The following is a 72,089-nucleotide window of genomic DNA, read 5'->3' as shown; positions in this document are numbered from 1 at the left end:
TGTTGGAATCTACCTTTTGTAATTTGGGTGATTAATACATCATCTTGTATTCTCTTCGAGTGATTTTTTTGCATCCTCCCTCAATTTTTTTATACTCTTTTCTCTACATTAAATATGCATAGTGAATGAGCCTAAGTGCACCATGGGCGTGGGGTTCATAACTCTAATTCCCAGTAAAGGGAATGAACCCAAGCCTTGAAAAATATATATCTTGAACACACCTCGCTTGTTGTCTAGCATGAAATCTAGGATATTGAATATGAATTGGTGGATGAGGGGAAATAACTCTCAAATTATGAAGTTATGGAAAAAATGGAACATGAGGTTCCGACTTGGGCACATTAAGAGCAATGTGTAATTAGTAATTGGGCACACTGGACTTGTACTGGAATGTTAATAATTTGTTGGGAAAAGTATTGTTTAACTACAATGATACCAAAAATGAACTCCTCCTTTGCATGGAATAACTTCATATGTTATACCATATTATGGATGAGATGATGGAAATAAATGAAAATGTTCTTGTACACGATAGAGACCATCAACCTCTTGACCCACTAATGTGGCCATTCCAGATGTTTAGTTTCAATGATCAACTTTGGACATGGTATTATTGGAGATATGATTGTTATTATATTTGGTATACAACATACATATTTATTTTCATTATGTTCATCATGTTTTTATGGCTTTCAAAGCTAGATTTTGTAAGACATGTCACTGTGATCTTGTTCTTCCACCAACTCTATCTATCCATGTATGCAAATTTTGAGTCTAGGCTTGATTAGGGCTTTTAGTATTTTTCTAGATCAAACAACCCATACTTGATCAAGGAGTCCATATTCGAACGACTTGGGCACATTAAGAGTAATGTGTAATTAGTAGTTGGGCACACTGGACTTGTACTGGAATGTTAATAATTTGTTGGGAAAAGTATTGTTTAACTACAATGATACCAAAAATGAACTCCTCCTTTGCATGGAATAACTTCATATGTTATACCATATTATGGATGAGATGATGGAAATAAATGAAAATTTTCTTGTACACGATAGAGACCATCAACCTCTTGACCCACTAATGTGGCCATTCCAAATGTTTAGTTTCAATGATCAACTTTGGACATGGTATCATTGGAGATATGATTGTTATTATATTTGGTATACAACATACATATTTATTTTCATTATGTTCATCATGTTTTTATGGCTTTCAAAGCTAGATTTTGTAAGACATGTCACTGTGATCTTGGTCTTCCACCAACTCTATCTATCCATGTATGCAAATTTTGAGTCTAGGCTTGATTAGGGCTTTTAGTATTTTTCTAGATCAAACAACCCATACTTGATCAAGGAGTCCATATTCGAAATTTAGTTAATGTATTTGAAAATATACTATAAAGAACATGCGATTAAAAATAAATAAATAAATACAAATATCATATTAAAACCTTTAACTAATTTAATATTTTAATTTTTATTTTTCGCATAAAGATTTTATTTTCTTCCAAACTAATATTTATATGGTTGCTCTATTGATGCTAAGTTAGTCTTTCACTAGGGAGATCATACCATAGCCAAAATTTCACTCTTTGTAGAGAGGAAAGTGAGATCATGCATTACAAAATTGAGTAGAGAGTATATATACAACAAAATGGACTATACTAACACGGAGATAGAAATTTATAATTAAAAAATAAATTTTCCATGAGAATAGAAAATTTAAGCATATGAGTTTGAATCCATAACATCGACATGAATTGGATCTTCAATGTTGTTGGGGGCGCTACCAACTAGTGGATGGATTTCTAAATGGTGTTTCATGTGGCTCATATATTGATCGATGTTCCTTAGATGTTGGAGGAGGTGCTCCAAGGAGTGTAGGATGCCAAACTTATGTTTGAAATGATCCAACAATATTATGGCTAGAAAATGCCAATACAAAACAATGGTATGCAAGTATTTGTTAAACTGGCCATATGTTTGACCAACATCAGGAACCCATTCATCAAAATACACCAAAACTTGTGTCTAAAAGTTGTTGTTGATGGAAGGGCCCCTCCCTTTCCATGTAGGTAATTTCTTGTTGAATGAGTCTCTAGGTAAGGTCCCGAAACTGGTCAATGGATTCTTGAAGGATGTGATGCACATTTTTATTTCCTCTAGAGGCTCACTTTGAATACTAGATGCCCGCTTGACAAATGCGTACTCATAATCAAGGCATGACTCCTCACCATACTTCGATTGTAAGAAGGAAAAATGAAAAGACAAATAGGTGGACATTGACGTTAGGGGAAAGAGACATGTGAGGGAGAGCAGGGGAAATGAGAACAAGAGGGCAATGAAAAATAGAAGAGGGGAGAGTGCAAAGCTGCCAAAGAAACATAAGGGAACAAAAAGGGAGAAAATATGGATACAAGAAGAAGGCAATCTAGCAAAGGAGGATGGCACCAAGAGGAAAGCACCCTTTGGCTTATGAGTAAACTAGAATACATGATTTCCAGAGGAGGTGGAGAAGGGGTTGGAGCATCAGAGATGAGTAGATACAAATGAAAATAACATGAGAGAAAGAGTGTGTCAAGAATAAATGTAGTGCAATTTGAATGAAAAGACAAAAACTGAGTAAGAAAGCATACATAGACCTATAATTTTCAGACCAAGAAACACTATAGGAGTCAAACTTCCACAGAATCTGGTGTCAAACGTGTTGTTTCCACCTACACAAAACCCAACATTCCAAATTGCATGTAAGGTTGATAAACTTGGAAACGGAAATAATAATCCATGACCTGGAAACTAAGGGGGTGAGAGAGAGTGTTTTTGTAATGCCGAAGATGCCAAAGAATGAGATTGACACTCCAACTGCCAAGAATGATAATGGAAATTGTGACAAGGACTGGTCAAGTTTCATTGAGGTGAGTTGTGTAGAGCCCCCATGGACAAATCTTTGAGCTAAGGATGGTGCAACTAATCGCAAAGCATACTATCTCGTATTATAGTTCAAGTAGGCTAACACTAAAAAGAGAACTATATTTTTAATGATGCAAGCACCACTCATGTCTCATGCAAGGATGAGACCATCCTAAAAAAACAACTTCTCGTCAAGGCATCTATGATGCATGGTCAAGAGATCAAGAATCCAACATACCTCTTACTTAAAACGAGAAATTAATAACTTTGTACTCATTTATCTTCTTGTAAGCTGCATTACCATGTTCCTTGGCCACCTTGCTTAAAAAACAATGGAAAACCATGCCAAAAACACCCCATCCAAAGTTATATATAAACAAATTTCCTATAATTTAAATTTTTCCTAATCATAATCCAACAAAAACCTTTAAAATTAATAAGTTTTAAAATCTATTCTCAGGAAAGCAAAAATGAGAAGTAAATGCATCATGTTTCTTTTTTACTAAAAGACAATTGTATCTCGTAAACATCCCTTCTTACTAACTCCTCTGTCAAAAATGAAGTATAGATACAACTTTTATCTTTGATTTACCAAACAAGTTCAATGTAACCAAAATTAAAAACCCTTTCTCAAATTTTCAAAATACAAGAAAACTATTGTCATGCTATGTAGATTGTTCAGAGAAACGAAAATGTATGGTCACATTAAAATTTCCAGGTAGCAGATTTATAAGATTTTAAAATAAACATTACGTAAAATGGTATTAATGTTATTAATAGGATACACTTCGTAAACGAAAAAGAACAAGCCAAATGTTTACTACAACGTTTTAATTGTAGCAACATCTTTAAAATGTAAATCGAAATGCCAAACTATAACGAGAAAAGTAAATGTCCACTATAATATCATAACATTTTAAATATTAATATATAATTATAATATCATAACATTTTAAATATTAATATAGAATTATGGCGATTAAAATTAAAATATATTTTTTTTTTTACTTAAAATTTATTATTCAAGTTTTTATAAATTTATTAATTAAATATAAATATAAATTTATAAAATATTATAATTAGAGATATGAATTACTATTATTGTAATTTATATGGTAAAATAAGTTTTAATTATTTCTATATGTTTATTTTTATGTTTATTTTAATTTTGAATTTCTAAATTTTAATTTAATTATCAATATTTTGTTTTGGTAAATTTGATAATGGTGAGGCTACATTATGTTTATGTCAAAAAATAATAGTAGAATTATCAACCATTATTAGGTAGATGGTAAGGATTTAACCTCCATGGAATGTTCTAGTGTATTTTTAGTAGTATACATAAATGAAAAATTGAGATTCCTTCAAGTAGTTATGTCTTTTTGTTTTATTTTAATTAAAATAATTAATTAAAAAACATCATATAAACAAGAGTAATAGTTTTTTTGGTATTTTTTATAGATAATCCATGAGATTGGTTTGTGCTATTGTAACAAAGTCTATTTAGAGATTAAGAATAGTCATGCTAAAGTGGTAGTAAATATAGATGAATAAAAAATTTGCTCCATATTTTTTTGGAATATATATAAATTTAACACACACGCGCGCGCGCACACACACACACACACACACATATATATATATATATATATTTTATCTAGTTTTACAACACAATATAAGGGTGATGTGTAATTCAGTTTCTGCTCAACGTAGAGTTGGCATGTATCTCATTTAAAATAAAAATGAAATATTTTTTAAATTCAAAAACTTCAGAGAGTCCAGAAGGTCTTGGATGGATGGTGATACTTAGAGTTGTCATATATCTCATTTAAAATAAAAAATAAAAATTATTTAAATTAAAAAATCTCATAGAGTTTACAAGGTCTTGGATAGATGGTGATCTATCTCTTGGAGGTCACAGATTCAATTCTCCACCCTATTTCAGTGTTATTTTTGGACATGACCATTATGTAGTCTCACCCTTCCATAAAAAATGAATATATGTATTTTTACTTTTAATATTACTTTTTAATGTGTCAATTCAATTTAAAATCTTATAAAAATTATAATCAACCAATTAAAAAAATGACATTTTAAAAAATTCAAAAATATTTTTTAATTTTCAAAATATTTAATTTAATATTATATTTTTCAAAAGTTAATAAACTTAATGTTTGAAAATATTAAAATTAATTAAATTTATTTCTAAATAATATAACTGTTATTAAAAAAAAAAAAATAGAATTTCCTAGTCATATGAAGTAACCAGAAGTGCTACCATCATATCTGTGATAGAAGTGCATGCATAGGCATAAAAAAAAAGAAGGGAGAAGCAGTGAAGCCACCAGAGAAGAAAAGAGGTCCAACGCGAAGAATATATTTTCTTATTAAAGTTTTCAATTTGTAAATTTGAAAAGAATATAATAATGATGGGAGTGTATTCAAAACGTTTTATGTTATGCTTTCAAAAAATTTCAGTTCTCGGTAATTTGGTTTTGGCATAAGAATGTGCAATCCGGTCCTAAAATCATAATGATAATTTTTATTTTTTTTAAATCGTAACTAAATTATTTTTATCAAAATATATGTCAGAAAAATGTTTTTAAAGAAATAGAAGAGTTGCTTGATTAAACTATTATTGTGTAAAAGACCTTACACCAAGATGTTGAATTGTTAACTAATTTGTGTTTCATATAGCTGGAAGACTTCTCAAAAACTACATAATGCTGGGTCGTTTTGTTAGAATGCACAAATGTACTGAAGTATAGGAATTATGGGAAAATAAAAATAAAATATTAGTAAATTTTGTTGTTTTGAAGGGAGGATTATGTAGAAGAGTTGTAATTTATTAATTTTAATATAACTAGTATAGATCTATCTTAAATAGGGATTTAATATGAGTCTATGGAATCTAATTTTTTCAGGGGTAATTTTTTTTTTATCATTAGACATTATTTAAATATTTTGTATAGGTATTTAATTTTTATTATTTGTATTGTCTAGATACATGAATTGTGTTAAGGTCACTCCATATTTTTTTAAAATTATGATTATGAAAGTCTTAAATGATGAAGAAGATTTGGTTACTGCAATACATGTGATAAGTTCAACAACCTTGGTACTACTATATACGGTATATAGCATACTTATAAATTCCTTTGAAAAAATTTATCATTGATGCCAAAACTAACTCATAAAATGGTAACAAATACATCGAAGAAAATTGCTAGAATGGATTGGAATGGATTATGCACTTTACAGATTTTATCTTTGGGCATATGCTATTAACAATTTATATTGCTACTATTCAATTTTAGTTTATGTAGGATATTTTATGTTGTCTACATGAAAATATGTTCTAAATATAACACAATTACTAAACATCAACCAACACAAATAATAGTAAACACCATATTATATCCACCAAAATTATTAAAAAGACATATTTTAAGTTCATTCTAAATAATATCAAGTACAATGAAGGAAACACTCTGAGGACTTTGATTTATGGCATTCATTAGATATTTCCATTCTTCAAAAATGCCTCTTGGATGAGCTTCAAAACCCAATACTCTTTAGGTTGATAGTTGGTATTAGATATAGCACTTGATCACCGTCCATCGAAGACCCCGTGGACATTTTTAGGGTTAATCTTAAATTTTAAAATCATTATCCTCAGTTGAAATAATATTAAATATATTATTAGAGTTATTTAGGTTTATTACATTATTAATATTATAATCGCAATATCGATTAATAGTATTTTAGTAGATCTAAACACAAGAATCTAATGGTGGCTTGATTAGTTTCATTGTTTCCCTAGAATATTAAAGTGTACAAGGATACATCTTGCAATATGCATTTGATACTTGGAACCATTTTGTTTATCTACTTGCTTGTACTCTATAACATATTAATTGCACATAACATATATATTTAATAATAAATAAATTATCTTGTACATTTAAAAATAATACATGGCCTCAACTATATTTGGTAAGCCCATTACTCCTTCTAAGAGAAAATCTATGGTGTACTTTAAACTTGAATGTATTGCCAATAATATTTTGGTTTAAGTGTAATATTCACCATAGAATTAAATAGATTTGTATTCAACTAATTTTACACACTAACTGTTGAAGAAAGTGTAATTAGGTTTGGTCTTCATAATGACATGATCTTTGTAAACAATGAAATGAAAGAAATAAAATTATTTTTGTAGGCCTTGCTACATGGGCTTCATGAGCAACAAGTTTATTTGTTCGTGGCTCCAATTGATAGCCTTAGGATTTATTATTGAGTCAAAGAGTCAATGTCATGTATGGAGAGCTCTTCTTGAGCATTTGTAAAATATATATGAGTCAGCCTAGTGTATAGAAAAGCCCTCCTAAAAGACAAGCACAATACTCTTAATGTCGGCCTACAAAATTGAATTAAATAGCTAAATAAGTCATGTTGACTTGCAAAAAGAGACACATTGGTTCACTTTGTCAGGTCAGATAAATATGGAGGGAAAAATAGTATATATACCTAGCTAGGGTTTGTGCAAAAGAAGAGGAACAAAACTTGGACATATCTTCAACTTCGGATAAGTACAGACCTCAAACATCACTATAACTTTTAGATGGGTTCAACAAGATACAATTTTGGATGCCTCTGTAATTTCATGAATAATTATAGTGAGAAAAATTACAGACTCATCCTCCTCAGTGGTGACAATCTTAGCATATTAATGATGATGATTTTGGTGGAAGGAAAACAGTCATTATCGCGGTGTAGCTATAATGATGAAGATCTTAGTAATGATCACCACCTCAGTCTACCAATACAATGACCTCTGAAGCAGCCTTATAGTCTCGAAAATACTTGTGAAGAGAAGGATTTCGAGGTGACACTCTCTGTCTTGACATGTATTTTGTAAGCAATCATGATATCTCTAAATATTTCACTATATAGATCTTGATGTCATGATGAAGATCTCAGTGGAGGAGCAGCAATAATGCAACAACAATTATTTAGTTGTTATTATGAAGACCTCGGTGAATTTTCAACAATGGTGTTGCAACAATAATGAATATTTCATTGGTGAGTAGTGATGGCCTCAATGGTGCAACAATGATGATGATCTCAACAATGACAAAGAAGAGGATTGGTGTCTCAATCTTGGAGTGGCTAAATAGGTCAAGGTTCATGGTCTTGGTATTTGTAAATTGGAATCTCTATAAGAAGAATTTTGTGCGGGTTTTCCTCTCAAAGAGTGACAGGTTTTGGCCCTGGCAAAAAGCCAATATCTTGTGTTCTTGTCTCTTTTGATTTGGTAGCTATTTTATGAACTAAGAATACACACTCTAATAATAACAAGTGAAGATTATGCTAAGATGAAAAATTTAAAAGCACCTCACAAATAGTTATCATGACTAGAAGAACCTCTTCAACTCTAATTGCCCTAGATTCTTCAACACTAACTTAGGGTAGAGAATCCAAGAGAGGATAGGGGAAGGAAATGTTATGAGAGGTAGGGAAAAATAGTGAATGAAGGGAGAGTAACATATATTTGTGGAATGACTAGAGGAGCCAAGAAATAGGATCTATGGAAGGAAAGAAATCTCTAAATTGAGATTGTAAGTGGCAAAGTAGAAAGAGAGGTTTCATAAACAAGAAAAAGTTAAAAAAATGAGAGGGAATGTAGATTGACACCACATAGTAAATAAAAACAACTAAAGAAGTCAATAGTGACAAAAAAATATAACTTGATACAGAACCATAACTCCATTGGATAAAATTTCTTGTTTTGAGATAGAAATATCCTTAAAGAGCATCCATTTTATTATTAATAGAAATATTATTCCTTTTAATTGAATCCTCAACTAATGCATGATTTCATCATGGATACAACTTTGAAATCAATATATTCTTTCATGATTGAGGGATATATTAATTTCCTTGGTTAAACGTTACTCATGTATATATAGCTAGGTAATCTACTCTTGCATTATTGTTTCTAATTTGTAAAACCCTATATAAGTCTCATGTTAACCCTAGAACCCCTTATTAAACCATAGATATTGAGTGATTACATTTCTATTGTTGTATTGTAATGTAGGCTAGAACTGTTGTTTTTCCACGACACTAGAGTCTAGGATAGAATCTTAAATCGTTGAAGCTAACAATCCAAGTATGAAAACACGACTATTTCACACAACGAAATAATATACAATGATAAATCTACTAGTACACAAATTACACACAAATTTTTACAAAATATGTACAATAACCAACTTTGTTATATTAACAAACTGATAATACAACTTTCTAGGGCTCTCATACTTGGGATAATGGCCCTCATACATCCACTGATACAAGGATATAAAACAACTAGGGCTTGGTGTCTATTGTGATGGCCACCAATCTTCCCAGAACAAGATACTCAGACCATCTGATTGTAGTGCGCTCTCTCATCTCCTCTGAGTCATGCCCTGTACACATATGCCTGATACTTCAACTCCCGATTTGCAACACCTACCTCTATCAATGAACCAAGTCCATTTGGTCATTGAATCTCAGTTCCACCTGCTCTCTTGTTGACGGTTATTCCTTCAATGCATCAATACATCAGGACTCCTATTGGGTTGTTCACAACTCCATTTGTGAGCATCTCTCAACTGCCCACTATTGCTCCTCATTTACCTAGGGACTTCAACCCACTATAGTCTTCTTGTACTATTCCAATGAAGACTAACATAGGGCACAAAGGCTGCCACCTATCACTGCTAGAAGTCCTTCTCCAACAATGAACACGAGCTAGAAGGACTACCCTTCTCCTACTGTAGACATCCTTCTCCACAAGGCAAGTCTAAGGCTACAAATGGCTCCCAGTTGATAAGACCTATGAGCTCTTCTTCTACTACTTCTAACAATCCTTAATCCTTCAAGGGAATTGTTCCTTAGGACTCAATAAAGCAATCAATAATTTAAGGATACCCACTTACCATAATTAAATAACTATAAGAAATGATCACTTTACATTAAATAATATAATATAATATAATATAAGATTATAAGTTAATATTATAATCTTATTAGTAATCTTATAAAAAATTATAATATAATAATATTAATAATGTAATAAACCTAAATAACACTAATAATATATTTAATATTATTTAAATACGAAATATATATTATTAATAATTGGTCTGAGTAACTATATTATAGGTACCTATAATATGTTATTATTAGTCCCTGCCATCTGGCAATGGCCAGGGACTATAGTAATCCATCTGCGATGCTATAGCATTAATTCGGGGCGAATTTAAGCGGATTATGGCAGGGTGACCAAAATTTTCGAATGCCGCTGTGTTTACCATTGTCGTGATAACCAAAGTTTTCGAAAGTGACCGTGTTTAACTTCTTATTTGGCCTCTTCCCGAGGTGGAAGAGGCTGGACCATAGGTTTATTTACCTTTACCGTGTTTATTATCTATGGTGGTCGACGTATTCATATTAATGTTACAGGTATGTTAGCATTAGTTCGCTAACATTTGTTTGCAGGTTTGTTTGCAGGTTTCCAGCTATTGTGCATGAGGTGGTGCACGTGTCAATGCAAGGTGGTGCAGGTGTCCTGCCAGGAGTTCCCACCCAGGTATAGTGTAGTGTATTTTAGGCACCGCCTTGATACCTTACCTGCAGGTTAGAACAAGAAGTGTTTATTGAGATCGAGAAATGGCAGACGTCAGGTAAGGCTTCTTGTCAGGAAAGCCAAGCATTCATTCATCAACCAACAAAAACAGCTGAGAACCATGGAACACTTGTGAGCTATTAATTTTTAGACATACTATAACCAGGTAAGAAGATTGATTCTTTTACTATATTTTTACATATTGTACTCATGTTTCACAGATCAATACACGATATTCTGTTTTGCTTCCATATGTTCACCCATAACAATCAATGCTTAACGTGGGGTTGCTATTTTACCTGTGTTATTTCATGGCCGCATAGCCCTCATCGATTCCACCATAGGAGAAACGATCACCTTCCCTCCATGACCGAAAAGGTGATATCAGCTTCGCTTTGTCCTTTTCCATCTTTTTAATCATCAGCCATGGCTTATGCATAGATCTTCTTGTAAGGCAAGCCAAGTATTCATTCATCAACCAACAACAACAGCTGAGAACCATGGAACACTTGTGAGCTATTAATTTTTAGACATACTATAATTAGGTAAGAAGATTGATTCTTTTACTATATTTTTGCATATTGTATTCATGTTTCACAGATCAATACACGATATTCTGTTTTGCTTTCATATGTTCACCCACAACAATCAATGCTTAACGCGGGGTTGCTATTTTACCTGTGTTATTTCACGGCCGCATAGCCCTCATCGATTCTGCCATAGGAGAAACCATCACCTTCCCTCCAAAGATTGCGTGATTTATACTAAAGATTGCGTGTACTCGAAATGGTCGATAGAAAGAAAGAAATCAAGAAAGATGCGGAGAGGATGGAATAGAGGACGCAATCGAGGGCCTTGAAACCGAAGCATCCAACCCATTATTCAGGCAAAAGCAGCGAGTAGTTGGCCGGCTTTGTTCAAGTGAATCAATCAAATCAGTTTAACTATTGCTAATTAGTTAGAACAACTTGCACTACAGCTCACTCATTATAACTAGTTTCAATAATTTGTTAATGGACAAGTGAAACTTCTCTATGCGCGAGTCCGGAAGGAAGAAGTGGGGCAGGGAATGAAGCAGGTCGGGCTGTCTTTCCAATCAAGCAAGCGACCAACTAATTCCAACGATTGCAGTGACAACCATCAAAGCAAGAAGTATAGGCTTGCAGGATGAAGTGGGAAGAGCGGAACTTGACAGGTCTCGCAGCTACTAAGCTAACGGGCAGCTTTCAAAAATGGCTACCGCATCTGCGCTTTGCTACGATTTGGTGCGGAACTGAAAGCATATATCCGGAATAGGAGTCAGCCGTGGAATCGCCCACTTACTAACAGTAAGTATGGAATGAACTCGGCAAGGAGAGGACAGCCCATTTTTCCTTGAATAAGAGGAAATTTTCTCGTTCATTACCAGCAATGCGCGTTCGAATCGCGCGAGTGACTAGTGAGTCGAATAGCTTGGAAAACAGAAAGGATTATATTTCACACACACGCGAATTACATTCATTTCTTACAGATCCAAAGGCATCCACCCTAACCAACATCCATAACCCGAAATCATAGCTAGGAACAGAAAAATACGCAGTTGGAACCTGGGTCTGTGAAGGCTAGGAACTCCAGCTTGGTGAGTAAAAAATTCCGGAGAAGTCGAGCAGCAATAGCGTGAAGTGAACAGCTATGTGAAACCCGCCTGTAACGAAGCCAAGAAAATCGATTACCATTGTTTTCAAACGTAAGGAATTTTAAAAACCCTAACGAATTAACTGAGATATCAGTTTCCTTTCTGTGCTTGAGGATTACACCTGGAAGTGGTCACCAATAAGCCGCTAGCCGCACTGGTAGCCTGGCCATTTATACCCTTCCTCCTAAGTACACGAAAACCCTGAGTAAACAGTAAGACTAGATTCTTATTATTTGTAGCATGGTTCTGGCAGTGTTTTGCAGGTCTGGAGAGCCATGTTTCTGGCACAAGTGTTGCATATTTGGAGAGCCATGGTGGTTCTGGCAGTGTGTTGCGGCTCTGGAGAGCCATGGTTGACCCTCCTTCATAGATCAATTTTCAAAATCGTTCATCCCTTACTTGGCCTTGTTTCCCACGTTCCGTACAAACACGTTGCTGCGTACAAACACGTTGTTGCATGCATGTCGATCATATGTCTCTTGTGTAACGTGTCGCCTCATCGTGAAAGTTACTGGATTTCACTTATTAGACTAGGTTACATTTAATAACTGAAGGAATCAGTCATGTTGCCCCTTTAGGACAGCCATCAGTATTCTTCATAATTAGTGTTATTAAAATGTCTAAATTAATCTTCAAGTTCCCAGTAAAAGGTCTCAGATTTGCTAATTTTTTAATATAACAAAAACCTTCATGGTCAAATATCAATCATAATATATCACGTCACTACTGATTTACTAATGTAACGTATGTTTGTTAAATCATATTGTCTGATTCAACACCTCACGCGAAGTATCGTTGAAATCTTCAGTTGCGATCTTAACCCCAAAAAAACGCTTAAATTATAGTTTATACACTATAAATTTTTATACAGTACTATTAAATATTTTGCTAAAAGTATTACATAATTAGCATGAATATATCTTATGGGTATTTGTTATGCATTTCATCCTTTTCTGTGGTAAAAGGAATAAATTCAACAGAAACATACTCACCGTTATGAGCGGCTGTGAGGAATACGCTTATTTGAAAATATATATTTAATTATGACTTTATATATATATATATATATATATATATATATATATATATATATATATATATATATATATATATGTATATGTATAGATATATATATTATAGAGAGGAATATGCTTATTTAAATAAAAATTAATTATATGTTTTTTTTAAATATGATTGTATCTGTCTAAATACAATGAGAATGCAAAGAAATTTTCCCTATTACATCTTCTTGAACACATGCAATTACTAATGCAAGTTCAAAAGACTATGCAAGTAGATCATGTAGACACTATGCGTGGCGTACCTTTCATTCCCACCAGATCGAGACCCAGACCTTTGTGCTCATTATCTAGTTTCATAGCAGCATCTGTTAAGCTTGAGACAAATAGGCTGATGTGTCAATCCACCAAAAGGGCTGCTTCTGTTTCAATTACTTCAGTCAGCAGCAGGGACTTGCTGCTTCGCAGCCTCAAGGTTTTGTGGCTGAGGAGTAACGGGTACGGTAGGCACAGATGTGGGAGGTATGGGTGGACCCAATTCCGTAAGCATCCATTTGCTTGGTTGGTTCCAGGAAAGGTGGGGGAAGCAAAGGTAGCATCCCTGCCAGTTTGAGACCCAGAAGCAATCAATTGATCTGGATATTATTAGTAAGCGCATCATTACAAGCTTGTATAATGTACACATCATTGATTACGCAAAATACATTAGCTTAAACACTCGTATTAACTAAGCACTACTAGTATAAGGTGTTCAGTTATGTGAGTTGTAAGCTCTACACATTATATAAATAAGAAACACATACGGATTATGCATATTACTAGTACCCGTGTAAGTATTGGTAATGAAAGATCTTGATCAATACTGCTTCATAGAGTTGTTGTAAACTATTACGATTAGCTTGAACTAAGAGCTTGAACAACCCATGTAACTTGTATTCCAATGATGGCTATGACTAAGCTCGTCTTACTGTAACACATCACGTATTATGCAGGCTGAACTTAATGCAGGGACTTGCTGCCTCACAGCCTCCCTTGTTTATTCTAGTATTCTATATATTAATATATTATCCTACTATTTATAGTTGGCTGATATTGGTACCATTTAATTCATTTCCACAAAGTAGTAGAACCTCTAAATTTGAGAGCTTTGTACCCATCTCCGATGATATTTCTCCAGTAAGCCTGTTGTCATACAAGGCTAACTCGCGTAACTCCCTACAATTAAGAAGTGAAGGTGGGATTCCTCCATTGAGTTGGTTTTCTCCAAGAGACATGTATTGCATTCTAACGAGCAAGCCACCCTGAGAAGGGACAATACCATTGAGGAAGTTATTTCCCAGATCCAGAGTCTCCAATGCAGAACAATATCCCAATGATTCAGGCACTTGCCCGATCAATCTGTTGCTAAACACCGTAAGGTTTTCTAAATTCGACAACCTGGCTACTATTTGTGATGGGATTTCATCAGCAATCCTTTTGTCATACAAGAATAATAGGTGTAATTGACTGCAATTAAGCAATGAAGGAGAGATTCCTTCATTCAACTGGTTTTCTCCAAGAGACAGAGCTTTAATTCTAGTGAGAGGATTTTGAAGAATGACAATTAGACTCTCTTTTCTTGAGGTCTCATAGACCACATTGGTCTTAATGAATGTTAATGATCATCATCATCATCATTCAGTAATAATATTAATATATAATAGTAGTAATATTAATTAATAACAATAATCTTAATAATAATAATGATTTGGTAAAAATAAATATTATTTTAAAATGATTATAATAATATTTAATTAATTATTAATGATAATAAAATGATTATATTAATTAAAAATTATGGTAATTCATGTTTAACTATGGTCAACTATGCTCCAATGGTCAATCATGGTGGCCCATGGTAACCACCATTTGACCATTGTCAATTATGGACCATGATCAACCATGGTCAATCATGGTCAACTATGGTCCAATGTCTTTTAGTCACAAATAATGTCTTCATATGAAAATCAATCATGGTCAACCATGGTCCAATCTTGCATTGTGACAAAGATTGTCTCAATATGAAAATCAACCATGAGGAACCTTGGTCAACCATGTTTATTTAAAAATTTATAATATTTATCTTAAAGTTTACATCTAGTTATAGAGCCCATAAATATGCCCATATAATAATATATTACTATTTGTACAAAAGAATATTATAAATAATTAATAATATTCTTAATTACATTATTATAATATTAATTATCTTAGTATGATAATGGAAACTTGGTTGATAGTTGATTTTGGATATATCACCTATCACTGTCTATCGAAAGACAATCATATATATATATATATAATATCCTTAAACATAAAAAAAAATTAATAAAACAATAGTTATAATATATTTTGATTTTCTATTAAAATTTAAATTATTTTTTTATTAACTAAAAGTTTATTGCGAGGAATCAAATAAAATAATATAACAATCTGGCGAATAACTAAAAAAATAACATAGGAAATTAATTATGTTCTTTAAATCATATATTAATTCTTTTTATAATTAATATTATAAATAGTAATAATTTAAAATAAAGCAAAAACTAATATTATAAATAGTAATAATTTAGTTATTTTTTTATGATTTTTTTAAATTATGTTGATTAACATGTTTATTTTAGAATAGAGTTTCTAGAATTTTAATTTAATTATATGGGGTTATATAAATTAAATGACCAATAAACTTTAAGGGGCATCAATCCATAATAAATATTAAAAATTCTTAATTCATTATCTATAATTAAAAAATTCATAATACTAGCTATAGAGTATTAGCCTCACTTTACTATGTCGATTAGGAATTTGTAAATATGCTTTCTTACAATACCATGAGCCAAAATAATGGTTTATCAATGCAACATAACTTAAGAACCATGACTCACTTCATATGACACTTAGTTAATATGATACATTTTTTAATTAAACAATTTAATTAGAAAAAACATAAGTATTTTGGAAGTAAATCTTAATATTTGATTTGTTTACATCACTATGAATATTGTAGAATATTTGGTGGAGGTTACCATCCACATAATAATATTGGTAATTAAATCAAAATGCTTGCCACCTTATTCTAAAATAGACAACCCTTCACTCTAATAATCATTAAGTGGATGGTCACATATCAAAAATGGTCTTAAAATATTCTTAGTAATAATCACAGATCAAAGATTAAAGCAAACTACAGAGACAGAAAAACACCTGGTAAAAGGGTTGGATGCTAAAGTTACGAGCCTAGAAAGCAGCATTAAAAAGCAATTTCCCAAAAGCAATTTCCCAGGGAAGAATGGAAGGCAGTGGAGTATTTGATTTGTTTCATGAATTTATGCATAAAATGCAAAGAGAAGCCAAGCATTTTAGCACATTTGTTAGCGTTTCTAGGAGGAAATGTATTGTTTTTCTTAAACTGAAATCAGAAGCGTTAGAAGTATTACTGAATTACTATGTGTCAACTGAAAAGGTAATCTGAAAGTTTCTAGATAAGCTGAGACGTAAAAATGTCAAAGAATACATGTTCTTAGAATTCAACCAGTATTTGAAAGAAGAAGGAATTTTAAGAAGGCGCAGACCCCCAAACTGTATATCTCCAAAACCATTTTGCACAGATGCCGTGGCGACAGCCCGGTAGAGAGAAAACTCCAAAAGAGTTGTGAACTAGCAAGAATCCTTGTTAGCTCATCTAAGATGTCACTTTAAGGTCTTTAAAGGTATTCGCAGACAGATAAAGAGAAAACATAGATGAGTTAGATCCTATAGAAATGCAATCGTCTGTAGAAGGCCAGAACTTGCATTTCAATCGATTGCAGAGCCAGGTCCACGGCTTTGGAAAAAGGTAAAATGATTTTTTTAAGGTTAGTATAGTGTCACTCTCAATGGGTGAAATTGAGAGTCTGAACAACTTACAAGATTTTATGATAGTGTTAGGATCACGAAACACAGAAAAGTGGTGGTGTCTAAACACACAGTTGTTGAGATTTCATAGGTTATTAATACTAGTTATTAAATTTCTTTTTATTCTAAAATAAATATATAAAACAGATCAAAATTCTCATAATAATCAAATCTCTTTCACTGTAAAATGAATAAACAAATTAAAATTCCTCTAATAATGATATTAATTCCTTAATTTATGGCAGGCTCAAAAATTAAATTTTGTTGTTATTATAATAGTAATAAATAAAAAATTACCAAAACAGACATAGTTTACTCTTCTGGATTTGAGCCCAGGAAAAAATAAAAACATTAAAGATGTTCTTAAAATATTTTGATGTGAACCATATCATTTTATATCAACTTTGTACTAAGAAATAAAGATAAAGTAATTTAAAAATAAATAAAATTAAAAAATCTGATATTTACATTTTAAAATCTTATGAAAATATATAATTAATTTACATTTCTAAAATGTTTGAATATATATATATATATATATATATATATATATATATATATATATATATATATATTAAAAAAATTAAAAAAAATATTGTAAATATGAAATTGATATATATATTTAAAAACAAAATTGATATAAATAATAAATAAAATATTTAATCATTTGATATAAATTAAAAATAAAATATTTAAATAGTTAACCATATATATTATTTAGGATATATATATAAAGCAATTGAAAAAATATATAATATAATCTCATTATTTTACATTTTCAATTTTTTTAAATATTATTATTTTAAAATAATTAAACAAAAAATTATTTCTCTAAACATTTAATAAATATATAATTAAAATAATTATTAAATATAATAAGCTATAACATTTCTAAACCCAGTAAAATCTTTGAAATTCTCAAATGCTACCTGTATTGACTTTGACACACATCAACCATAATTAGTGATATAGAGGACTGTTCCTCTTTATATAATCTATGTGTGGAAGCTTCTCTTTGACAACCAATCCACTTACCTGTAATGAATGCATGAATGCATGAGTGGAAGTATTTTTTTCCGATTATGGGCTTAAATGAAAAAAATTCTCTATATATCTCCATTCAAAATAAAAAGCTTTCCTACTCCATTAAAAATATACTTAAGAATGAATGATGATTTGTATGACTAACCGGCTTGCCTTTTTTAATCACCAGTATAAACGGACGTAGTTGAAAGTGACTATTACATTTATAGAATGATTGGACAGGAACTATGACTGATCTTAAGCTAAAAAATTGTGGTGCTGCTACAAGAAATTAAGCAAAGAAATATAGAACACAAAGATTTTTATTATTTGAGAAATTATTGTAAAAGAAGTTTAGTTATAAGATGAGAATATATTAATATAGTCTAAAATTATTTTAATTTTGGATTTATTAAGATAAAATAATATTAGGTGTAAATTGTTTTGGAGTGTAAAATTTAAAATAGCATTTCTTAAATGTTTATGTGGTCATATGCATACACACATTATAAATCAATTCTATAATTATACATTTTCATTATGAGTAATAGAATAGAATATTTTATAATGAGATTCTAATTTTTCATTGTTTAAATTCCATATTTAAATTTATAAGGTGATTTTGTAACATTTCTTAGTAATCTCTTATGGAAATGTATGGAGTTGGAAATTTTTTATACAATTCTAGCATTAATATAAAATTAATAATGTAACATTGCATTAATTATATGATTCTTCTAACTCAGTTAGTTAATTGTATTCTTAATAATATAAACGCCACATCATGTAAGGAATCATCATCATAAAATCAACACAATAAGCCATCACATTCATGAGAGTGTTCACCTTTCACTCAATGGTTATAAGGGAGTTCATCCCTTGACCACTATTATAAAATATTACAAAGAATATAATATCAATAACAACATAACTTGTTATAAGGTATTACAATCATCATGACATCATTTGCCCACAAACCCTTGAGCATTGTGTCTTTAGGATCTGGTTCTTTCCATTAGTGGATTATCCTACAACAGAAATTTCTTCAATCTGCATAGACCACTTACTTATTACCCATCATAACGGTAACTTAATCCATCTTTATATGTCGTAGCCTTTTCCTGCAAGTGCTATTGCCAACAAACTTTGATATCATGGTTAAATCAATTAAATTCCTAAATATATACTAATCATTATTTACAATTTGTTTATGTGCATTCATGAAATGAAAACAAAATATCGCAACATTCTTCTTTTAACACTGCATATCAATTATTTATAAACGTATAACCATCAATGCATTTCTATAAACAAATACCACATTAACTAATATTCCCCTCACATAAGCCACATTCTTGCAAGAGAAATCACTACAACTATCAAGACATTCCTTCAAAGAAAACTAACATATCAGTTATGAACTTTGTGCATGTGAATTACATAAACTTTATCAAAATAATTAACCCTTCAACTATTACTTTTGGTGCATGAAAATATGTATACAAATCTAACACAACAAATGTTGTTCCTATGCATGCAAATTCATATGCTTTCCAAAATAATGCTTAACGCAATAGAACATGCAAAACTTCTTTCCTTTTCGAGGAAATCTAGTATAATAGGGAATCAAAAAGCATGTTTTCTTTTCAATAAAACTAATGCAATAAAGCATACAAATACATGTCTTATTTTCCACAGATTATACCAAAATAAATTTACATAATAGTTATGATAGCATAACGTAATCACATATAATTTTTTCTAAAGAAATATAGCACAATAGTTCTTCTATCCATACGATGAACATATCTCTATAACACAATGACTATTATTTTTTTGTGCAAGGGCTAATCATAATAACTCTTCTTTAATGTACGCAACACATAGTCCCTTCTCTAGAATTCTACCATCATTAACTTTTATGTTCATGTAAACAAATATATACTTCTTTTTCAAAAGGAAGTTAATATAACATCATTCCTCTATCTTTCTACACGCAAGTTTCTCATGCTTCCCTTTCAATAAATACCATAGCTAACAATCTTTTATGCATAGAACCCTTTTATGCACCTAAATCAACAAATAAATACAATTCATCTATCCAAACAATATTTTCAAGAGACTATTCTTTTCAAGAATATTTACATAATAAATTTCTCTAGTTACATGCAAAAACATATTTTCTATATCGCAATGATTACCCTTTTGTACATGTAACATGTGGTTTTTTCTAACATAACAACCATTACTTCAATGCACATAACCTTTTAAAGAAACATGTATGTTTTCTTGTTCTTGTATGAACAAGATTCATATGCACGTTTTAAGAAAACAATCTTTATTTTTCATCAATTCATGCACAAAACTCTTATGCATGTCTTTCTGCACTCAAATCCTTGCAGTCTTTAAATAAACAACATGGGTAATATATGCATACAAATTCATCAAAACCCTTCCAAGAAAATTAATCTAATTAACTTTCCTCTTTTGTAAGAATATGATAATGTATGAAAGGACATTTAACTTCGAAATCTAATATAATGATGCATGAAATTAATAATTTTTTTTCAAGAATTAACATAGGAATTTATTTCAAGAATTCCAATATAATGGATATTATTATTGTGCACATATTCCTATTAATATTCTATAGGAATCATGCTAATATATCCAAGGAAATTAATAATCTAAATTTCTTTCAGGATTTCGTGGCAATCTTTTTTTTTAATGAAATAACTTATTTTCCTTCTCTTTTCATAAGAAAAGTTTACATACATTTTTTTCATGAAAAATATATCACGATTTATTTAATATTTTTGTGTGTAGTTTTCACCTGTGTTTTCTTTCCAAGAAAACAACATCCCTAACTTAGCTTTTACCATGCAATTTTATTCCAAGAAAGTGTTGGAAAATAAAAGAGATTATATTAGGGTTTGATTCTCCTTTCTTGATAATTACTTGTGAGTATGTTGACTTCTTTTACTTCTTTATTATCTTATCTTTCATCAAGAAATTACCATATTATGTGTGTATGAAGATCACAAAACAAGGGATACAAGATATAAGCACATACCATGGAAAAACCCCCTCAAGGGAAAACCCAGTCAAGATAATTCTTCATTTAAATAGTATTCTTTGAGACTCTTCACACTAGACCAGGACTAGACTTCCCCTCCACACCAAGTCAGCCTCCCAAATCTTCGACACCTTCCAGCAACATCGACCAGGCAACATGTTTTAGCAACATGCAGCTTCTGGGAACAATGAAACTTAGGAGAATTTGACCTCCCAATCCAGACCATGAAACAGAGAGAGAGAGGCACCAAAATTTCAATATTTCCTTTCTCCTTAGACTTTCCCAAATGCACATTCACTTTGGCCTCCCAGAGATACACTTCGCACTCTTTCCCAACTACAAGAGAGATTCACACTTCGTCCCAGCTGCAAGAGAGATCAAACTTGTGTGAGAGAATGATGCTCCAAATGAATTCAGTGACCTTCCTTTTATAGGCTTCATGTGGGGTCGAATAGGGTCCTCAGGCCGACTTGATCTTATCCTAGGCCTACATGGTGTGGAGGTTACATAATTCATATTTGAATCAATACTTAACCTTTTTACATGATTCAGAAGCCCAAGAATGGTTTTTTTAAATGTACAATGACTCTATAGACTTAGAATAAATCCTAGAAGTCCTAAATGGGAAATTTGACCTAAAACATGGCGACCCAAGCATGAAACCCATGCTTTAATAAGTCACAATAATAATAATAAAACTTATTTTCTTTATTCTTTTGACAAGTACATTACATGATGATTAAGTACATTATTAAAGACTAAACATAGTTAAATTTTCCAACACTCCCTCTTATCTATGCAGGTATTCATAATGTACAAATATAAGGGAAGCTCTCAAACTATATGAACCATGAAGAACTTTAGGCACCGCAATTCCATGGACTAGATTCCTGACCAGGGAAATCTATCCAAATAGTCACTCAATAGTTTAGGCACTACAATGCCATGGACTAGATTCCTAACCAAGGAAATATGTCTATGTGGGAAAAAGATGGACTCAAGCTTTCAGCCCCTTTAAGTACCCTCGGGCTTACTTGCTCACCATCAAACCAAAAATCCAGGTGTGTATCCAAAACAGAGCTCAACACCATCTTTTCAACTCTGGGACCTAGACATCAGGACAAAGTGTCGACTAGATGTCTTCCCAGGAAATGATTCACTCACAAAGCCACAACACCCCTTCATCCACAAATCTCTCCCTATCAAACTGAAGGATAACCAACATGCTATCAAAACCTTTGAGAGATTCACCTATACAAGCCCAACCCCAATCAATAATATTTTTACATGTACATATTCAAATACAAAACTTTGGGGTTTACGAGACAACATATATTTCTTCTCAATTTTCAATAGTAGAACTATCAAATAAACATTTGAAAGAAGATTACTCAATCATGCATTATTCTTCCTACTTCATATGCACCAGCATATTCTTCAGTTGGATCCCGCTTTCCTTCTTTCAACAACACCTCAAAATGAATTCTCCAATTTCCTTCTCTTACTCATGGCCTTCGCTAAATCTCACAGTTGTTAGTCCCGATCAAGTGCATGACACATGGAGTAGAGAATCATATATGTCACTCCCTCTTAATCATAGAGAATCTAATCATTCATATACAAGGAATATTCTGAGTCATTCTCTTTTTGTAGGGAGATTCCTTCCATTCAAGCTCCCTCTTAACCTAGGGAAATTTCATCTAGACTCCTTCTTAACTTAGAGAGTTATGCTTATTCTTTTCGTCATCATAGAATCTTTCATGGCTTCCATCCATTTCATTAGATTTACTATAATCTTCATCATGCTGGTCAACAAGAATGTTCACCTTGAAGATTGTGTACCTACATAACTTAGATAGCAAGTACAACTAAATCTATAGAAGCATGATGTTTGCCATATTAAGATCATAGAATCATTTCAAATTTATACATATCAAATACCCAGACGTAATTTACGAACAAGAGACATATATTCTTCATCATCTTGCTAGGGACGTATTCACAAACCCTAGACTTCTTCATAAAAACATTCATTCCATCTAGGTTTTCAATGTGTCTTCCAAAGGTATAACATACCTTACTACAACATATAACAAACCCTAGAAATAATTCAGATAAATATAAAGAATCTAACAACCTTTCAAAATTCATATGTTAGACTTCTCACTAGGGTTTCATACAAATCCTAGATTTCGTACAAAAGAATCAATCAAAGTTAATCACAGCTTAGTCATTAACATGACTAGCTTCCACTAGGGTTAGTTGCAAACCCTAGTTTTCTGATCAACCATCAAATCCATGCAAAACTAAAATTTCAACAAATTTTCACAAATATCAAATTATCATATTGTCAACGTTCATAAGAGATTTCTACTTCGACTTAAGGTTCAAGGTCAAAACCCTAGAATTCCATTTTCACAATTTCAGCGACCTTACATAAATCTCAAATCATGATATTTCAAATATTTTACTTTCACTAAGGTTTAACTCCAAAACCCTAGAATTCCTTTTTCACAATCTCAAAAATCATTAAATACATAGATCTCAGATTGTTACATTCCAGACTAGACAATTTTACTACTAGGATTTAACTGAAAAGCCCTATATTTTCATTTTCAATGATCATTTAATAGATTTTAAATTTTTATATCACACATACTAGATAATTTAACTTCACTAAGGTTTAGCTACAACACCCTAGATTTCCATATATCATCATCCTAGAATTTCACACAAGGATTTCCATTAAATCCTAAGACTTGTGACCATCAATGACTAGGTCAACACACATGTCTAGGAATTCATAGCCATACATAAGCATATCATATGTCCATCAACATTAATACATATGACCAAGACCAAGCTAGGGTTTCAATCAAAAGGACATATCTATGTATTTCTAAATTTCATCATCATGCAAATGTATATCATATCATGTGTTAGTCAAACCCAACTTCAGAAAAATATCAAATAAGAGTTAGATATATAAATTATATTAGGCTAGGGTTTGATTAGATACACACACATTCAAGGTAATCATTTCTATGTAAATATAAGGGCCTTGCTCACACATTCCACCAAACCCTAATGAGGGAAAGTTTAAATGTAGAAATATAGCAAACCAAACATTACGAAAACTTCAAGGGTTCTTGATTTTAGACCTTATCATTCAACCCTAGCAAGTTAGGCTTTCCTGATCATGCCAAAATCCCAAACATGACATCATCATAACTCAAATAGCATTTGAAAATATCCCTAAGTAGTTTAGGGTTTTAGACATTCCTATTAGCATACCCTTCGATTAGGGTTTTCCAGAACCTGTCTAGGGTTATACAAAATCAGTTCAGAATATGAGAGGGGTTTGGTAGATTTATCAAGAGATGAATCACCCATAGACAAGAATCATTGTGATTAAATATAGCTAGACATAAAAATGTTAGTAATAGACTGTCAAATGAATAACACTTTGAATATAAATAAACCAATGTATTTGAAGCATACCTTTGTTCCTTGACCTACCTTGTCTTGAGAGGTTCTCCTTCATAATTCTTGAGAATATAGAAAATGTCTTACGGAACATGAATATATTATGGATTTCCACAGATTCAGAGGCGATCCTCACTCAGATTCTTTCTTGTGAATACTTCTTTGGGTGTTTTATTATGAAGACTCTTATGAGGACTCATATTTTGAATGTGTACAGTTGTCATCGTTGCTTCTTCCCATAAGAAATTTGGTAGATCTTGATCAAAGAGCATAGTTCAAATTCCTTCTTAAATTGACCTATTCTTCCTTTTGGCCAATCCATTTTGTTCAGAATAATAAGGAATAATGAGTTCCATCTTAATATCAGCTTCCTTTTAATAAGCAATCAATTCCTTAGAAGCGTATTTCCCACCATTGTCAAAGCTCAAAGCTTTTATCTTTCTTTTGGTTAGGGTTTCGACTTCAACTCGAAACTCCTTGAACTTATCAAATGATTCATCTTTGTCTTGAGGAGGTAGAGTCGTGTCTTTCTAGAATGGTCATCAATTAATGTTACATAATAGAGATGACTTCCAAGTGATTTGTCAGCCAGGGGGCCACACACATAGAAATGGATGAGGTATAATATCTCTTTAGATCTAGTTTCACTAGTTTTACGAACTCCAATAACCCTAGCATTATCAATATTAGAGTCTTTTTCCAAGCCAATACTTGTCCATCAACAAACATAATTATTTCATTTTTGTCTTCTAAAGAATAAAAATAAAATTACTTTTCAAAGTTGGAACATATAGAATGCAACTTTGATCCATTATTCAACTTCCAGCAGTATTGAAACCCATTCTTATGTAGTTCATCATATAGTGACAATCCATGCCAACAAAGTGATCTTCGTCTCTTCCTAACCTTAGCTTTGATACTATGTTGGAAAATCAAAATTATTACATTAGGGTTTGATTCTCCTTTCTTGATAATTACTTCTGAGTGTGCTGACCTCTTTTACTTCTTTATTATCTTATCTTAATAAATTGCCATATTATGTGTGTATGAAGATCACAAAACAAGAGATGCAAGATATAGGCACATGCTAGGGAAAAACCCCCCTCGAGGGGAAAACCTAGTCATGATAATTCTTCCTGTCAATAGTATTATTTGAGACTCTTCACACTAAACCAAGACCAAACTTTCCCTCCATACCAAGTTAGCCTCCTAGATATTTCACACCTTTTAGCAACTTCGACTAGGCACCATCTTCCAGCAACAGACAGCTTCTGGAAAAAACGAAACTTAGGAGACTTCGATCTCCCAATCCATACCACGAAATATAGAGAGGGAGGCACCAAAATTTCTTTTTTTCCTTTCTCCTTCAACTTCTCCAAGCTGATATTCACTTCAGGTTCCTAGAAAAATACTTCACACTCTTTCCCAGCTACAAGAGAACTTTGCACTTCTTCCCCTCTACAAGATATATCGAACTTGTTTGAGAATGATGCTCCAAATGAATTCGATGACCTTCCATTTATATGCTTCATATGGGGTAGAATAGGGTGCTTAGGCTAAATTAAATTTCTTCTAGGGCGATATGGTGTGAAGGCTACATAATTCATATTTGACTCAATACTTAACCTGTTTACATGATTCAAAAGTTGAAGAAGGGTCTCTTTAAATGTAAAATGACTCTATAGACTCAGAATAAATCTTAGAAGTCGTCAATGGGGACTTTGACCTAAAACATAGTGACCCAAGCATGAAGCCCATGCTTTAATAAGTCACAATAATAATAATAAAAATTATTTTCTTTATTCTTTTGATAGGTAAATTACATGATGACTCAAGTACATTATTCAAGACCGAACATAGTTACATTTTCAAACCGAAAGTAATGTAGTTTCTTTATCTTTTACCATGGAAAGTTCACATGCATTCTTTATGAAAAGTAGTATGTTTTCTTAAATCTTTTTGTTTCCAAGATTCACATGCATTTTCTTTTCAAGAGTAACAACATCCCTCCATATATTTTTTTAATAAAACAACATGGTTTGCTTGTTTTTAATATGTAAAATTCTCATGCATGTTTTTCAAAAATTATTGTATGGAAACCATACAGAACCTTCCAATGAAATAAATAATTCCTTTAGACAAAAATATCTTCAAATTTGAGAGTCTAGAGAAATATTTCCAAATAATAAAATAACTTATCATTATTTTCACAAAACACATGAAATTTCTTTCCAAAGAAGTCAATGTTACTTATATTTTGTGTGCAACAACCGTGAATTCCCATATGCATACCTCATCTTCCAAAATACATTTCGTTGGAGTGACAACATTCCTAACCAAAGTTGTGACGATCAATGCCTCGAGACTTCACATGATGAAAACTCCAGTTGATGAAGATGAAAGTCATTTTTCTTGTTTACGAATGAATTTAAAGAATCTATAAAACTTTATTTTTCTCAATGAGTTATAATTTTATTTATTTGATTCAAATTATTTGCTAACTAAATAATAATGGTTCTTGTTTTCAACTCTTTCATTAAACATGGTAAAAATAATATTTTGCATTGTGAATGTCAATGTAAATGCAAGTTTTAAGGATATTACATACTCCCCCAATTGAGGTAAACGCCATCCTTAGTGTTTATCATTAACTTTTACTCTTTATATAATGATCCAAACAACCAAAAGAGAAACCTTTACCTTTAAAATGAAGGGTTTTATTTCTAGGCAATATCAGTAAGACAAAAAAAAACAATAATGTTCATCAATAGTCATAAGCATTTACAACTGCAAAAATATGCAAGTTATATTTTCCATCACATATCCATTATTCAAATTCATAAAATACAAAGCAAAATCTCTAGATCAACTTACCATTACTTACCAATTGCTCTTGAAAGTCATGGTCACCTTTATTTAAGTTTTCTAACAATGTTTTGACAACCCATTCACTCTCAATGACAAGCTCCCTGTAATATATGGCTAACAATTCCAACATAACCATATTAGTCACAACATTCTCAATCAAATGAAATACTTTTAACTATAAATCAATTATGTAATGTCAGGTGATATTTCAATCACAGTACTTCTACAAGTACTTAGAGAGCACAAATACTCTAATCATCAAAATGATAAACCACTATGCCACATGCACATTGTCTTAGCTCCCGCTAAAGACATACACATAGTACTTCTAAAAGCACTCAGAGAGCACCTATATCTCTAATCATATAAATGAACAATAAGTGCACCAAGTGCATATTGTCCTAGCCCCTACTAAGACATCAAAAGATTAGTAATACCATAAAGAAACTCCAATGCCAATAATTCTTTACCGTGCACTAAGCTCGTTTGTTGTCAATATTTACATAACAGGGTTACAAAATTATATATAAAATTAATTTTAAACACAACACATAACTAATTAGTTAATTTTTAATTCTTTGAAAACCACAGTTGAAAAAGAATGCCCCTCCCAATGCATGGGAACTAGTTTCCACAACCAGATTTAGTGATTTTCACATCTAGAAAGTTCTCTGACATAGACCATACTAGGTCGACTCTGGAATTCCATTGACCAATTAGCTCACAATTTCCAATGGCAACAAAGGGTCAAATATAGGATTCCACTTGGTGGAGTCTTGCTCATTCCTCTGAAAATGTCCTATCTATGAGGAATTTTGGTCCTCCTCCAACAGGATCCAAATCAAAAGAATTTCCTTAGGATTTTTCCCCTCTTCATTATCTTGGACAACTATTTTCCCTTACTGATATCGTTTATCTCTAGTGATAGGAAATTTGGGAAGGCAAGTGCCATCAACCCTTCTGAGCAAGCAACTAACATCAACCCAAGGCATCCTTCCCTTTCACAACTCTCAACAACTATCTGGCATGTAAAATTCTCTTTCAGGACTCTTTCCCATAGTGATTTACATAAACAACCATATACACATTATCATTAACAAAAGAAACATTTATGTAGAGCATGCATTAATACTTAACCCTCAGCATGGGTCCACAATATCTAGATTGAGAAGAAACATAACTGACATACATGTGATATGCATTCTGATTTTTCCAGATAACAAAATCATCCATATCATAACATTATACTTTATCATTTATGGTTGTAATTTACATTGCAATGTTTTACATTCATAGGTTTTTTTGTTTCCATTAAGCTACCCCTACTTAGACTGATGAACAACGTTAGTCATAAATAAGTATTCACTTTCAAAATCATTTTAGTTTCATGCGTACAATACAATCATGCATAAAAGTATATGCAAATATTCATTAACGTGTAAATGACAATAACAATTAGGGTAACAATCCAGCATTTCCAAATCCCACAATGCACTATTACCAACAGACTGATACATGAAGTAACTACCATAATCACTTGTCTACAACTTGCAATAAGCTTAAATCAAATCCAATTCATGCATATAAGTTTTAATAGTTATTCCTACAACACTAACTAATCAACCATGACAAAACTCAATCAACAACTAGTTATTACAGTCAAGTCTCATTGCTTGACTCATGGTTTATTTTTAACATTGAGAGGGGTTTGAATGTCCTTTTAAAACACTCTATCATCCTCTTCAAGGAAATTCCGCATATTTTTCATTCATGCATTTATTCTTTATCGGTAGTGCATTGTAACTTTATTCATGTTCATTAAATCATTAATATTTTCATATTTGCAAAGATAGGTAGTTGATTCTCACTTTCACTAGTGAGTACTTAGGTTATTCATAGGTGCAACAAATATTTTATTGTTTTCTATCCTCACCAGGATTCAAATGTCATGAACATAGTTTTGCAGCAAACTTTATTACTTATTACTCTTCAATGCGGTTATAAACATGCATCATGCATGTCAAGTCAAAAGTAGTCTACTGCATATATCATTATATATATTGTTAGTAACATACCTGCGCTGATTCCCACTAGTAGTATAACTCAATTTCATTCCTGATTAACAATTCCCAAAGCTGCTAGTGTTGTAACCTTAAGCTCTGATACCACTTGTAACATTCTCTAGTAAGCTCGCATCAAAATGTATGGATTTAGAAAATTTTTACTCAATTTACCCAGAGGTAGCTATCCAAATTACTCTTTGAGATTCCTCATTAACCATTAGACAGAATCTTCATTGTTACATAGAGTAACTTTAGTAATTTAATAGTAAACTACATAACCATTAATAACCACTATTGTAGCATATTAACATAAACTTTCTAATGTAAAATTGCATTATTTCTATGATTCTTTTAACTTAGTTAGTTAATCATATTATTAATAATATAAACGTCACATCATACAAGGAATCATCATCACAAAACTGACACAATAAGCGATCACATCATTGAACACCAATATACCTGGGAAACCACATAGGGTGAAAACCAACAAACGTTTAATTTTATTATTAAACACACGTGAGGGTGTTCACCCCTCACTCAATGGTTATAAGGGAGTGCATCCCTTTAACATTTTTATAAAATATTACCAATAATATCATCTAAATAAAAACATAACTTGTTATAAGCTATTACAATAATCATGACAACATTTACCCACAAACCCTTGAGCATTATGTCTATAGGGCCTAGTTCTTGGCATCAATGGATTATCCTACAACTGAAATTCCTTTAATATGAATAGACCACTAACTTATTGCCTACCATAATAGTAACTTAATCCATCTTTATATGTCATAGCCTTTTCCTGCAATTGTTGTTGCCAACAACCTTTGATATCATGATTAAATAAATTATTAATCAAAACAATTCATAAATATATATTAGTATTGCTTCACCATCTATTCATGTGCATTCATGAAATGCAAACAAAATATCATGACATGCTTCCTTTAGCACTGCATATGAATTAATTATAAGCATATAACCATCAATGATTTTATAAAAAAAATACCACATTAACTAATATTCCCCTCACATAAACCCACATTCTTGCAAGACAAATCACTACAACTGTCTAGACATTCCTTTAAAGGAAACTAACACATCAGTTATGATCTCCGTTCATGTTAATTACACAAAATTTATCAAAATAACTAGCCCTTCAACTATTACTTTTGGTGCACACAAATACGTAAAGGAAGATAACACGACAAATGTTGTTACTATGCATGCAAATGCCTATACTTTCCAAAAGAATTCTTAACACAATAGAGAATGCAACACGTCTCCTTTTCGAGGAAATCTGGTATAATGGGGCAAGAAAAAACATGTTTTCTTTTCCATACAACTAATGGAATAAAGCATAGAAATACATGTCTTATTTTCCAAAGATTATACCAACATTACCAATATATATATATATATATATATATATATATATATATATATATATATATATATATATATATATATATATATATATATATATATATATATATATATATATATATATATATATATATATATATATATATATATATATATATATAGATTCTAAGGAAACCAAGACATTACTATGGTTTTTGTGCATGTAATTCATCTTCTTTCCCAAAGAATTTCCAATGTAGGCTAACACAATATGCTATCATTTCCCATATACAAATGTATATTCTTTCCAACAAAATCTAATATAAATCTTGCATGCCTATACATGATCTTATTGCAAAAGAAACTAACATAATAGTTATGATAGCATAAAAGTAGTCACAAATAATATTTTCTAAATAAATATAGCTCAATAGATCTTCTATTCATATGACAAACATATCTCTATAACACAATGACTCTTCTTTCTGTATGCAAGAGCTTGTCATATCAACCCTTCTTTAATCTACGCAATGCATATACACTTCTCTAGAATTCTACCATCATTAACTATTATTTTCATGTAAACAAATATATATTTTTTTTAAAAAGGTGTTAATATAACTTCATTTCTCTATCTTTCTACATGCAAGTTTCTCATGCTTCCCTTTCAATAAATTACCACATCTAACCATATTTTATGCATAAAACCCTTTTATGCACCTAAATCAAAAAATCAACACAATTCATCTATTTAGAGAATATTTTCAAAGAGATTATTCTTTTCAAGAATATTTATATAATAGCTTCCTTTATATACATGCGAAAACATATTTTCTATAATGCAATGACTACCCTTTTGTACATGCAACATGTGTCTTTTTTTAACACAATGACCCTTACTTCAATGCACATAACCTTTTTAAGAAACAAGTGTGCAGTCTTGTTCTTGTATGAACGATATTCATATGTATGTTTCAAGAAAACAATCTTTAGTTTTTATCAATTCATGCAAGAAACTCCTATCCATGTCTTTCTGCACTCAAATCCTTGCAGTCTTTAAATAAACAAGATGGGTAATATATGCATACAAATTCATCAAAACCCTTCCAAGAAAATTAATCTAAATAACTTTTCTCTTTAACAAGAATATGATAATGTATGCAAAGACATTTCACTTCGAAATCTAATACAATGATTCATGCAATGATTATTTTTTTTTTCAAGAATTAACATAGGAATTTATTTCAATAATTCCAATATAATGGATATTATTATTGTTCACATATTCCTATTAAGATTCTATTGGAATCATGATAATATCTTGAAGGAAATTAATAATCTAATTTTCTTTCATAATTTCGTGGCAATCTTTTCTTTTATGAAATAACTTGCTTTCTTTCTCTTTTCATAGGAAAATTTTACATACATTCTTTTCATGAAAAAAATATCATGATTTATTTAATATTTTTGTGTCTAGGTTTCACATGTGTTTTCTTTGCAAGAAAACAACATCCCTAACTTATCATTCACCATGTAAATTTTATTTCAGTAAAGTGATATGTTTTCTTTATATTTTACCATGCAATTTTATTCCAAGAAAGCGTTGGAAAATAAAAGATATTATGTTAGGGTTTGATTATCTTTTCTTGATAATTACTTGTGGATATGTTGGCTAATTTTACTTTTTTATTATCTTATCTTTCATCAAGCAATTATCATATTATGTGTGTATGAAGATCACAAAACGAGATATACAAGATATAGGAACATGTTAGGGAAAAACCGCCCTTGAGAGGAAAACCCATTTAGGGTAATTCTTCCCTTCAATAGTATTCTTTGAGATTATTCACACTAGACCAAGACCAGACTTTCCCTCCACACCAAGTCAGCCTCCCAGATCTTTGACCCTTTCCAGCAACTTTGATTGGGCAACTGCTTCCAACAACAGGCAACTTTTGGCATCAGCGAAACATATGAGACGTGGATCTCCCAATCCAAACCACGAAATAGAGAGAGAGGGGCATCAAAATTTTGATTCTTCAAATGGTTTTCCTTCTTCTTAAGTGAGTTGAAATTATGCTCCATTGGTGTAGCAACAGGATTACAGTCCATCATAATACATTTTCTTAATAATTTTCCAACCTATTTCTTCTAAGAGATAAAAATATGTTGTGGTTTTTTATCAACTTCAATTCCAAGATAATAATGAAGTAAACCTAAATCTGACATATCAAAAACCAGTTGCAATTCCTTCTTAATAGATGGTATATCTTCATCATTGTTCACCGTGATAATCAAATCATCAACATAGAAAACTAGATATATAACTGATCTTCCAGCTTTCTTAACAAAAATAATTGCATCATCTAGGTCAAAATTCTTAGAATTTAACTTCAGAAGATGTCCAGTTAGTTTCTCATACAATGCACGTGGAATTTGTTTCAATCTATACAAAGACTTCTTTAATTTTCCTACCTTTTGTTCTTTCCCTTTAACAGAAAAACCTTATAGTTGAAACATAAAAACATCTTCTTTCAAATCCTCATTTAAAAAAGCAAGTTTAACATCCATATGATGAATTTCTCATTCTTTCTAAGCTACAATAGCAAACAACGATGTAATAGTGCCCCATTTAGTTGTAGGAGCAAATGTCTCTTTATAGTCAACATCGTCTTTATGTGCATACGCCTCTGCTACAAGTCTTGCCTTGTGCTTATCAAATGAACCCAATAGGTTTGATGCCAACAGGAGGATCCACTAGCCTCCGTGTGCCATTTTTTATGAGAGCATCATATTCCTTTTGCATTGCATTTTTCCACTGATCATAACTAGCAGCTTCTTCCAAACAAGTAGGTCCACAATCAACATAAAAAAGAAATTCACAACGAGAATAGTCACCTGCAGAACTCCCTGTCTCAAACTCATCGTATTCCCTTGGAAATGTTCTAATACGTGTTGATCTTCGTAGAGATTGTGAAGGAAGTTTCTCATCTTGTGAAACAAACGCTTCATTACATTCTGTTGCACTCTCTATTTTTGTTGTTTCTGTCCATGTTGTCCTTGCAAAAACACTTTTATCATCCAATTTCTCTTCAGTAACAAAATTATTATCATCATTGAGAGAAGGAAAATCCACAGACTAATCTAATATGGGAATCCCCCCTTCAGGATGTGGAAGAATATTATTTGATTCATAATAAAACTTCTTAGGCACAAACTTCTCTAACTGATTAAGTTGTCTATCAATAATGAGTGTATCTTTATCAAATTCAAGAAAAACTACATCTCTTGACAAAATAAACTTCTTATTCTCTTCATCATACAATATGTATGCCTTAGAAGTCATAGAATACCCCAAAAATATACATTTTCTTCTTCTTTCACTCAACTTATTTCTTTGTTGTTTAGGAATCAAAGCATAACATTGAGAACCAAAAATTCTGAAATGTTTAACAACAGGAAGATGATTATGCCACATTTCATATGGAGTTTTGTTGTTGATGATAGAGGAAGGACATCAATTTCTAATATAAGCTGCATAGAGCATTGCTTCTCCCCAAAACATCAATTTTACATTCTTAAAAAACATCATTGATCTAACCATATTGAGTAGTGTTCTATTCATTCATTCTGCAACACCATTTTGTTGTGGATTATAAGGTATTATGGTTTGGTGTTTGATGCCATTCTCTTGCAAATATCTTTCAAAAACATGTGAAGTATATTCTCCCCCATTATCAGTTCTTATAGTACCAATATTAAGCTGAGCTTCATTTGTAATCAAGAGATGAAATTTTTTAAACACATCAAAAACTTGTGATTTTTCTTTAAGTAGATAGACCCAACACATCCTCGAATAATCATCAATAAAAGTCAATATGTATTTATTTCCATTAGAAGTTGGTACAGACATAGGTCCACACAAATTTGAGTGTATGAGACTTAATTTCCTTGTAGCTCTAGAAGTAGAATTCTGAAAAGACTGTTTGTGATGCTTCCCCAATATACAAGCATTACATGGAGTCAATTTTCTTGGAACTATTGCAAGTCCCTTAATCCCTTGTTGTCTCATAATTTTAGTACTTTCATAATTAATATGCCCAAAGCGTGTCGACCACAATAAAGATGTTCACAGAGTATCATTTTTGTGAACTAAATGATTAGAATTTAATGTAACAGATGACATACCTTTCAACTTCAACAATTTATCTTCTTCTATACCATTCACTACACGATTATTGTCAGATTCTCTTCAAATTTCCACTTTACAATCAAACATGTTAATGGAATGTCCCTGCTATCTTATTTTTACAAGAGATAATAAATTCCTTTGGAACTGTGGAATGTAAAGAATATCATTTAAAGTATAATTTGCAGGTCTAGGAATTTTTAATTGAATAGAACCAATCCATGATGGTTTGAATTGAGACTTATAAGTAAAATACACTACTCCATCGATATTAACACTAAATTTTTTAAACAAATCTCTTCCAAAGGTCATATGATGAGTGACACTTATGTCTAAAATCCAACTATCATGCCATGAAGAAAAAGAGGTACTAAATATGTCTTCCATATTAAAATTACAATGGGAAAAACATAATGTGCATTCTGAGAAGAATGTTCTTTTTCTGGAATTAGTTGATATTTCTTATTAAGCATTTGTTCTCTTCTTTCATTAATTTCTCGTTGGGAATTTTACAATTTGTAGTAGTATGTCCAATTTTACCACATATAAAGCATTTTCCAATTGTTTTATCAGAAACATTTTTTTGTTTATCATTACGCTGTTTATCTCCCTGATTATTTTTACCCCCCCTATCTCTATAATTCCTCCTACCTCATCCATTGCTACCCTTAGTATTTATGACAAATTCTTCTAAGGTTTTTGGTCTTTTTGAGAAAGACATAATGTTTCAGTATTGGAGTTATGTAACGTTTCTTTCATGCCAAAAGCCTTCTCTCTTTCTGCAATTTTCTCTACTAGTTTGTCAAAATATAAATGTTTGAACTCTTCGCTAAATTGGAGAGATTCCAAGTAGTGAGAATAAGCAAGGTAAAGAGTTTTATAGAGGGAGTGAGCTGAAGATCCAATTTTCCTCTAGTAGATTCAGTTTCATGATTGATGGCTTTAATTTTAGAAGCAAGTTTCAATGGATCATTGTCTTTCATTTCCATATTAAACAACCTCAATAGTAACTATATTATCTCGAATTCAGAATGTGAATCATAAAGCTCTATTAATTTTTCTATTGCATCATATGTTGTTTTACTCTGAATAATGTATTTTTTTACCTCTTCTGAGACTCAAGTAGAAATTAAAGCATGGGCCTTTTTATCCCTACTCTCGCAAATTGGTAATTGTTTTTCCTCATAAGGTGTTTTTAGTGCATTACCTCCTTTTCCTTCACAGATTCCATCCCACAGATCATTAAAAATAAGTGTATTTTTTATTTTCCTGTACCACTCTTGGTAATTTTCTTTCTAGATAGAACAATGCCAACTAAAGATACAAAAGAATTAATCTTTTGTAGATAAAATAATAGTAAAAAATATAATTGTATAGAACTCCCTTTTTTTAAAAAACCTTTCTATTTCAACTGGGCATAATTTTACTTACAGATCAATAACAATCAACTGTAAAGTAATCTAATCTAGTGACGTCTCACAACCTTGCAACCACATCCAATGAACAACATTTAAAAAATCCAAGTACTGACATTTGAATGGCGGAACCAACGCATTCAACATGTATGATTTTATTAAACACTTGGGCCTCCTACATAAGTGCACAAGGAAAGTTGACACTTGGAAATTGTGGTTCTTGAGACTTCGGCGTAAGAAAGGTAGACCAACCACATGAATAGATGGTAAGAAGACTCAAAACTTATCGCATAATTTAGAAAATTACATACAAACAACACCGAGCAACCACAGGTTGCATTGATGAGGTTCCACATATGGGACTACAACTAATGACATCCAAAGTCATGGTCAATAGCCAATAGCACATTACGACATACAATGATACATCAACGGTCAGAGATTATCTATCGTGTGTATCCTCTGATCCAACAGTCTGTGGAGACACCCTATGCGTCGATGTATAACATGGGCAGTGGTCTCGTATGATAGATTTGAAAAAACCATTCAGAAAAAAATGATTCGCTGTGATGAATTGCAAAGGAAACACACTGAGTTTTCAAAACCACCAAGTAGTGGTCCCAGGTGGTGACTTCCAAAACCACCAAATCCACAAATGTCCAATAAATCCACCATTGCTTTCGCTGTCATCCAATCAACTTCACAAGGTCATCTGCCAGGTCACACTACGAGTGAGATCACTTTGAGGCCAAATTTTCATGATGAATTGCAACTTCTGCAACAATAAAGTTTGATCCAGACACTTCAATTTTATTCTGAAACCCTGCTCTGATACCACTTGTACAAGTGTCTGGAGAATCCATGATAGAAAACATAGTATTCTGTTATGATATTATTAAACACTCAAGAACATATTTATACAATCTGATTTTAAGGGAGACAATTATATATCCATAACGAAAAAATACTCGAAATACCTAGTCTATTTCCTAATCATAACTATATACTCTAACCCCAAAGGATTACAACAAATACTTAATGGATCATCAATTGCGGATAATGTATAGTGATGTCAATGGTCTCTATCTCGTTAATGCACAGTGCACTTTTTTAAAATAAAAATATTAATCCAAACTTAAATAGAAACGCGACAAATTACAGATATAACCATAAATACAAAGATGGAACGGAAATAACTCTTCATTTCATTAATATCAAATACTAAAATATGCTTACAAATAGAATGGAAATAAACTAGCTTGGGCGATGGTAGCTTATATCTGAGAAGAGATGTGGTTGCTACATAACTTTGAAATGTGTTACAATGAGGCTCAAGGGCCCATTTATTGTTAACAACAAGGGAAAACCATAAATAAACAAAACCCTAACTTAAGGAGTTGTAACAAGAAGAGTTGGTGGGCCCCGTTGGGGTTAGTTGGGAAGCCAACTTCCCGAGTTTGTAACTTGGTCATATTATCTCTGTTTGGCACGTACAATACCTTGTTGGAAAGATCTCTCTGAACCCTATATAAAAAACAAGGTTGTTGAATTGGAAGCGGTGAACGAGGGAATAGAGAATCAGGGGAAATGCGTAGCGAATTACGTGCCTCCCTCACCAACGGTGAGCTTTCCTCACAGAGCGGCAACGGTGTATGCAAATCGGACATCCATAATCTACGATCAAGGTGGTGTTCGCTTTACATGCGCTGACACCTTGCAACGTTGCACACGTGTGGCCTCGTCTCTGGTCGATCGTTTCAAAATAGGGAAAGGCGAGGTGGTCTCGGTTCTGGCACCCAATGTTCCTGCCCTTTACGAGTCGCCCATGGCCGGCGCTGTTCTCAATACAATAAACACTCGCCTTGACGCTCGCAACGTTGCCACCATTCTCGCTCACTCCCAAGCGAAGCTTCTGCTGGTGGACTACCAACTCCTTTCTCTCGCCAGGGACGCCCTCTCTCCTCGAATCGCCTCTCCTCACTCCTCGTCTCATCCTCATACATGATCATGACGACGGCGTTGCTGCTGCTCATGTTGCTGGACTATGTAATCAAGTTGGTGTGGTAATCAGCAGCACTTTCGAGGAGTTGGTTCGAGGTGGAGATCCGCGATTCAATCCAGTAAAGCCTGCGGACGAGGGGGAGTTGATCTGCCTCAACTACACATCGGGGACGACATCAGCACCGAAAGGAGTGTTGTACAGCCACAGAGGAGCATACCTGAGTAGTATGTGTCGTGGGAAATGGGGAGAGAGCCAGTTTACCTGTGGACGCTTCCCATGTTCCACTGCAATGGTTGGACGTTCACATGGAAGATCGCAGCACGAGGCGAAACCAACGTCTGCATTCGCAATACTTCTGCAGACGAGATATACGGAGCCATAAATCAGCACCATGTCACTCATTTGTGCTGTGCGCCTATTGTCTTCAACATCCTCCTCGACCACCCAAATCCGCAGCGAATGGGACGATGCTCAACTAACCCCAGCGCAACGAGGTGTGCTCAAAGGGCGGCAAGGAGTGGGTGTGTTGAGCCTCGACCAGGTCGACGTGAAGAACCCAGTGACGATGTCCAGCTTGCCGCGGGATGGAGAGAGTATGGGCCAGATAATGTTCAGAGGCAGGAGCATCATGAAGGGGTATCTCCACGACCCCGAGAGCACCGCCGAGGCGTTTGCTGGTGGGTGGTTCCACACTTGACGTTGGCGTTGTCCATCGGGACGGTATGTGGAGATAAAGGACAGTTCAAAGGACGTCATAATCTCCGGTGGAGAAAACATCAGCAGTGTGGAGGTCGAATCCGTTCTGTACACCCACCCTACTGTTTCCGAGGCCGCCGTCGTTGCACGCCCTGCGCCTTTATAAAGACGAAGGACAACGATGGAAGCATCATAAAAGAAAAAGAGATTGTGTCGTTCTGCAGAGAGAAGCTGCCGCATTACATGGTTCCCAAAGTTGTCGTCTTCACGGATCTGCCCAAGACTGGCACCGGCAAAATACAGAAAAACCTGCTGAGAGAGAGGGCCAAACACCTCCGGCACCTCCCAACTTCAACGGCGGCACCGCCTACCCGAACTCTCCGGAAGAAGGCAATACCGTCGAAACAGCAAAATCGAGCACAGTATAACAATGATGTGCACGGGCAGTTAAATCTCGCCCTATCCCGGCTTTAGTTAGAGAAATCTCAGCAGGCCGCTGCTATACAGCTCAGGCATCCACAGTGATAAGCTTTATGTTTAGGCAAACGTTGCATGACCCACAGTTCTTTTCAACAATGTTGTAGGTATATTACCAATATTAAAAGTTCTTTATATGTCTTATATAAATATGCTTCCAAACGTACATCGTTGAAAATGTTTGTATATTGCAGTGTAAAATTGAATTGCTGCAACTAATCTTAGTATCGTTACAGAGTATTTCAATAAGATGCATATGTAATTTAAATTGGTAAAAATCACGTAAGCAGTTTCCCACTTGATGCCTTCACTTAACAGATGAGCATTTTATCTGTGCCGCTTGGTATAATAACGTTCAAAATCTCTTGTAGTTGTATTTGTTTACAAAACAGGCAAATTCATTTATTTATTATTAATTTTTAAGTTTTAACCTATATTGAAAGATGTTTCTTTTTCTTGTATTATAGTTTTTAAATTAGCCATAGTCTAAACTTCTATTTTCCTACGCCTCATCTTTATATCTTTATATATATATATTGTCAAGCTCATTTTTAAATATTTTTACCAACGGGAAAAAAACCATATATTATTTTCTGATACTGAAATAATTTTATCAACAGGAAAAAAATTCATATATTATTTTGTGAAGGTCGAATGTTCGTCCACGTTTCTGTTAGTCTTTAGTGTAAGATGATATGAGAATAAGAAAGTTAGAGTAAAGAAATGAAAATTAGTAAATATATAAAAACAGTTAAAATTGTGTTAATAACATATTATAAATATAAATATAAATATATTTTTTCCTTTTATTTATTGGAAATCGTTAATAGAGCAAAAGTTACAACATATGAAAAAGAGTATTAATAATATAAAACACCACATTAGTTGGTTGGAAACTCAACCAATTCTATAACATGTGATTAAAGCCTAAAATATTATGGATATGGATCATACAAGTTTGAGATCTAATATAAAAGACATAATTTTTAATATTTTAGGTATTGCAATTTTTTAATATTATTTTGAGGGATTAATTGATAATAATTTTTCTTAATTATATAGAGTTAAGTGGAACATTCAAATTAAAATATTGTGAGAAAATAATTAATAAAAAGTGGAAAGTCTAGTTTTTATAGGCAACTATAAATATAACTTTTATGTCACTGCTTGTGAAGTGATATTTATGATTAGTCAAATTGTATTAGTTAGTTAGTATTATAGAAATTTTTGTAATTTTATATAGTTAACATTCTGTTCTTATAGTAAATTTTCGGGTGACGTCAACCCTGCCGTTACATCCTTGGCTACGGGTTTCGAGACTGGACACCATCCTTTGGTAAATGTAGTATTTAATACATATTAGATTTGATACCATAATCTGTGGCTTCAGTGTACTGTAAATTAATAAACGTGTCAGACGTATTTGACAGCGACTACAAATTTATGAATCAATGGGACCGTGGTTTAAATTCTCTGACTGCATATCATTCCTTTCATCGATTAATACTGTTATAAGTTTCTGGAGAATTCCATGATAAAAGACATAGTATTTTGTTATGATATTATTAAACACTGAAGCACATATTTATACAATCATATTTGAAGGGAGACAATTATATCTCCATAACTAAAAAATTACTGGAAATACCTAATCTATTTCCTAATCATAACTATATACAATAATTCCGAAGGATTACAACATTTCCACCCTTAATCTGAAGGGACATCTCGCATACCAAGTAAAGATCTAAATTTTTCAAACTTTTCACTCCCTAATGCTTTTGTAAAAATATCTGCAATTTGTTCTTAAATTGGACATTGTGTCAGATAAATTGTTTTGGCCTCTACATGATGTTGAATCAAATGATACTTGGTGTTGATATGTTTGGTTCAATCATGAAAATTTGGATTCTTGGACAATTGAATTGCAGAAGAGTTGTCAACAAGTAGAGGAGTTGAAGCTTTTTGTTTCTTCTACAAATCTTCAAGTATTTTTTGAAGCCAAATGATTTTTTTTGTAGCTTTAGTTGCTGCAACATATTCGGCTTTGCTGGTAGAATCAGAAGGAATAGATTTCTTGCGTGATATCCAACTGATGGTTTCTGGTCCAAGATTCATCAAATAACTAGAAGGAGAGACTACATTCTCCCTATCTCCATCAAAATCAAAATCTAAATAACTAGCTAGATGGAAGTCTAAAACTTTGGAATATTTGATGTCATAAGTTTGAGTTTCTTTTAAATATTTCATAATTGTTTTTGCTGCTACCCAATGTCCCTCACAAGGATGGTGCATAAATATGGAAAGTATTCCAACAAAAAAAGTTACATCAGGACGAGTAATAGATAAATAAATCAAACTTCCACCAAGTTGCCTATGCTTTGTTGGTTCTTCAAATGGTTTTCCTTCTTCTGAAGTGAGTTGAAATTATGCTCCATTGCTGTAGCAACAGGATTACAGTCCATCATACTATATTTTCTCGATAATTTTCCAACCTATTTCTTCTAATAGATAAAAATATGTTGTGGTTTTTTATCAACTTCAATTCCAAGATAATAATGAAGTAAACCTAAATATGTCATATCAAAAACCTTTTGCAATTCCTTCTTAATAGATGGTATATATTCATCATTGTTCACTGTGATAATCAAATCATCAACATAGACAACTAGATATATAACTGATCTTCCAACTTTCTTAACAAAGAGAGTTGCATCATCTAGGTCAAAATGCTTAGAATTTAGCTTAAGAAGATGTTTAGTTAGTTTCTCATACAATGCACGTGGAATTTGTTTCAATCCATACAAAGACTTCTTTAATTTTCCTACCTTTTGTTCTTTCCCTTTAACAGAAAAACCTTATGGTTGAAAGATATAAACATCTTCTTTCAAATCCTCATTTAAAAAAGTAGTTTTAACATCCATATGATGAATTTCCCATTCTTTTTGAGCTGCAATAGCAAACAACGATGTAATAGTGCCCCATTTAGTTGTAGCAGAAAATGCCTATGTATAGTCAACATCGTCTTTATGTGCATATCCCTTTGCTACAAGTCTTGCCTTGTGCTTATCAAATGAACCCAATAGTTTTGATGCCAACAGGAGGATCCACGAGCCTCCATGTGCCATTTTTTTATGAGAGCATCATATTCATTTTGCATTGCATTTTTCCACTGATCATAACTAGCAACTTCTTCCAAACAAATAGGTTCACAATTAATAGAAAAAATAAATTCACAATGAGAATAGTTACCTGAAGAACTCCCTATCTCAAACTCATTGTATTCCCTTGGAAATGTTTTAATACGTGTTGATCTTCGTAGAGGTTGTGAAGGAATTTTCTCATCTTGTGAAACAAACTCTTCATTACATTCTGTCCCACTCTCTATTTTTGTTGTTTCTATCCCTGTTGTCCTTGTAGAAACACTTTTATCATCCAATTTCTCTCTAGTAACAAAATTATTATCATCATTGAGAGAAGGAAAACCCATAGACTGGGAATCCCCCCTTCAGGATGTGGAAGAATATTATATGATTCATAATAAAACTTCTTAGGCACATACTTCTCCAATTGATTAAGTTGCCTATCAATGATGAGTGTATCTTTATCAAATTCAAGAAAAGCTACATCTCTTGACAAAATAAACTTCTTATTCTCTTCATCATACAATCTGTATGCCTGAGAAGTCAGATAATGCCCCAAAAATATACATTTTCTTCCTCTTTCACTCAATTTATTTCTTTGTTGTTTAGGAATGAAAGCATAACATTGAGAACCAAAAATTCTGAAATGTTGAACAACAGGAAGACGATTATACCACATTTTATATGGAGTTTTGTTGTTGATGTTAGAGGAAGGACATCAATTTCTAATATAGGCTTCATAGAGCATTGCTTCTCCCCAAAGCATCAATTTTACATTCTTAAAAAACATGATTGATCTAACCATATTGAGCAATGTTCTGTTCATTCGTTCTACAACACCATTTTGTTGTGGATTATAAGGTATTGTGGTTTGGTGTTTGATGTAATTCTCTTGCAAATATCTTTAAAAAACATGTGAAGTATATTCTCCCCCATTATCAGTTCTTATAGTACCAATATTAAGCTGAGCTTCATTTGTAATCAAGAAATGAAATTTTTTAAACACATCAAAAACTTGTGATTTTTTTTTAAGTAGATAGATCCAACACATCCTTGAATAATCATGAATAAATGTTAGTATGTATTTATTTCCATTAGCAGTTGGTATAGACATAGGTCCACACAAATCTGAGTGTATGAGACTTAATTTCCTTGTAGCTCTAGAAGTAGAATTATGAAAAGACTGTTTGTGATGCTTCCCCAATATACAAGCATTACATGGAGTCAATTTTCTTGGAGCTGTTGCAAGTCCCTTAATCCCCTATTGTCTCATAATTTTAGTACTTTCATAATTAATATGCCCAAAGCGTGTCGACCACAATAAAGATGTTGACAAAGTATTATTTTTTTCTGAACTAAATGATTAGAATTTAATGCAACAGATGACATACCTTTCAACTTCAACAATTTATCTTCTTCTATACCATTCATTACACGATTATTGTCAGCTTCTCTTCAAATTTCCACTTTACAATCAAACATGTGAATGGAATGTCCCTGTTTTCTTATTTGTACAAGAGATAATAAATTCCTTTGGAACCGTTGAATGTAAAGAATATCATTTAAAGTATAATCTGCAAGTCTAGGAATTTTTAACTGAATATAACCAATCCATGATGGTCTGAATTGAGACTTATAAGCAAAATACACTACTCCATTAGTATTAACACTAATTTTTTTAAACAAATCTCTTCTAAAGGTCATGTGATGAGTGACACCTATGTCTAAAATCCAACTATCATTCCATGAATAAAAAGAGGTACTAAATATATCTTCCATATTAAAATTACAATGGGAACAACATAATGTGCATTCTGGGAAGAATGTTCCTTTTCTGGAATTAGTTGATATTTCTTATCAAGCATTTGTTCTCTTCTTTTTTTAATTTCTCCCTAGGAATTTTACAATTTGCAGTAGTATGTCCAATTTTACCACATCTAAAGCATTTTCCAACTATTTTATCATAAACATTTTTTTGTTTATCATTACACTATTTATCTCCTTGATTATTTTTACCCCCCCCCTATCTCTATAATTCCGCCTTCCTCATTCTTTTCTACCCTTAGTATTTATGACAAATTCTTCTGAGGTTTTTGGTCTTTTTGAGAAAGACATAATGTTTCAGTATTGGAATTATGTAGCGTTTCTTTCATACCAAAATCCTTCTCTCTTTCTACAATTTTCCCTACTAGTTTATCAAAATATAAATATTTGAACTCTTCGCTAGATTGGAGAGATTCCAAGTAGTGAGAATAAGCAAGGTAAAGAGTTTTTATAAAGGGAGTGAGCTGAAGATCAAATTTTACTCTAGTAGATTCAGTTTCATGATTGATGGCTTTAATTTCAGAAGCAAGTTTTAATGGATCATTATCTTTCATTTCCATATTAAACAACCTCAATAGTAACTATATTATCTCGAATTCAGAATGTGAATCATAAAGCTCTTTTAATTTTTCTATTGCATCATATGTTGTTTTAATCTGAATAATGTATCTTCTTACCTCTTCTTAGACTGAAGTAGAAATTAAAGCATGGGCCTTTTTATCCCTACTCGCAAATTGGTAATTGTTTTTCCTCATAAGGTGTTTCTGGTGCATTACCTCCTTTTCCTTCACAACATCCCACAGATCATTAAAAATAAGTGTATTTTTTATTTTTTGGTACCATTCTTGGTAATTTTCTTTCTAGATAGAACAATGCAAACTAAAGATACAAAATAATTCATCTTTTGTAGATAAAATAACTGTAAAAAATATAATTGTATAGAACTCCCTTCTTTTTGAAAACCTTTCTGTTTCAACTGGGCATAAATTTTATTTACAGATCAATAACAATCAACTGTAAAGTAATCTAATCTAGCAACGTCTCATAACCTTGCAACCACATCAAATGAACAACATTTAAAAAATCCAAGTAATGACATTTGAATGGTGGGACCAACGCATTCAACATGTATGGTTTTATTAAACACTCGGGCCTCCTACTTAAGTGTACAAGGAAATTTGACACTTGGAAATTGTGGTGCTTGAGACTTCGGCCTAAAAAAGGTAGACCAACCACATGAATAGATGGTAGGAAGACTCAAAACTTCTCCCATAATTTATAAAATTATTTACAAACAACACCGAGCAACCACAGGTTCCACTGATGAGGTTCCACATATGGGACTACAACTGATGACATCCAAAGTCATGGTCAATAGACAATGGCACATTACGACATACAACGATCCATAAACGGTTAGAGATTATCTATCGTGTGTATCCTATGATCCAACAGTCCATGGAGACACCCCTTGCATCAATGTATAACATGGGTAGTGGTCCCGTATGATAGATTTGAAAAAACCATTCAAAAAAAATGATTGGCTATCATGAATTGCAAAGGAAACAAGCTGAGTTTTCAAAACCACCAAATAGTTGTCCCAGGTGGTGACTTCCAAAACCACCAAAACCAAAAATGTCAAATAAATTACCAATGCTTCCGCTGTCATCCAATCAACTTCACGAGGTCATCCGTCAGGTCACACTGCGAGCCAGATCACTCTGAGGCCAAATTTTCATGACAAGTTGCAACTTATGCAATAATAGAGTTTGATCTGGACACTTCAATTTTATTCTGAAACCCTGCTCTGATACCACTTTCACAAGTGTCTGGAGAATCCATGATAGAAAACATAGTATTCTGTTATGATATTATTAAACGCTCAAGCACATATTTATACAATTAGATTTGAAGGGATACAATTATATATCCATAACTAAAAAATACTTGAAATACCTAATCTATTTCCTAATCATAACTATATACTCTAACCGCAAAGGATTACAACAAATACTTAATGGATCATCAATTGTGGATAATGTATAGTGATGTCAATGGTCTCTATCTCGTTAATGCACGATGCACTTTTTTAAAATAAAAATATTAATCCAAACTTAAATAGGAACGTGAAAAATTTCAGATATAACCATAAATACAGAGATGCAACAGAAATAACCCTTCATTTCATTAATATCTAATACTAAAATATGCTTACAAATAGAATGGAAATAAACTAGCTGGGGTGATGATAGCTTTTATATGAGAACAGATGTGGTAGCTACATAACTCTGAACTGTGTTACAATGAGGCTCAAGGGACCATTTATTGTTGAACAACAAGGGAAAACCATAAACAACCAAAACCCTAACCTGAGGAGTTGTAACAAGAAGAGTTGGTGGGCCCCATTAGGGTTAGTTGGGTAGCCAACTTCCCTACGTCATAACTTGGTCATATTATATATGTTTTTCATGTACAATACCTTGTTGGAAAGATCCCTCTAAGTACTATATAATTTGTGGCAAGCATACTTATGGATATGGGCCTGCTGTGGACCTCACAAAACATTGTTTAGGGGGGAAAATAGCTCTGAAAGTTCAGGACATGACAAACTGCTAAAAATAGTAAATGCTGCAATAAACAAGGAAACAGATGAAATTGACTAGAGGTATAGGTGGAATAGGTAGGTGACCACCAATATCCACCTGGATCAGTCCTCCCTCCTTAGGAATCAATGGTCCCCATTGCGTGCAAGGGCTGCATGATGTGAGGAATTTTTTGTTAAACATGGTCCCTGGTGAACCACTTTGCCCCGATGAAGGAGTTGGCCTGCTTTGGAAACTTGATATATATGGATCCTCTATTGGTGAGTGTTCTTGATATTCATGTCCATGATCTGATTAGTTGTGGCATGTTCCATGTAGTGTGAGTTTAGCTCTATTGGTGTGAGTTGTTCTGAAATGTCGGATGTGTCCAACAATGGTTGAAAGTATGGCCAAAGGCGGTCTACATTGAACATTGGGTGCATACGAAGGAATGGTGGAATGCTAAGCTCGAATCCATTGTCCCCTACAACCTTAGTGATGGTGTATGACATATATCAGAGTGGGTGAAGCTTGTGGTGGGTTCTAGTGAGGCGCTCCTTCAGTGAGGTGTTCTTTCTGCAAATGTAACCAAACTTTGTTTCCCACCTAAAACTTGTGTGACACCCGATGTTGATCATGGCACTGCTTGTGCTTAACATTGGCTGTATCCAATATGTCATGCACTTGCTAATGGATGTGTTGAATGCGCTTAATGAATTTTTTAGCCCTATCGACTTCAGACTATATGTGAGCCAAATTTGCCTGAGTAGTTGCAAATGGTATGGACACATCAATGGGACATAATGGCTGAAATCCCAACCCTACCTAAAAGGGGATGTGGCCCGTTGAGCTATGGAGAGCTTTCTTGTAGTTATACTAGATATAGGGGAGGATTTCATCCCATGCGCGTGGATGCTTCGAGTTGTACATGTACATAATCTGTACGATCATCCTATTCATGACCTCTGTTTAGCCATTAGTTTGTAGGTGGAATGTTGTAGACTTAGTAAGTTTTTTATCCAACATCGACCAGAGACTTAACCAAAATGCACTTAGAAATATGTTGTCTTGATCTGAGACAATGAACTGTGGGATCCCAAAGTGTACCCACATTCGTTCAAAGAAGAGCTAAGTAGTGGTCTCTATTGTGATATTCTTCTTGTAGACCACAAGAATGGCCATCTTATAGAATCCGTTGATGACCACTAAAACACAATTGTTGTTGTCCTTAGTATAAGGAAGACCTGACATGTAATCCATGCAAATGGATTTGCAAGGTTGACTATGAGTAGGGAGAGGAGTATATAGCCCTTGCTTCTTGATGGTTGGCTTGGAAATGGCATAGGCAGTGCAAGATCTAATGTATTTCCCAACATTTTGATGAAGGTTTGACTGATAAAAATACTTTTGCAGTACTAACACTATTTTCTCTACTCCGAAATGTCCAGTGACCTGACTATAGTGCGCCTCCCAAATCATCTTGACACGGTCACTTGAAGGAACACAAACGTGTCCCTGGTGGCATAAAAATGCATCATGGAGCTAAAAATTTGGAGCTTTCATACCTTCTAGGAGTGTCTGGTATGTGCTACCAAATTCTGGGTTGCTCTTCTAAGGATGCAGCCACCTCGAAGTCTCATGCCCACAGAATTTGAGCACAATGATCAACACCATGATTGGTGGTCAGCTGAGGTTGTCTGCAACATTATTGGTGCTTCCCTTATTATACTAATTTTCAAGTGGAATTGTGTCATGTATGTGGACCATTTATGATGGCGATCATTTTGCAACTTCCCTTGTGTATGTATGAACTGCAAGGGTCATTTGTCTATGTGGATGACCATTTCCTTCCCCAAAATGTAATCCTTCCATTGATGAAAGTCCTGTACAATGGAATACATTTATTTTTCATAGGTGGGATACTTTCAGACTATGTCTGAAAGTGTCTCAGTGTGGTAAGCCAGTGGATGCCCCTGCTGAGTAAGAACTACACCAATAACATAGTTGGAGGCATCTGTCTCAATCTCAAATGGTTGTTGCATGTATGGTAATGTGAGCACTCGTGCAAAGCAGAAGCGATGCTTCAACTCAAAAAGTTCCTTCTATTCGGTTTCGTAACAAAATAATGTTTCTTTCACTTCGAACTTGGTGACTTCACTTAAAGGCCAAGTCTTGGGTGTGGAGCTTGATTATCTTCTTTATTCAAAGTTATAACTACATTAGGACCCTAGTTCGTAACGTGGCAGTAGCCATAAAATGTACACTATCAAGGGGGTCCAGCAGGGGTCAACAATGATTATTTGGAGTCCCCCTCGATGGGGGATTTGGGGCAGTGCCCCCGAAGCTAAAAATAGATGTAAAATTGCCTTGTAAAATGTTTTAATTTCGTAGTCAATCTAGGCCGTTCATTAGGCGAAGATCGAACGATAAAATTTATGTTTAATTTAGGGTCTTTTTTCCATAGAAGGAAACCCCTCACTATATATGAGGGAATTGTATTGCGTCTATGTAGATCTGTATTCTGAATGAGAAAGAGAGAGGAGATTGTGTCAGAGCGAGGAAGGAATTACAATGGATCTGCTGTATGTTGTATCTCTTCAGTTTGTTTGATAATATAAAAGGAAGGACTAGTTGTTTCTCATGGACGTAGCCCAAATTGGGTGAACCACATATATCTGTGTCTTTCTTGTTTTATGTGTTTTCTGTGTTTATATTTCTGCAATATATTTTATGTGTTCCATTGCTATGTAATATATAATTTTCTAAAAACATGTATCAGAGCCGAAGCTCTATTTGGCTTATAATCTCACAGGAGAGAAGGGTTCCTAGTTTGAGTGGGAGCAATGATAGAAGATGGTAGGTTTAGGGTCGAAAAATTTAACGGCCAAAACTATCAACTGTGGAAGATGTAGATGGAATATTATCTACATCAGAAAGATATGTTCCCACCATTGAGTGTAAAGACAAAGAAGACGACAAGTATGATGGACACATAATTGGATATTCTCAAAACAAATGCAATTGGAATGATACGGTTGTGCCTAGCGGCGTCGGTAGCCTTTAATATTTCAAAGGAAATAACAACAAAGGGTTTAATGTCGGCATTGACCCAATTATATGAAAAACCCTCGGTCTCAAATAAGGTATTTCTTATGAACCATTTATTTAATATGAAGATGTCAAAAGGTGGATCTATTGCTGATCATTTAAATGAATTTAATACAGTTACCAGTCAGTTAAGTTCTTTAGGGGTAGCTTTTGATGATGAAGTTAGGTCTTTGTTATTTCTGTGCTCATTGCCAGAAAGTTGGAATGGTTTAGTTATGTCCATTAGTAACTTTGTCTGTGGATCTAGTATTTTAAAATTTGATGATGTTGTCGGTGAAATCCTTAGTGAGGAAATGCGACGGAAAAGCTCTGGTGAAACATCAGGTAATGCTTTGACTACAGAGACTAGGGGAAGAAAAATGGAAAGAGGAAAGAGCCTAGGATATTGCAGTAAACCAAGGAAAGGTAGTTCCAAGTCTAGATCGGGGATAGTGTGCTGGAAATGTGGGAGGAAAGGACACCTGAAGAAAGACTGCAAGTATTGGAACGAAAAAGAAGGAGACACGCAACAAGAAAAAGATCGTGAAGTGAATGTGACAGGTGATGTGTTGCAAGATGCTTTGATTCTTTCATTAGAAAATATTATTGATGCATGGGTGGTAGATTCAAGGGCCTCATTCCATGCCACACCTGATAGGAAACATTTTCATGATTATGTTGAAGGAGATTTTGGACAAGTTCGATTGGGTGATGATAAACCCTATAAAATCATTGGAATGGGTACAATTTTCATAAAACAGCAAAACAAAAATCAATGGTTATTGAAGGAGGTAAGGCATTTTCTAGATCTGAAGAAAAATCCGATTTCAATAGGGCAGTTGGGAGGTGAAGGCTGTGTGACTAATTTTACAGATAAAACGTGGAATGTCACTGAAGGAGACCTGGTAATAGAAAAAGGAGAAAAGGTTGGTACATTATATTTATGCAATGGCATTTCTAATTCTATTAATGCTTTAACCTCTACAGGAGAAGATGCAGAATTATGGCATCATAGGCTTGGGCACATGAGTGAGAAGGGGATGCATATTCTTCAGTCAAGAAATTTGTTCCCGGGTTTGAAGCATGTTGATTTAAAATTTTGTGAGAATTGTGTTTATGGAAAACAGAAGAGAGTCAAATTCCTCAGAGTTGGGAAAGGAAAGAAGAGTGAAAAATTAGAGCTTGTGGATATAGATGTATGGGGACCTACTCAGGTATCATCTCTCGGTGGCTCTCATTATTATGTTAATTTTATTGATAATGCAACCAGAAAAACTTGGATTTATTGTATTCAAAATAAATTTGGTGTATTTGATACTTTGAAGAGATGGAAAGCTTTGGTTGAGAATGAGACAAGAAAAAGGTTGAAGTGTCTCAGATCAGACAATGGAGGTGAATATTGTAGTAAAGATTTTGATAGGTACTGTTCAGAGAATGGAATTCGCAGAGAGAAGACAGTTCCAGGAACACCACATGAAAAAGGTGTGTCAGAAAGGATGAATAGGACAATCATGGAGCGTGCAAGATGCATGAGATTGCAGGCAAGATTTCCTTTACACTTTTGGGAAAATGCTCTAGATACTGTTGTTTATCTAATAAACAGAGGTCCTTCAAGTTCCTTGGATGGTTCTATTCCAGAGGATGCATGGACAGGTAAAAAGGTAAACTACTTATTTTTAAATACTTTTGGTTGTAAAGCCTTTATCCACATTAATAAAGAAAATAGAACAAAGATTGAGGCAAAATCAAATAAATGTACCTTTATTGGATATGGTGTTAATTATTTTGGTTATTGATTTTATGATTATGAAAAACACAAAATCATTAGGAGCACAGATTTTATATTCACTTAAAAGGTTTTGTATAGCGATCAAATGCAGGAAAAGACACAAGAAAAAGAAAAAAGAGAATACACAGTGCTTGATGAGATCACAGAAAAAGTGAAGGTGCCTTTGGACTTAGTCAGGTTTCCTGCAGGTAAAACAACATTACATAATAGATGGGTTTACAGGTTGAAGGAAGAAGATGGAGGTAGAAAAATGTATAAAGCTAGACTTGTGGTGAAGGGGTTTGCCCAGAAAAATGGTATAGACTTTGATGAGATATATCCTCGTGTTGTTAAAATGACTTCAATCATAACTATTTTAAGTCTTGTAGTAGTTGAAGTTTTGCATCTTGATCCGTTAGATGTAAAGACAACCTTTATCCATGGGGATATGGAGGAAGAGATATATATGCAACAACCACAAGGATATGGCATAAATGGGAAGGAAAAACTAGTGTGCAGGTTGAAGAAGAGTTTATATGGATTAAAACAGGCTCCAAGGTAGTGGTATCTAAAATTTGATAGGTTTATGTCTAAACAAGGTTATACTAGATGTCACTTAGATCATTGTGTTTATCTCAAAAGGCAAAATCATGGTAGTGATATTATATTGTTATTGTATGTAGATGACATGTTTTGTACAGGTTCTAACATGCAAGAAATAAATGTGCTCAAAAGAAAATTAGCGAACTCATTTGCAATGAAGGATTTGGGTGCTGCAAAAGAAATCCTTGGTATGAGAATAACTAGAGATATGAAGAATTGAAAATTAGCATTGTCTCAGAGTGAGTACATAGAAAAGGTTTTGAAAAGATTTAATATGCAAAATGCAAAACCAATTAGTATACCTTTGGCTAGCCATTTCAAACTAATTAAGGAAGTGTGTCCCAAACCTCACGAAGAAATGACTTATATGTCTAAAGTTCCATAGGAATCAATAGTTGGAAGATTAATGTATGCAATGGTCTGCACAAGGCCTGATATTGCACATGTAGTGGGATTTGTAAGAAGGTACATGAACAATCCAAGAAAAGAACATTGGATGGCAGTGAAGTGGATTCTCAGGTATTTGAGAGGTACCACAAATCAATCATTATGATTTGGTCGTTCAAACATTTCTCTACATTGATATGTTGATGCAGATATGGTGGGTGATAGTGATAACAGGAGGAGCACAACAGGGTATGTGTTTACTATAGGTGGAACAATTTTCAGTTGGGTTTCAAAACTACAAAGCTTTGTTGCACTCTCAACACGGAAGCAGAGTATGTTGCTGATACAGAGGCTAGTAAAGAAATGATTTGGTTACAAAATTTTGTGGATGAATGGGGTAAGAAGCAGGAGTTGGGAAGGTTATACAGTGACAGCCAGAGTGCCATACATCTTTCAAAGAACTCTGCATTTCATTCTAATACTAAACATATATAGCTCAAGTACCATTTCATATGGGAAGTGTTGGAAGATGGACAGTTGAAGCTAGAAAAGATACACACCAGCCAAAATCTTGCACATATGTTAACAAAAGTTGTAACCAGTGAAAAACTAAGATTCCGCTTAGTTTCAATTGGTCTTCAAGTATGATGAAGAAGAAGAGAAATAGCCAGGTCCAAAGTGGAGTCATTTTCCAACAAATGAAGCAGTGGTGGAGTTTCTATAATCAGTCTCCAAGTGGGAGATTGTTGGGTGTGGAGAGTTATTATCTTCTTTATTCAGAGGTATCGCCACATTAGGACCCAGTTCGTAATGTGGTAGCAACATTGCCCTTAAAATGTATGCTTCCAGGGGGGTCCAGGGGGGGCGATGACGATTATTTGGAGACCCCCCTGGTTGGGGATTGGGGGCAGCAGCCCTGAAGCTAAAAATAGATGTAAAATTACCTTGTAAAATGTTGTAATTTCGTAGTCAATCTGGGTTGTTCATTAGGCGGAGATCTAACAGTAGAAGTTATGTTTAATTTAGGATTTTTTTCCTTAGAAGGCAACCCCTCGCTATATATGAGGGAATTTTATTGTGTTTATGTAGATCTGTATTCTGAGTGAGAAAGAGAGAGAAGATTGTGTGAGAGCAAAGAGGGAATTACAACAGATCTACTATAGGTTGTATCTCTTAAGTTTGCTGGATAATATAAAAGGAAGGACTGGCTATTTCTCTGTGGACGTAGCCCAAATTGGGTGAACCACGTATATCTATGTCTCTCTTGTTTTATGTGTTTTCTATGTTTATATTTTTACAATATATTTATGTGTTCCATTGCTCTGTAATAGATACTTTTCTAACACCAACTGATATGAGAGAACCCCAACACGAACCTGGGGAAGAAATTGGCAAGACCTAGAAAGTTGTGGAGCTTTGTTAGAGTGGTTGTGGCTAGCTAATTCTGAATGACTTGTACCTTGGCTGGGTCCACATCCACACCTTACTCGTCAATTATGTATCCCATATATTAAACTTGGGTCATGCCAAAAGTGCATTTCTCTAAATTGGCACACATCTTGTGTTGTCATAGGGTTTGTGATGGGAATGAGACTTTGGGGTTTAATCAAATTCCCTTCCCATAAACAAAATCGATCCTGAGGCCTGTGGGTTATGGCCCACAAACCCTATCGGAAGCATTCATAAGGCATAAAACCTTTAACCATGGACTTACACTTCATTGAAGCTATTACACTATCGGAAGCCCATACACTATCAACATTCAAGCCTTAAATCCCACAATCCATTTAACTATCAGAATATAGGAAAAGCATGGAAATCCCACTCTGAATCTAATACACTAGACTTTAAATTATATATACCCGAATCTACATATCATTGGGTCCGCCTCTGCCAAGCTCGTCCTCCGAACTCCAATTGACGCAATCACCAATTTGTCTATTGGCAACATTGCCACATCACTCATCGGTCATCGATGTTCCATAATTCCACTGTTGTTGGTCCTTTGGCCTCTCCGATATGCGATCGCTGATCACATCTGAACCGTCGATCGGAACTTTGGATCCGACGGTCCAGGATCCATCAGATTATCGCAGTCGCACTGCTCAATGGTTGGACCTCTTTCGTTTAAAACGCCGACTCGATATGTCTTCCAGACCCAATAAGGGTATAGGCCATTCTGTATGAAATTTCACGTCTACTTTACGGATACACTAAGGGGTTTTTCACGATTTCTCAGTGTAAGTCGGTTTACACACGCCTTTGATGGGTTTTGCGGTTAAATCCAGTTCCGCCACAATCTGCACAATACTCATATAAACAATATCTCACTAATCAATGGATCGCCATCGACCCTACAGTGGTCGATGGTCGATCACATGCATGCAATCGAGATTTAAACCATTCACACATATACAAAACAGAGTTGAAAAGAGACATATTACACAAACACGCTGTAAACACACAACACACATTTATTATAATATATGCAGCACGATTACAGCTAAGGCATTTCAGCCTTAGAATAGAGTCTCCTCTCGACTACATTTTTAACACTCAGGTTTGCAAAGATTTGTATATCACTCTCTCTCTCTTTCTCTTGAACACGCAGGTTCATGACACACACACACACACACACACACACATATATGGAAGCATTGTTGGATCGGATCACGGAAGGATCCAATCAATCCTCTAGTAAAAGCCCTAAAGCTCTCATACGCATACATGCATATAACACATGGGAGATTACATTGATAAGTCTCCTCAGGACTTTTATCCATCTTTCCCATCTTTAAATCTATTTTAAAACAAAATTTTCCCTATTTTTCTCCCTTGGTCCACGTCTTCCTCTTCGCTCCACTTTGGATTCCTCCCTTTGACTAAGGGTGCTAGATGCTCCTACATCAGAATCCCGAGGCACAAAAAATTATGACCTCCTGGTCATATGCTTCTCCTTGTCCTTAGCAATTCTACCCACTGCATTCTTCACTTCTTTAGTGGAACTATCTTCATGGTCTTCTATGAGCTACAACCAAACCTCTGTAGTAACAGTCTGCTCCTGCTACATGATACCTCACCAAGCCCTCCTCACTCGGTCTTTTGGCATCCTTCAGGTTCTCTCCTCTGGAACCCCATGAGCACTCATGCTCTAGGTTTGTTGTAATCTTCTCACCTCCTGTTGTCATTCTCGATGTGACAAAAAAGACCATAACTTTTCAGCTCTATCAACTATACCTCCTGCTCCTCTTCTTTCTCTCTAGAATCCTTTAACCTTCCTTTCTACGCAAAATCTTCTTCTGCTCTGCTTGCATTCTTCGTCCTTCTTCTCGCAGGAAACTTTCCTTGCTCTGATACAAAATGATGGAAATGAGACTTTGGGGTTTAATCCAAATCCCTTCCCTTAAACAAAATCAATCCTTAGGCCTATGGGTTATGGCCCACAAAGCCTATCAAAAGCGTTCATAAGGCCTAAAGCCTTTAACCATGGACTTACACTTCATCAGAGCTATTACATTATCAGAATCCCATACACTATCGACGTTCAAGCCTAAAACCCCACAATCCATTTAACTATTGGAATACGGGAAAAGCATGGAAATCCTCCTCCGAATCTAATACACTGGACTTTAAATTATATATACCCAAATCTACATATCGTCGGGTCCGCCTCTGCCAAGCTCCTCCTCCAAACTCTGATTGACACAATCACTGATTTGTCTATCGGCGACATTGCCACATTGCTCATCGCTCATCGGTGTTCCATCATTCCACTGTCGTTGGTCCTTTGATCTCTCTGATATGCGATTGTTGATCGCATCCGAACCGTCGATCAGAACTTTGGATCCGATGGTCCAACATCCATTGGATTATCGCAGTCGTACTACTCAATGGTTGGACCTCTTCCGTTTAAAACGCCGACTCGGTATGTCTTCTGGACCCGATAAGGGTATAGGCTATTCTGTATGAAATTTCACGTCCACTTTATGGATACACTAAGGGGTTTTTCGCAATTTCTCAGTGTAAGTCAGTTTACACATGCCTTTGATGGGTTCTGCAGTTAAATCCAGTTTCACCACAATCTGCACAATACTCATATAAATAATATCTCACTAATCAATGGATCGCCATCAACCCTACAATGGTCGATGGTTGATCACATGCATTCAATCAGGATTTAAACCATTCACACATATACAAAACAGAGTTGAAAAGAGACATATTACACATACATGCTGCAAACACACAACACGCATTTATTATAATATATGCATCACAATTACAGTTAAGGCATTTTAGCCTTAGAACAGAGTCTGCTCTCGACTACATTTTTAACACTCTGGTTTTCAAAGCTTTGTCTATGACTGTCTCTCTCTCTCTTGAACATGCAAGTTCATGACACACACACACACACACACACACATATATATATGGAAGAATTGTTGGATCGGATCACAAAAGGATCCGATCAATCCTCTAGTAAAAGCCCTAAAGCTCTCATATGCATACATGCATATAACACATTGCAGATTACATTGATAAGTTTCCTCAAGACTTTTATCCATCTTTTTCCATATTTAAATCTGTTTTAAAACAAATTTTTCCTTGTTTTGCTCCCCTGGTCCACGTCTTCCTCTTCGCTCCACTTTGGATTCCTCCCTTTGACTAAGAGTGTTGGATGCTCCTGCATCAGTTTGGAGGACCTCTCAAATATGGTGGAGGTGCTCTTCCCAACTCTAGCTGAAAATCAAGTTTTCATTTAAATACACCACCACAGATGCATTGGTGAAGGGTCACAAGATGTCTTTCGTCAATCTCATGAAGGTTTCCAGGGCATTTGTCAACCCAAAAGGCATGACCAACCATTCAAAAAGGCCCTCCTTGAATTTGAAGGTATTCTTTGACACATCGAAGGGTTCGAAAGGAACCTAGTGATAACCAAACTTTAAGTCAATCTTGCTGAAATATTTGGCCCCCTTCAACTGGCCTAGAAGGTCATCAGTATGTCGAATTAGGTACCTATTCTTGACCATGATCTTGTTCAACACCCGATAGTCAATACAGAGGTTCTAGGTCCCATTTTTTTCTATACTAATACAATCAGACTCCCATAGGGTGATGAGCTTGGTTTGATGTGCCCTTTCTGCAACAACTATTAAATATGCCTCTTGATCTCATCGTTATCTAGAATAGAGTAATAATATATCGGTCCATTGGGTAGTGATACGCTCGGGGTCAGATCGATGGAGTGCTTGACTTGATAGTGTAGAGGTACCCACATAGGTGAGGTCAAAATGTCCCTGTACTCCTCGAAAACCTTATCCATATGTTTCTTCTATATGGGGGAGCCCCCTCTGGAAGTCGTGGACACAATCTTCCTCTTGCCCTGAGGCCAAGTCACAAGGAAAAAAAATTTCCTAGTTTGTGAAATGATCTTACTACATTTCTTTGAAGAGATCAAAGAGATGGTGGTAGGTGGGGCTACCTTCAGTATCCTGTACAACTTATTGCCCAAAGTAATAATCATAGAGCGAGGTCTAGACTCATATTCATCATGGCACTTCCATAAGTATGGTTGTCCTAATAATACATCACAAACTGCAAGAGGAGCAACATCACACAATACCTCATTCGTGAAGGTCTTGATGCTGTAGGGAAGGTCGCATTGTTGGCTGACACAGAGCTCTCGTCCTCAGTGAAGCCACCCGATGGTGTATGAATTCAGATGTGATGTAGTCAGTAGGCCCATCCGCTTCACAACCTCTACTGAAATGAAGTTCTTTTGGGTCCCGCCATCGATAATGAACTGCAGCAGAGAACCCTTCACCCACATCTATGAGTGGAAGAGGTGTTCCCCTTACTATGGATATTCAAGCTCATTCTTCTGGATGTTGGTGGTGGCCATGGGGGCATTGGACTCCATGTCATTGATATGATTCCCTTTGTCATTCCCCTTGTTAGGTTTTGACTTCGAGTCAGAACATGCATCTGATTCAGAAGCCTTCATCTCAGCCACCAGTGACTGCTTGGCCCGACACTCACTTTTGTTTTAAGTGGAGCTCTTATGGGACTCACATCATTTTCCCGTGTCCTTATTTGTCTTCATGGTGTTGTTTTTTTTTGCATCTTCGACAGGTTTTCAAGGTTGCCCTGCCTTGTATTTATCTTTTTCTCTACAGTTTGGGGACGCCTTTCCCTTGCTTCAGATTCATAGATCCAAAGTCTCGCTTATTTTGTTTAAAATTATGCTCAATATTAATAGAGTATCGGTATTCTGTGTCAAGCGAGGAGATGTCTAAGAACTCCATCTCATCCTCGACGTACCTATGTAGATAGTCACAGTACTTGATTACCAAATGTCGCTCAGAATCCTTGATACCCAAGTTTGTGCGAAGGGTATGGAAAATGTTAGTAAACTTCAGCATGTCTTGGTCCCTTCACTGCCACAATGTGGTCCACTTTATGTATTTATCCTCATAGCTCCCGACAAGGTAGTACTGCTCCTTGATGACGTCCCGGAACTAATTCCAAGTGGGTGCGGCTGAAAATAGTGAGGGTGTACTTTCATCCTTCTTTTTGCAGTAGGTTTCCCACTAGTCCTTGATGTGGGGGGTGGATTTGAGAAGTTCAAAAGTAATCTTTTCCTGGTTGGAAGAATCATGAACAAAAAAATATCCTTCTAACAGATTTAACCATATATCTACTGCGTACGCACCTATCTGACCTTCAAATATGCAGATGTCAAAGTTAACTTTTACCTTAAAGGGTGTGGTGCTTCCAAAGTGGCTACTCGAAGGAGATGCATCACCTTTGGGTAGCCACTAAAGGATCTGGGTAAATTTGTCCATCATCCTGTTCCTCTATCGCTCGAGCTTCTTTGAGAAATGTTATGAAATGATCTCCTTCCCCCTCATCTTTCTTCTCTTCCAACATAGGAGGCCATTGGGATTTGCGAGGCTAGTCTTGCAAAGGTTCGATAAATTCGATCCTTAAATCCTTATATCTCGACCTCATTGGGGACATGTAGAGAAAGAGCTGAAAACTATGATAAACTGATCCAAACTTAAACTAGAACGCAACAAATTACAGATATAAACATAAATACAAATATGTAGTAGAAATAACACTTCATTTCATTAATATCAAATACTGAAATATGCTTACAAACATAAAGGAAATAAACTAGCTCGGGTGATGGTAGCTTCTTGCTTAGAAGAGATGTGGTGGCTATATGCCTTTGAACTGTGTTACAATGAGGCTCAAGGGCCTATTCATTATTGAACAACAAGTGAAAAACCTTAACAACCAAAACCCTAACCCCAAGAGATGGAACACCAAGAGTTTGTAGGCCTCGTTGGGGTTAGTTGGGTAACCAACTTCCCGGGGTCGTAACTTGGTCATATTATCTCTGTTTGGTGTACACGATACATTGTTACAAAGATCTCTCCGCAACAAGTACTACAAGATTTTCTGCAAGCCCTTGCCAATAGATATGGGCATGCTTCGGACCTAAAACAAATGTCATTTTGGGGGTTAAAACCACTCTAGAAGTCTAGAACCAGAAAAACTGCTAAAAGTAGTAAATGGTGCAATAAATGAGGAAACAAATGAAACCGACTCGAGGTGTAGGTGGAATAGTTGGGTGGCCACCAATACCCACCTCGATCAACTATCGTGTTTATATTTCCTTATTATTAAAAACATAATTAATCACATTTATGTGCCTAACCTCCATACTTTCCTATTACAATTTAGAAGAAGCATTAATAACGATGAATAATAGATGTGCATCATAATCAATTAAATTGAGAGTATTCATGCGACCACTTGCAGGGTCCATTGATAGTCGGGGTAAGGTTTAGTCGCCACTCTTAATGTTGGCAAATGAACACATGGTCCAAGGTTTGGCTAGTCAGAGTCGATCAATGTTTACCAAAACCTTTTATTGAATTTGGTGGAATCCCAGCTGCTCTGACTACTCCCTCTAGTGGCCTGCTCTTTATGCTCAGGATACTTTCCCCAATACTTTTCACTCCTCAAGTTCATGTTAACTCTCGACATCTTCCAAGAATGATCCACATCAAAATATGCTTACTTGTAAATAGTTTATCTTCATTTGAACAATATTATTTTTCCTCTCAAAGTTACAATAGCTAAAAACATTTAAAAATGAAAAACAAACAAAACAAAATATTACATGTCCCATATGTGTTAGAGGATTTTTTTTTTAAATGAAAAACAAACAAAACTAAGTATTTCCCTTTAGCTCCTTTCCTTTGAAAATTTGAAAGAAGAAACAAACACAATAGACATTGGGGAGGTTGTAGCATTAATATTTTTGTTTGGTATGTATATATGTGAGAGACATTTGGAATTTTTTCTCTTTTAACATTTGAAGTTCAGTTGTTAATTAATAGGTTGGATATATGATTAAAAAATAAAGAACAGTCAGGGTCATGTTTAGTCTTCACTCTTATTGCTTTCAAATTAATGCAGGGTCCGACCTTTGACTAGTCGAGGTTGACCAACTATTACAAAAACCTTTGTATAAGAGACACATTGTGAATCACACTGTTTAGTCATAATAATATAGGATTTAAAAACCAATGTATTTTTCCTTGTATTTATATTTATGTGGTAATAATATAGGGTTTAAAAACCAATGTATTTTTCCTTGTATTTATATTTATACATAAACATAGATTAGTAGAAAGAGGAGGTATGTGAATTTGGCTCTAATAAAAGTTAGTTGTAATGTCATTTTTTTATATGTATATGATAATGTTCAAATTTTTGTTCTGTTGTCACTAATAATAATGTGAAATTTTCAAAACTTTTCATTAAAATTGATTAAATAAAGATGACAATTATCATCAAAGCTAAAAATTCCATTAAAAAAATACTAATCCTATCATTTGAAAGCTTCAAAATTTTCATACTAATTGTATTTGGTGTAAAATCTAAAGATAAAATAAAAATAGTAATGATCATCAAAACTAAAAATGTTATTTATTATTTAAAATTTAAAATAAATTTCTATTTTATAATTATTTATAAAAATGGATAAAGCTTTTATTTTAGAATTGGTAAAATAAGTTTTTGAATAATCATTAAAACTGAAATTGTCTTTCATCCTAATAAAAATTAAAAATATTATTTACAATAATAAAAAAATAATATTAAAATGAATTTTTTTCATGTGATGTTGAAAATAAAATGAAATTAAAATATATTCTTCAAATATAAAAACGTCGAATTAAAAAAAATTATACCTAGTTCACATAAAATTAAAGAGATGCTATCTTATTTTATAGTTTTTGTTCTGAAATGTAAAATTTTAATTAATTTCAAATAAAAATCTATACACTCATTTTATAGTTAGTTTAATAAAAACAATATATTTATAGTTTCATTATAAAAATAACAATGTAAAAACTATAAAAAAAACAATGTATTTATAGTTTTACTATAAAAATAACAAGATAAAATTTATAATTAAATATTAATAATGTAAAAATAAATTGTTTAAAATGAAGGAATTATTTAATAATAATATTAAATATTTTTAAAAAATCAATCTATATATAAAAAATTATATCTCATTTTATATTTCCACTGCCAAAAATAAATATTGATAATGTAAATATAATTTGTTTATGATGAATAACTTTTTAATAATAATATTAAATATTTTTGAAAAATCAATTTATGTTAAAAAAGAAATATCCCGGTTTATATTCCCGTTCCCAAAACAACTGTAATTAACTTCAAAGAAAATAATATATACCCATTCCGTAGTTCACTTAAAATTAAAATAGAAACATGTTATTTCATAGTTTCATAATAAACATGCTAAGTGATTGTTCATAATGTAAATATAAGATTAACAATATTTTTTATAATAATAAATATTTAAAAAAAAAAAAAATATAAAATGCGAATAGAAAATTATACATAATAAAGATAATATAAAAAAAAATTATCCCTCATACTAAAAATATTAATTATATTGTTGAATATTCTTTTTCCGTAGAAAAATTGAACCATCTATTGATATAAGAAAGTTACATAGCATAATGCAAAGCATTTTCGTTTCCTTTTTTCAAAGAAACCAAATATATTGTTGAAATATTAAAGAGAAATTATAATATTATAATAAGTAAAAATAATTTATTTATAATATAAAATATTATAACTTCTCTTTAATATTACAATAAAAATATAATTTTAAAGTTTAATAAAATTAATAAAAAATATTATTTAAAAAAATAATATTTTTCAAAATTTATAAGAGTAAATCTTTTTCCTAGAATTTTAAAATAAGCATTAATAATAATGAATAGTATATATACATCATAATTAATAACATAAGAGTATAAGTAAGAGTGCTTGCAGAGTTCATCGATAGTAGGGGTCACATTTGATCTGCACTCTTAATGCTGTCAAATGAATGTAGGGTTCCACCTCAGACTAGTTGCCCTCAATCAATGGTTACCAAATTTTTTTATTGAATTTGGTAGAATCCTCACTGCTTGTATTATTCCCTTTAGTGGTCATGCTTAGGCCTCTACTGGTCTTCTTTAGGATACTTTCCCCAATACTTTTCATTCCCCCAGTTCTTGTTAACTCTTAATACTTTCCAAGAACCATCCACATCAAAGTTTGCTTACCTATAAATAGTTAATCCTCATTTGAACAATATTATTTTTCCTCTAAAAATTAAAATAAGTAAAAACATTTAAAAATTAAAAACAAACAAAACAAAGTATTACAGGTCCCATACTTTCTAGAGGAAAAACAAATTTGAAATAAAAAACAAACAAAACTAAGTGTTTCCTTTTGGCTCTTTCCCTTTGAAAATTCTAAAGAAGAAACAAATATATAGATTTTTATTTGATATGTATATATGTGAGAGGATTTTGGAATTTTTTCTCTTTTAACATTTGAAGTTTAATTGTTAATTAATAGTTTGGGTATTTTCTTAAAAAATAAAGCACAATAAGGGTAGGGTTCAGTTCCCACTCTCAATGTTGTTAAATGAACACAGGGTCAGACCTCCGACTAGTTGGGATTGGGATCGACCAACGTTACCAAAACCTTTCTATAAGAGAGTGTTTGTGTTCAAACCTAATAATATAGGGTTTAAAAAACCAATTTTATTTTCTTTGAATTTATATTTATACATAAACATAGATGCTTAGAAAGAGTAGGTGTGTGAATTTGGCTCTAAGAAAATTTAGTTGTAATATCAACTTTTTATATGAAGATGATAATTTCTCTGAATTTTTGTTTTGTTGTCACTAATAATAATGTGAAATTTTCAAAAAATTTCATTAAAACTAATTAAATAAAAATTACAATTATCACCAAAGCTAAAAATGACATCTAAAAATATATTAATCCTATCATTTGAAAGCTTCAGAATTTTCATACCAATTGTATTTGATGTAAAAACTGAAGATAAAATAAAGATAGTAATGATCATCAAAACTAACAATGTTATTTATTATTTTAAATTTTAAATAATTTTAATTTTAGGATTACTTATAAAATTAGATAAAGCTTTTATTTTAAAATTGATAAAATACAAATTTTAATAATCATTAAAACTCAAATGGTCTTTCATTTAATTTAAAATTAAAACTATTACTTATAATAATAAAAAATAATATTAAAATGAAATCTTTTCATGTGATTGTTGAAAATAAAATGAAATTAAAAATATTCTTACAATTTGAAAACTTCAAATTAAAAAACAATATATTTAGTTCACTTAAAATTAAAGAGATAATGTTTCAGCTTATAGTTTCATTCTAAAAAAATGTGTAATTAATTGCAAATAAAATACTATATATCAATTAAATGGTTAGTTTTAAAAAAACAATGTATGTATAGTTTCATTATATAAAATAACAATGTAAAAATTATAAAAAATAACATTATAAAAACTATAATTAAATATTTATAATGTAAATACAAATTGTTTGAGATGAAAACATTTTTTTTATAATAATTTTAAATATTTAAAAAAAATCAATTTATACAAAAAGGGTGATATCCCGTTTTATATTTCATCGGCCAAAAATATAAATCTATGAAAACTGTAATTAACTTCAAATAACAAAGGATATACCCATTCTATAGTTCAATTTAAAAAGTCCTATTTTTTCCTATTTTATAGTTTTATTATAAAAAATAAAACTGTAAAAACTGTAATTAAATATTCGTAATGTAAATATAATGTTTACCATGAAGGATTTTTTTATAATAATATCGAATATTTTTTTAAAATCAATTTATACTAAAAAAACGCAATAACTCGGTTTATATTTAATTTCCCCAAAAAAAACTATAATTAGCTTCAAATAAAAAACTATATTTTTTAAAAATCAATTTACATTAAAAAAAACGCAATAACTCGGTTTATATTTAATTTCCCAAAAAAAAACTATAATTAGCTTCAAATAAAAACTATATACTCATTCTACAGTTCACTTAAAATTGGAAAAGAAATATCTTAATTCTTAGTTTCATTAAAAAAAAAAACGGTAAAAATGGTAAGTAAATATTCATAATGTAAATATAAATGGTTTAAGAATAACAATATTTTTTGAAATATTAAAGAGAAGTTGTAATATTTTATATTATGAATGAATTATTTTTATTATTATAATATTATAATTTTTCTTTAATACTACAACTTTTTTTTAATATTATAATAAAAATATAATTTTAAAGTCTAATAAAATTAGTAGAAAATATGGATTAATTTTTTTTTCCTTTATAACAATAAGATATTTTTTGAGAAATTAAAATTCTTATTACAATTTAAAAGAAGCATTAATAACAATGGATAATATATGGACATCATAATTAATTAGGATAATATATGGGCACCATAATTAATTAGGATGAGAGTATTCGTGAGAGTGTTTCAAGGATCTATCCATAATTAGGGTCGGGTTTAGTTTTCACTCTTAATGCTGTCAAATGAATGCAGGATCTGACCTCGAACTAGTCAGGGTTGACAACCCGTTACCAAAACTTTTTATTGAATTTGGTGGAAGCCTGGCTAATCTAATTGCTCCGTTGGGTGGCCTGAGCATATCATTATGCTCACGATACTTTCCCTAATACTTTTCATTCCTCAAGTTCTTGGTAACTCTCAGCACCTTCCATTCCAAGAATAATCTACATCAAAGTATGCTTACCTCTAAATAATTTATCCTCGTTTGAACAATATTATGATGAGAGTATTTGTGAGAGTGTTTCTAGGGTCCATGCATAATTGGGGTCAAGTTTAGTCTTCACTCTTAATGTTGTGAAATGAATGCACGGTCTGACCTCCAACTACCAACTCTTACCAACACTTTTTATTGAATTTGGTGGAAGCGCGACTACTATAATTTCTCCCTTATGTGGCCCGCTCATTATGCTCGGGATACTTTCCCTAATACTTTTCATTCTTCGAGTTCTTGTTAACTCTCAGCAACTTCCATTCCAAGAATGATCTACATCAAAGTATGCTTACTTGTAAATAGTTTATCCTAATATTATTTTTTCTCTAGAAGTTACAATAAGTAAAAGCATTTAAAAATTGAAAAAAAACAAAACAAAGTATTAAACTTCCCATACGTGTTAGAGGAAAAAAAAAAATCTAATGGAAAAAAACAAAACTAAGTATTTCCTTTTGGCACATTCCCTTTGAAAATTCTAAAGAAGAAAAAAATACATTAGTCATTAGGCAGGGTGCGACACTAATAGTTTTGTTTGATATGTATATATGTTAGAGAAGTTTGGAAAATTTTCCCTTTTAACTTTCGAAGTTCAATTGTTAATTAATAGTTTAAGTATTTGATTAAACCATAAACCATAGTCGGTTTAGTTTCCACTCTTAATGCACTCAAATGAAGGCAGGGTCCGATCTCCGAATAGTCAGGGTTTGCGTCAGGGTTGGCAAACTGTTACCAAAACCTTTGTATAAGAGAGTCGTTGTGAATCTCAGTGTTTAATGCTAATAATAAAGAGTTCAAAAAACTAATTTATTTTTCCTAGTATTTATATTTTTATATAAAGATAAGTGTGTTGAAAGCGCAGATGTGTGAATTTGGCTCTAATAAAAATTAGTTGTAATGTGTGGTTTTTATATATAGATGATAATGTCGTTGATTAAAATATACTAATCCTATCATTTGAAACCTTCAGAATTTTCATACTAATTGTATTCGGTGTAAAAACTGAAGGTAAAATAAAGAATGTAATAATCATCAAAGCTAAAAATGTTATTTATTATTTAAAATTCTAAATAAATTTAGATTGTATGATTATTTATAAACATGGATAAAACTTTTATTTTAGAATTGGTAAAATAATATTTTTAATAATCATTAAAACTAAATCGTCTTTCATCTTAATAAAAATTAAAAATATTATATATAATAATAAAAAAATAATATTAAAATAAAAGTTTTTCATGTGATGTTGAAAATAAAACGAAATTAAAATATATTCTTTCGATATAAAAGCTTCAAATTAAAAAAAAATATACCTAGTTCATTTAGAATTAAAGATAATATCTCATTTTATAAGTTTTTTTTTCAAATGTAAAACTATAATGAATTTCAGTTAAAAAGTTATATATCCATTATAGTTAATTTAAAAAACATAATATTTATAGTTTTATTATAAAAAATAGCAATGCAAAAATTATAAAGAAGAATGTATTTATGGTTTTATTATAAAAATTAACATTGTAAAAATTATAATTATAATGTAAATATAAATTGTCTATGAGGAAGGACATTTTTTTTATAATAATATCAAACACTTTTAAAAAAAATTATATAAGAAATGCGATATCATTTTTTATATTTTAGCTACCAAAAATAAATATGTAAAAATTGTAATTGATTTCAAATAACAAAGGATATACTCATTCTATATTTCAATTAAAAAACAAATATTTTTTTTTCATATTTTATAGTTTCATTATAAAAGATAAAACTGTAATTAGATATTCATAATAAAAATATAATTTTCGATAAAACTGTAATTAAATATTCATAATAAAAATATAATTTTCTTATGATGAAGGAATTTATTTTATAATAATACTAATCATTTTTAAAAATTAAAATTATATTAAAAATGTCAATATCTCATTTCATATTTATGTTTCCAAAAAAAATATTTTTCCATTCTATAGTTTACTTAAAATTAAAAAAGAAATATCTTATTTCGTAATTTCATTATAAGTGGATATCCATAATGTAAATATAAGTGGTTTAAAATTAACAATATTTTTTATAATATTAAATATTTTAAAAAATCAATTATAAAGTGTGATTTTATTTGATGTATAATAAAAAACCTTCCCTATATTAAAAATATTAATTAAATTTTTTAATATATAAAGAGAAGTTGGATTCTTTAAATATTTTTTTTTTTTGCTAGTTAAGACTAATTTAAGTATCCACGGGGATTTGAACCGGTGACCTATCGCAAGGAGTGCCTTAACAGCGCACCCATTCACCGTCAATCCAAAGCCCCGTGGGCCTAGATTCTTTAAATATTAAAGAGAAGTTATAATAAGATAATATGTAAAAAAAAATTCATTCATAATATAAAATATTATAATTTTTTTTAATTTTATAATATATATCTATATATATATATATATATATATATATAAAATTTATAAAGATCAAATATTTTTCCAGAATTTAAGATTCCTATTATAATTTAAAAGAAGAATTAATAACGATGAATAGTATATGTATATCATAATTAATTAAGATGAGAGTATTAGTGAGAGTCTTTGCAAGGTCCATTGATAGTCGAGGTTGGGTTAGTCTCCACTCTTAATGCTGTCAAATGAATGCAATTTATTCAAAAAGCTTTTATTGAATCCCCAATACTTTTCATTCCTAGAGTTCTTGTCAGCTCTCAACACCTTCCAAGAATGATCCACATCAAAGTCTTACCTGTTAATAGTTTATACTGGTTTGAACAATATTAGTTTTTCTCTAGAAATTGCAATGGGTAAAAACATTTAAAAATGAAAATCAAACAAAACAAAATATTACACATCCCATACTTTCTAGAGTAAAACAAATTTTAAAATGAAAAACAAACAAAACTAGTTATTTCCTTTTGGCTTCTTCCTTTCGAAAATTCTAAAGAATAAACAAATACATTAGACATTAGGGAGACTATGAAACTAATTGTTTTATTTGATATTTATATATGTGAGAGAAGTTTGGAATTTTTCCTCTTTTAACATTTGAATTTAATTTATTAATTAATATTTTGGTTATTTGATTAAAAAATAAAACACAAGCGGCGTAGGGTTTAGTCTCCATTCTTAATGTTGTCAAATGAACACAAAGTCTGACCATTGACTAGTAATCCACTATTTAGCAAAACCTACCAAAACCTGTGTATAAGACCTTTACCAAAACCTTCGTATAATAGAGTCACTATGAATAACAGTGTTGAATAGTAATTTTATTTTTATCATTAATCTCTTTTTCCATTTTCTTGAAAATTTGGTTTTTATTTTTATCCTTGTCATAAAAACTTGTTTGGATTAAGTTTTATTTAAATAAATACTTTTGTTTAGTTAACCTAAAAATATAAATAATTATTTAATATTCACTTTTAAGGAAAATTAAAATTAGTATTTTTTTTATAACAATTTGCACATGTATTATAAATAAATAATACATTTATTGATTCAACTTGAGTTTTTTACCAAAGTATTTCCAATTTATGTTTCTTAGTGTTTTTTCTTACTGAGCAGAGAATATACACTATTAATGGAAATAAGAATGTCATGTAAACATGTTTTTATAAAAGATGGTATATTCACTTATGTAGTTTGAGTATTATATTTTTTTATGGTCATAGTTATATATATATATATATATATATATATATATATATATATATATATATATATAGATATATATATATATATAGTTTGAGTATTCTATTTTTTTATGGTCATAGTTATATATATATATATAGACATGATTAAATTTAAGAGATAATACTTTATATTGGAAAAAAAATCTTTAATTTCATCTTATCTTATTTTATGAATCAACATGTTATTTTAATTATTTATTGATGCAACTTTTAATTTATTTATATATTTTTATTTCAAAAATATTTATATATTATATTGTTGAAAAACAACATAATATTTTCCATTTTATCTTTAAAGATTAATAACAAAACAATATCTATATATTTTTTAATTTAAATTTTAAAATTCATATATAATTTAAAAATCAATTAATATATATAAATAACAAATTAATTTTTTTACTTATGTAAAGTAAATTTTGTGTGTATCCTTAGAAATCAAATAATTTGCAATCTTAAGACTCTCACTATATAGAATGCTTAATGTCTATACAATAATAAAAATATTAAAAATTCAAAGAATTAATTTTATGTTAAATAAAAATGTAATTTAAATTTAAAATATATAAATATTTGAATACATTTAGATGAAATCTTAATTTTAAATATAAATATTTACATAACAATATATTTAACTAGTCAAATTATAAGTTAGTGATTTAAAATCATTTTTAGATAACAACTTTTCTAACTCAACTATACCTAAAAGCTTATTTGAATATATCAATTAATTTTAATATAAAAATAAAATTGAAATTTTAAATATATAATATTTTTTGTTTTTAAATAATTTTATTTTAACACATATCATTTTAATTACATAAACTAAAAACTATATACAAAAATTTCATATATACAAATGAGTAGTAACATACCACGGGGTGCCACCAAGTGGCTTTTTTTATAGATATAGAAGGAAATAAAATATTTTTTTTACTTTCATCATTTTTGTTTCTCTTCTATCATATATTCTCCTTTTAGATACTCCATTTTCCTAACTAGAGTATATTTATGATTATATATATAATGTATAATTAGAAGTAGCTAACGTGAAAGAAAAGAGACTTCCTAAAATTGTTTAAGTCTTCTATCAAAACCATTTTCTACTAATTAAGGATGAACATAAGCAAAGACTTGGAATATGCTTTCTAAGCTATCCCATATGAGAGGAATGTGGGGAAACTTAAAACATAATAGTTACGTACAAATGAAAGAAATAAAAACCCATTAAAAAAACATGATTTTCTAGGAAAAACCTTTTGAAAAAAGAAACCCACGGTGAAACAAGCTCAATGTATCCTTCTTCCACAAACAATGGTTAGAATACACTTTCTGAGATGTCCTCTCAAGAAGAGTGATTTATAAAGAGTTTATTTTTGCTTAGCTCTACAAACCAAACATGAATGAAACATGAATGATCTATTGTAACTTCCTTCTTGCTTAGTTACATAGACAACATTAAAGGTACCCTGTACACTTCAGAACTACGCTAGCCACCCAGGCTTATATCACTCAATAAGCTTATAGCATGAAGAATCTTTATGGAGTATCCCGATAGGAACAAGTGCACATTCTTATTGGGAAACAATAGCTTTATTTTATATCTTTGTGTTTTCATCAATACATCAATATTTCTGTGGAGCTTTCTCATTTGGTTTATATTTTCCCATTTCTCTCTACCTCTCTTCCCTCTCTCTCCCTCTATGTCTATATCTCTCTACCCACTCACTCTTTCCTCTCTTCATATTCAATATTCTCCCTTCCTCTATTTCTCTCTCCTTCCCCCTCAGTCCCTTCCTCACTGCCCCCAAATGTCACAAACTCCTTGTTATTTAATTTTAAATTTAATTTCTAAAGAAATGTGAAATGTGCCTCTTAGGAACCCT

At 32.3% G+C, this 72,089-nt stretch overlaps 1 pseudogene; it reads left to right on the top strand.

Annotated features, from left to right (window-relative positions):
* Positions 1–13,573: 13,573 nt before the first annotated feature.
* On the top strand, positions 13,574–39,877 carry LOC149143661 (trans-cinnamate:CoA ligase, peroxisomal pseudogene; annotated as a pseudogene).
* Positions 39,878–72,089: the final 32,212 nt, after the last annotated feature.

Source organism: Pinus tabuliformis, chromosome X (genome assembly GCF_031772625.1).
Source record: "Pinus tabuliformis cultivar Carrire ecotype Pingquan chromosome X, CPIR1, whole genome shotgun sequence".
Lineage (NCBI taxonomy): Eukaryota > Viridiplantae > Streptophyta > Pinopsida > Pinales > Pinaceae > Pinus > Pinus tabuliformis.
This window is presented reverse-complemented; position numbering and strand designations above follow the sequence as displayed.